Source organism: Aythya ferina, assembly GCF_964211825.1.
Source record: "Aythya ferina genome assembly, contig: HAP1_SCAFFOLD_81, whole genome shotgun sequence".
NCBI lineage: Eukaryota > Metazoa > Chordata > Aves > Anseriformes > Anatidae > Aythya > Aythya ferina.
The window spans coordinates 152,352-223,085 of record NW_028181431.1 but is presented as its reverse complement, the minus strand read 5'-3'; the positions used below and the strand labels follow the sequence as shown (position 1 = coordinate 223,085).

The following is a 70,734-nucleotide window of genomic DNA, read 5'->3' as shown; positions in this document are numbered from 1 at the left end:
TCAGTCTCCAGTGGTTCCTCTGAGGGGTCGCTCGTACTGAAGGCTCATAGTCTTCCTTCCAGGCTTTGTCCTTCGATTGTTCTTCATCTTCCCCCCTTCTTCTTATTTGGTCATATCTTAGCTGGATATCAGAGACCCGTGCAGCGCCACATGCAATAGTTAGCAGTTATTTTGAAACCCCTTTGTTCTCTTATCCCAGATATCAGAGACTTGTCCCATGGAAAAATCAGCAGTTTTTGGAAACTCCTTTGTTCTCTTATCCCCTAGACCCGAGTCTCACGATTTACCCTTCAAACCCTCTATTGACACAAACTTCTAGACTCTGTTTCACTTAGACGTGTGGTTATCCAAGGGTATGTAAGACAGAAAGTCACATTCATCATACCATGCAGCCCTAGCATTGTTCCATATTGACACGAGTCAGATGAACATATTTCACATACTCATGGCATTCGGACAATGTATTCTCCTTTCAACCATGTGAAAACGCTGGATGGTGTCATAATACTGTCCTTCACATGATATTATCGGCATTGTCCCCTACCCCACAGACTCCAGGAAGAGCCCTGAGTGAGACATGGAGGTGCTGGGGGTGCAGGATCTCCCCTCCCACTGGCTGGGGTCAGGCCTTGGCCTTCTGCTTCGGCAAAACAAACCGAGACTTTTCTGAGCACAGTGTCTTTGACTGTCTGTAATCAGGGCCTCTAGTTATCTGCTGTAACAGTTCCCATGCGAGGCTTTCATAGTAACAGACTAGAATGGCCAACAGAGTGTAGAGAATAGAGCAGTCTAATACTACGGAATAGAGTAGCCAGCAGAGGTGAGACAGGTACTTTGATATAATGAAAGCCATCAGAAAGCTGATCCCAGTTAGATGACTGATATGGGGAGGTCAGGAGTAACCTGGCCAGGACATATGTGAGATTTGGGGGAGGGAAGAGAAAAGAGGAGGAGCTCAGAAGCTTACCTTTGCAGAGGTAAGAGGGTTCATGTCATGTTGAGGCTGCTGTAACACTGACTTCAAACAGTCTTGTAGGGCCTATAAACTATTTTCAACAGTAACAATAATCCCTAAACCTAAACATTACACAAACACCCTGACAGGACTCCACTATTGTAATGCAGAAATCAAAGTATCACCTGAAGAAAAACTCAGCCCATAGCCCCTTTCCCTTACATTTACTCTCTTGCTCACCTGAATCACTGCCCCTAACACTAACATTAAATTGCTCTATTTCATCCTAGACTTCTTGACAGATGTAAACAAAACCCTTAAGCATAATGTGTGCCCATACCCTAACCAGAGACCTGACACCACAAGCAGAACACAAAACGCTCCATCTAAAACTTTGCTTAATCTCTAACCCAGAAAGGTCAAATCTAGTCCCTAGGAGAGTAGAGAGAGGTCAGCTCTACCTCAGGATCTCCTGCCCCAGCAGGAGGAATGTGACTGTGGCAGGGACTGTGAGGTCCCTTCTGCCTCTGCACTTGATAGGGCAGCAGCAGGAACGTGTCACGGAAAGGGACTGTGAGGTCACTTCTGTCTGAAGCTGACAGGTCACCCTTACCTTCTCCCTCGGATCTGTACTTTTGTGTGGACATGTGCCAGTGGCCCTGCTAGGCCAGCAGAAGGCACCTGGTTGGCATGCTGACTGTGGGATCCCCTCTGCCTACAAACCCAGGAGGATCCAGACAGAAAGAAGGCCCCCATATGGGTTGTCCTGTCCCTTCTGCTTGAGTCCATGACTGCACAGCAGGAGGCACAAGGCTTGGCTGTGTGTAGCCACGAAGCTGCAAGGCCAGCAGTAGGCCCATGGCATGGAAGATGCTGCTGAGGTGACTTGTGTCTGGTTGGCTGCCAGGCCGCAAGGAGCCTGATGGGTTGGGATGCCTCTTCAGGAGTGGTTTCCACCCTGATGGAGCTTCCTTTGATATTAGCAAAGAAGAGGAGAGAATAAGCTGCCACAGAATGCAATATGGAAGGTTGGCACTGGCCTCGACGAGGAAGAAATGCTGGGATGAGAGCAAGGTGGTAAACAGAGATGGGTTTCTGCAGACTTCAAGAAAATAGGGCAAAGTGTGGGACAGCATTGGAAAGCTTGCAGAGGAGAAGGCAGAGGGTGCTGGCAAGAATGGAAAGCCCCAACAGCCCTGAATTTTTTTCCCCTTGTCTAGAGCTTATGAGGTGATGAGATGTAGTCATTACAGTGGGGCCTCCTTCCTTCCTTGCAATCCTTGCAGAGGCTGGAAGGTGTCATTCCAGTGTTCTTCTCATGGCATCACGCTGCCCAGAACATCCCACAGATCGCCAGGAAGAGCCCTGAGCCAGACACGGGGTACAAGATCTCCCCTCCAGCAGCTGGTGGCAGGCCTTGAATCTTCTGCTTCACTAAAAGAAGCCAAGACATTTCTCAGCATAGCGCTTTGTCTGTCTGTAATCATGGCCTCCAATTATCTGTCCTAGCAAGGCCCTGGGGAGGCTTCATTAGTAACAGCCCTCAGTGGGGCCCATTAATACTCCAAGTCACTTCAACTTTTGTGCCTCCTGACTTGACATGCTCAAGCGGTTACATCACTCTCCTCTCAGTACCTGAGCTTCATAGACTGAGCACCAAAATACACCATGGACCTCATTAAAATGGAGAAACTCCTAACATCTCTACCACAGTTTTCTTAAAGACTTCAGGATTTGTTCAGCTAATTGCAGAGCTTGCATGATGTAGTTAAAGAAGAAGATTTCAAAAAGCACCTAATAAAAACTTCTTGTTTCAAAGTCTGAATTTTGCTGCATTTCAGTTTTGAGCATTGTTCTCCTATTGCTGTTCATCCAGGGTGACTTCTTTGGAGACCTCTATCAGGAGAAAAAGCAGAGTCTGGAGGTCTTACACCTCCACTGCCAGCAGTGGTCTTTGTCCCTGTAACTGCAGCTCAGCCCAGCACATGAAACCCTTTCTAAGAAAAGTCAGTTGTACTTTGGGAACAAAATAAATAATAAAATAAAATAAAATAAAATAAAATAAAATAAAATAAAATAAAATAAAATAAAGTAAAATAAAATAAAATAAAATAAAATAAAATTGAAATAACCATTGGAATCTGAGAAATTCTGCTTGAATATTAGTAAACACCTGGACATCCATGGTCTCTCATGGGTCTTCTGTGGAAAACTCTGGAAGAAAAGTAAAGAAAATATTTCTTCAAGTGGCTGTAGTTGTACCCACAAGCTAGGCCTCTTTTGGGAAATTGTCCCCTTCCAGTCACAGAAACATAAACTGAGTAATGTGAAAAGACCTGCCCAGTCAATAGAGTAGGGCAAAGTCATGCTTCCTGTGCTATAGATGCAGAAGGCAAAAAGAATTGCATTTTGCCTTATACTGCTCAAGGATGTGTAAACCAGGTCATGCATCTTTACCTTAGTACTGACAAGTCCATCACTAAACCACACTACCAAGTTCTACAACTACACCTTGGCTCTCCAGTCAATGAACCAGCTCATGGATGGCAATCAGGGAGTCCCGGTTAGCATGGTGCTACCTCAGGTGCGCCACCATGGTAGCCATTGGCACCTGCTGTTCTTCAACCCTCAGCAAACCCACAACAGAAGGATTCTGTGGAAGGCCAAGCAAGGTAGACAACTGTTTAAGATCCTCCATCTTAAAGGCAGGTATGCCAAAGCCCCAGCGGTAGTGCCCTCTTGGAACTTTGAAGTTCCCTCTCCTGAAACAGTCTATGCTGAGAATGCACAGGCCAGTCCCAATGGGGTGTTTTTGCCATTCCTTCCCAGTTAGACTCCCTTCAGCCTCCAGACAGTTAACTGCTGGGATCCCCTTGTCACTCCAGAAATATAGGTGGGTTCTACCTCTTTAAGTCTTGATGGCATTAGGGTACACTGTGTAGAGCCTGAGACATTTGTGGGTGTGATGTGCCAGAAAAACACCAGGAGAAGCATCCCAAGGGGTGGTGCTGCTGGTGAGGACACGTTTGTGCCAGCAGCATGAGTGGGCAGCAGCTGTGCGCAGGCAAGGGGAGGCCAGGAAGTGCATGCCAAGAGCGCTCCTGCCAGCAGAGACAAGGCCAGGCCGAAGCCAAGGGGAGAGGCAGGTCCAGGGCAGGGGGCTTCAAGGGCCATGCTGAGCTCCCTGCCCCAGCAGCAGCCGCACTGGCCCTCAGCAGATGTGCTGGCTGGCACACACGGGGAGGTGCTGGCGTGCATCAGAGAGCAGCAAGGAGGGCGCTGGAGAGGGCCGGGGCGAGGTGGGTGGCAGAGCCCCATGCAGGGGCTGGCTGGGGGTCCCCTCTGCTGCAGCCACCGCACGAAGTATGGCAGGAGGAGGGCAGGCAGGGCTCATGGCCATGGGGCAGATCCTGGCCCTGGACGCTCTATGAGCGCCTTGCAGCTCCTGACAGGCTGCAGTGAGGTGCCCCTCAGCCTTCCTTCCTGTGCTCCCAGGGCACATGGCTGCCTCCTGCCCAGCTCACTGCCCTCCAAGAACGTCTGACAGTGCTGCTTCCTAAGCTGGGCCTTGCCCAGCATTAGTCCCCTGCAGGGGCAGAAAATGGCCCTTGTCTTCATGACTTTTCATGGTGTTCCTTTTGGTACATGCTCTTCTCATCCTTTATCTCTTTTACTGAATAAAGAGGCCTAGGAGAACTTTTTGGTACAGCGTACTACAGAAAAAAACATCGAGTCCCTCAGCCACATCTCTGCTTTTCCCCCACATTGCAGCTGGTTTCTTCATTCTACAACCTCTGCTGTACCTGAAGAGAAATTATGAGAAACAAGACTCACAGAAAATGATTACCTGCTGGTTATTTTATTTGGTTAATTACAAAGCTTACCAGCACCTGTAAATGAGGTCTTTGGGTTAAAAAACAAGAAAGACAACAACAACAAAAGGTTGAAGAAATGAGATGGAGAAAAATATTTTTATTGGACTAGTATTGCAAAGAATGAAAAGCAATTTTGAAATACATGAACAAAGGTGTTTCTGCCTTGTCCAGGTTTATGTGAGGAAGATGTGCAGGCACCTCATTAATGGGGAAATACTGTAGATTAGAATAACATCCTCAGTGCCTCCTTTAGCTCCTTGTTCCTCGTGCTGTAGGTGAGGGTTTCGCTGCTGGAGGCAACACCGAGTATAGAAGTGAAACCGCCAGGCCCAGGGATAGGGAGGTGGTGGAGGGAGGCTTCAGGTAGGCAACCGTGGCAGTGATGCTATGCAGGGAGACCACGGCCAGGTGAGGGAGGCATGTGGAAAAGGCTTTGTGCTGGCCCTGCTCAGAGGGCATCCTCAGCACAGCCCTGACAACCTGCACATAGGACAGAGCACAATGAAAACAAAACATCCAAATGCTAAAAAGACACTGAACGCAAGTACCCCAACTTCCCTGAGGTAGGGATCTGAGCTGGAGGGCTTGAGTTGAGCTTTGAGGAGAGCCTGAGGAGAGCTTTGACTCAAAACAGAGCACTTTGACATGAAACAGCATATCTTTACACTTGCTGAGCACTCTTCTCAGCACTCTTCTCATCCTAATCCAAAACATAGCACCCTTCCTGCACCTGGGGCGCAATAACGCCAAGCAGAGCTACAGGCTGGGAGAGGAATGGTTGGAGAGCTGCCAGGCAGAGAAGGACCTGGGAGTGATGGTGGATAGTCGGCTGAATATGAGCCAGCAGTGTGCTCAGGTGGCCAAGAAGGCCAACGGCATCCTGGCTTGTATCAGGAACAGTGTGACCAGCAGGGCTAGGGAGGTGATCGTCCCCCTGTACTCGGCTCTGGTGAGGCCGCACCTCGAGTACTGTGTTCAGTTTTGGGCCCCTCGCTACAAGAAGGACATCGAGGTGCTTGAGCGGGTGCAGAGAAGGGCGACGAAGCTGGTGAGAGGCCTGGAGAACAAGTCCTACGAGGAGTGGCTGAGGGAGCTGGGCTTGTTCAGCCTGGAGAAGAGGAGGCTCAGGGGCGACCTTATCGCTCTCTATAGGTACCTCAAGGGAGGCTGTAGCGAGGTGGGGGTTGGTCTGTTCTCCCACGTGCCTGATGACAGGATGAGGGGGAATGGGCTTAAGTTGAGCCAGGGGAGTTTTAGGTTAGATGTTAGGAAGAACTTCTTTACCGAAAGGGTTGTGAGGCATTGGAACAGGCTGCCCAAGGAAGTGGTGGAGTCACCATCCCTGGAAGCCTTCAAAAGACGTTTAGATGTAGAGCTTAGGGATATGGTTTAGTGGGGACTGCTAGGGTTAGATCAGAGGTTGGACTCGATGATCTTGAGGTCTCTTCCAACCTAGAAATTCTGTGATTCTGTGATTCCACCTACTAGGAGGAAAATGAACTCTGTCCTAACTGAAACCAGGACAAGGGTGCACTCTATTCCATCATCCAGGCCACTGACAAATAACTTGAACAGGACTGGACTCAGTGTAGGTCCCTGGGAGACACTGCTGGCTACAGGCCTTCAACTAGACTCTGTTCCACTAAGCACGACCCTCTGAACTCTGCCATCCAGCCAGCTCACATCCCACCTCACCGACCACTCCTCCATCTCACACTTCCTGAGCTAGCCTATGAGGATGTTATGGGAGACTGAAAGCCTTGCTGAAGTCAAAGTAGACAACATCTGCTGCTCTCCCCTCACCCACTCAGCTAGTCATTCCATCATAGAAGCCTGTCAAGTTGGTGAAGCATGGTTTCCCTTGGTGAACCTATGCTGACTACTCCTGATCACCTTCTTCTCTTCCACATGCTGGAGATGACCTCCAGGATGAGCTGTTCCATTGCCTTTCCAGGGATGGAGGTGAGGCTGACCAGCCTGTAGTTGCCTGGGTCCTCCTTCTTGCCCTTGCTGAAGACCGGTATGACATGAGCTTTCTTCCAGTCTTCAGGCAGCTCTCCTGTTCTCCATGACCTTTCAAAAATGATTGGCCAGCAGTAACATCTGCCAGCTCCCTCAGAACTCATGGATGTATCCCATCGGGGTCCATGGATCTGTGGCTGTCAGGTTTGCCTAAGAGATCTCTGACCTGATCCTCTTCAACCAAGGGAAAGTCCTCATTTCTCCAGATTTCCTCCCTTGTCCTGAAGGTCAGAGATTCTGGAGGGCTGCTCTTAGCAGTGAAGACTGAAGCAAAGAAAGCATTCAGTAATTCTGCCTTCTCTGTATCCTTTGTCACCAGGTCACCCACCTCGTTAAGCAGTTGGCCCACATTTTCCTTCCTCTTCCTTCTGCTATTGATGTATTTGAAAAAGACCTTTTCTCAGACAATGGCCCTATATTCTTCCCAAGTGGCTTGTCCCTTTTTTCCACATTATGTATACTTCCTTCTTCCATTTAAGTCACTCCAGGATCTCCTTGATCATTCAAGCAGGTCTCCTGCCCTCTTTGACATTTTGCTCACAGGAATACATATTTTTTGAGCTTGGAGGACTTGGGGGTCAGTGCACTATCGCTGCCGGTGCACCATTGTGGCAGCCATCAGCACCTGCTCTTCAGCTCTCAGCAACCCCACAACAGGAGGGTCCCGTGTGAGACCAGGCAAGGTAGACAACTATTTGATGTTCTCTATATTCATGGCAGTTATGCCAACAGAACTATGGTACTCTTTTGTTTAGTTGTTTGCCCTTGGAAAAAGCCAGAAACGCAGTCTGGAGGCATATCATTAGGGTTACCCAATGATGTTCACATCACTCAAGAGCTATCATGACCAGCCCGAAAGAAAGAAGGGGAAGGTGCCATGCCTTGTTCCCTCCACCAAGTGGATTCATGAGCGTCGTACCAGTAACACCTCAAATAATATTTATTGGTGCATATTTAGGGAAAGCATCACAAACCCATATTTGCTTTCCTAGTGGTAACTTAGTAGTTTCTTGCAATATGTAGTTGCTTTACAGGGAAGGGTTGTACTGGGTCTGGCTGGAATGTTAACTTTCCCGGCAGCAGCCCATACAGTGCTGTGCTCTGCACTTGTAGCTGGAACAGCAGTGTTATCACACCAGTGTTCTGTCTACTGCTGAGCAGTGCTGGCACAGCATCAGGCCTCTCTCTAACCCTCCTAGGGGATGGGCAAAAAGTGAGAAGAGAAACATCACTAGGGCAGCCGACCTCAACCAACCAAAGGGATATTCCATACCATGTGATGTCACACTCAGCAATAAAAGGTGGAAACAGGAAGAAGAGGGGAGGGGTGGGCTCTCATTCTGAAAATGTCAGTCCTCCTCCTGAACACCGGCTACATGCGTTGTGGCCCTGCTTCAAGGACGTGGTCAAGCACCGCTCATTTGTGGGAAGTAGAGAGTAATTTCTTTCCTCTGCACTTCCACATAGGCTTCATCTGTTTTATTTGTTTGTCTTCCTCCCTTTTCCTTTCCCTTTTTATTTCCCTTTAGTTAAATTGTTTAGTTCATAATAATCCTTCTTTAATTATTATTTCCCTTTAATTAAATTATCCTTATCTCAACCCGTGAGTTGTTCTTTGCTTTACTTCTCCCCCTCCTCATCTAAAGAGGGAGAGTGAGAGAGCGGTTGTGGTGTTTAGCAGCCCAGCACGGTAAAACCACCACAAGGGTTTGTAGCAATTTGTAATACAGACATTCATGAAAACAGAGCAACGAGGTGTCCGTGTCCTTGTGTACTATGGAATCCTACCAACCTACTGCTGTGATCCATGGGCGAGCTGACCCTCCTAGGTCCTGACCGTTGATACTGTGATGCCCTTGGAGAGGTCCTCAGAGCTGCAGGAGCAACCACGGACCTGGGGCTTGGTGACATCCCTTTGCTGCAGAGAACAGAATCAACCACAGGGGCTGGACGCTTCAGATGCTGGAGTGACAAGAAACTGTCTTTTTTTCTGCTCAGGTCTGCTGCCTCCTCGCACACAGCCAGGCCTGTGGCTCATCTCCCTGTGGAGGACAAGGAGGCAAAGCTCTGCTGGTGCCCAAGTAAGAGAAAAATACTCCACCTGTGGAAGGGCAGGGCTGGCAGGGAGGTGGCACAGGACAGGCACTGGTCTCTTTCTTCTATTGCCATTCAGGGAGGCTTGAGACCGCAGGTCAGTGTCCATACTGCCCACAGGTGCCTGCAGTCCTGTATCCTGAGATCCATCTGCTCTCCTTCTGTACATAACATTTTTACTTTGTTTCTCACAGTTTGGGGGCTGCATTGGTGGACCTGGAACATGGCACTGAAAGGCTGTGTCTCCCACCGTGTTTTTTTTGGTGAGTTTTTCCTATTGCAGCAGCAGAGCAGCAGCTAATTGCTCCTGGAAGAAAACTGAAACAGCTTCTTCAGTGCATGTTTGAGCTCCTGGTTCCTCATGCTGTAGATGAGGGGGTTCACTGCTGGAGGTACCACTGAGTACAGAATTGCCACCACAAAGTCCAGGTATAGGGAGGAGGTGGCGGGGGGCTTCACACCGGCAAACACAATAATGCTGACAAACAGGGAGACTACCACAAGGTGAGGGAGGCATGTGGAAAAGGCTTTGTGCAGGCTCTGCTCAGCAGGGATCCTAAGCACGGCCCTGAAGATCTGCGCATAGGACAACACAATGAAAACAAAACAGCCAGCACCTAAACAAAAGCTAAATGCAATAAACCCAACTTCCCTGAGGTAGGCATCTGAGCAGGAGAGCTTGAGGATGTGGGGGACTTCACAGAAGAACTGGTCCAAAGCATTGCCTTGGCAAAGGGGCAGGGAAAATGTACTGGCTGTGTGCAGGACACCATGGAGAAAGCCACTGCCCCAGACAGCTGCTGCCATCTGGGCACAAGCTCTGCTGCCCAAGAGGCTCCCATAGTGCAGGGGCTTGCTGATGGCAACATAGCGGTCGTAGGCCATGGTGGTGAGAACATAAAATTCTGCTGTAATCAGGAAGACTAATAGAAAGACCTGGGCAGCACACCCTTGATAGGAGATGGCCCTGGTGTCCCACAGAGAATTGGCCATGGCTTTGGGCAGAGTGGTGGAGATGCAGCCCAGGTCGAGGAGGGCGAGGTTGAGGAGGAAGAAGTACATGGGGGTGTGCAGGCGGTGGTCGCAGGCTACGGTGGTGAGGATGAGTCCGTTGCCCAGGAGGGCAGCCTGGTAGATGCCCAGGAAGAGCGCAAAGTGCAGGAGCTGCAGCTCCCACATGTCTGCGAATGCCAGCAGGAGGAACTCACTCACAGAGCTGATGTTGGGCATTTGCTGGTTCTGGACATGGACACTGCCAAATGAGAAAAATAAATAAATAAATAAATAAATAAATAAATAAATAAATAAATAAATAAGGAGTGTTAGGAGTAAAGTCTGTGAGAAAAATTCAGTTAATTCCCAGTTAAAACCTTACATTTCCTGTTTCTAAGAGGACCTTTGTGTCTCCCTATCTGGAGCCCTGCTGTGTGCTTCCTGAGTGTCCTGTACACTGCAGCCTCCTCTCTCCATCAGCTCCCAGTGAGCCTGCTCTGCTGCATTCGAGGTTCCAAGAAGGAAGGTTCCTGGGAAGTGGCTCCCTCTGTTGAGTGAGGGGCGTTTGGCTGTGTGACTCTGTGTGCGTCTTCCCTGTTCAATACTCAGGAGACAAAATCAGCAGGTGGATCGTGCATGTCTGGCAGGGAGCATCTCCTCCTGCTTCACCCGCCGTTCACAGCACTCCTTGTCAGAATCAGACACCACTAGCTGCCATGCTGGGGAAGGGGGAGCAGCAGGCATGGGCAGGTAGGGCAGACCCAACCCAGTGCAGAAGCTGCGGTGTTGGTAAGGTAGAGGCTGTCCTCACAGACCTGTGCCATCTGGCTGGCACAGCCAGGAGAGGGACAAGAGCTCTGGCGTGGAAGAAGCATTTGGAATATGCTCCTTGTCATATGGTAGGAATTTGGGGGTAGGACCTCTGGGGAGCCAGGAGCTAGACTCGATGATCCTTGTGGGTCCCTTCCAACTCGGGATATTCTATGATTCTGTGATTCTGTGCCTTCTTCCATGGAGGAAGGTGGAAGGGGCCTGCAGCAAATGTGTCTACTTACACAGAGATTTAGGGTTCAGACGCCCCATATTTTCAGCCCATAGGTTATATATGCCATGACAGAAACTGTGAAGGAGTTTCTGGGGAAGAGATGAGACCAGGGGCTGCTGCAAGGAAGGTGCCTGCACTGCAGGGAATGGCAGGGAGGGAGCAGCTCCCTCTCACTGCCTGCCAATGTCCCTGCTGCCTGCAGCTGTCCTGTCAACATCTCTTTGTCTGTCCCCATGTCTCCTCCTGTCCATGCTCACAGACCCCATCCCATCCTCTGCGTGCCCAGCTCTGTCCTGCAGACACCTCCCGGGGATGGGGACAGCTCTGGGGACATCCCCCTCTCAGTAGGTCCTAAAGAACGGTTCTAAAAACGCCCTGGAGCAGTCTGTAAGGAGAGAGAAGGGAAGGGACACTCTCAGGTTTGTCACTAACCTGTTTATGTCTCATTCCAATGCAATAGGAAGCTCCATTACCTGTGCAAACCCAACCATTCTCTTAACACAGCCTACCCCACAATCAGACTATGAAAGCGCAGGCAGAGAGTGCAGAAAGAGCCTTCTCTTTGCAGGCAGCACCTGCCCTGCCCTTCCTCTGCTCAAGCCCCTGGGCAGCTCGTCAGGCAGGCTGAATGCTGTGTCTGGCAGGCAGCAGAGGCCATGCCCTGGCACACAGCCCTTGGGGCACAGCAGGGACCCTGCTCTGCACCACAGCCCTGGGCACCCCTGCAGCTGCCCTGAAGCACCTTCTCCTCCACACCGCACAAGCCACATGAGACATCCTGGCAGCTCCTGGCCAGGCATAGACATCCCGCATCCAGAAGCCTTTTCCAGGAACCTCCCCTGCACTGTCCTGCAGCCAGATACTTACTGTGGGCAGAGCTGTGAAGGTTTCTCCTGCACTGAGCTCTCCCTCCAGGCTGCCTGGAATCCCTTTCTGCCTGGGTGCCTGTGGTCAGAGCCCCCAGTCCTGCTGCGCTGTGCAGAGGAGCTGCTCCTGGGCAGAGCTGTCTCTCTGCACCAGGGCCCTCTTGCCACGAGCTCTCTCTGTCCCAGGAGCCCGGCCCAGCTCAGCAGCACAGGCCCAGCCCAAGGCATTGGAATCACCCCTCTGGTAGCTTTGGTGATGAGCCCACAAACCTCAGGCACTCAGAGACAATTGAAGACATCTCTCCAGAAGTCCAAGTCAGAGGCAAGTTTCCTGCAGTGTCCCCCTGAGGGCCAGCACTGACACAGCCTCTCTTGGAGCTTGTTAGAGCAGAACACTGGAGGCAGTGAGGACAAGGAGACAAAGGCAATGTGAAGGTGACACTGAGGTGTAGACAAAGTGGATGTGTTTCACCAAGCACCAGGGCCAGGCCTTGACCTCCAGCCTCTGTGAAGGGAGATCTCTTCCCTTCACACACTGCTCAGGGCTCTTCCTGGGGCACTAGGAGATGAGGATGTGCATTGTCAAGTGCAGGAGAATGGTACGACCCCTTCCAGGTTCATGGGTGGGGACAAGGAGACAATGAGGCCCTGGTGCTTTAGCAATAAGCCGTCTCCTCATAGGCCTCAGTGACAGAGGCAACAGCCATAGCCATGTACACAAAGACTTTGGTTCTGTTCAGACTTTCAGCCTTCCATAGCCCTTGCTTCTCTCCAAACCAGGATATCACAGAATCACAGAATCACAGAATCACAGAATTTCTAGGTTGGAAGAGAACTCAAGATCATCGAGTCCAACCTCTGATCTAACACTAACAGTCCCCACTAAACCATATCCCTAAGCTCTACATCTAAACGTCTTTTGAAGGCTTCCAGGGATGGTGACTCCACCACTTCCTTGGGCAGCCTGTTCCAATGCCTCACAACCCTTTCGGTAAAGAAGTTCTTCCTAACATCTAACCTAAAACTCCCCTGGCTCAACTTAAGCCCATTCCCCCTCGTCCTGTCATCAGGCACGTGGGAGAACAGACCAACCCCCACCTCGCTACAGCCTCCCTTGAGGTACCTATAGAGAGCGATAAGGTCGCCCCTGAGCCTCCTCTTCTCCAGGCTGAACAAGCCCAGCTCCCTCATCCGCTCCTCGTAGGACTTGTTCTCCAGGCCCCTCACCAGCTTCGTCGCCCTTCTCTGCACCCGCTCAAGCACCTCGATGTCCTTCTTGTAGCGAGGGGCCCAAAACTGAACACAGTACTCGAGGTGCGGCCTCACCAGAGCCGAGTACAGGGGGACGATCACCTCCCTAGCCCTGCTGGTCACACTGTTCCTGATACAAGCCAGGATGCCGTTGGCCTTCTTGGCCACCTGAGCACACTGCTGGCTCATATTCAGCCGACTATCCACCATCACTCCCAGGTCCTTCTCTGCCTGGCAGCTCTCCAACCATTCCTCTCCCAGCCTGTAGCTCTGCTTGGGGTTATTGCGCCCCAGGTGCAGGACCCGGCACTTGGCCTTGTTGAACTTCATGCAGTTGACCTCAGCCCATCGGTGCAGCCTATCCAGATCCTCCTGCAGAGCTTTCCTACCCTCGAGCAGATCGACACACGCACCTAACTTGGTGTCAACTGCAAACTTACTGAGGGTGCACTCATTGCCCTCGTCCAGATCATCGATGAGGATATTAAAGAGGACCGGCCCCAGCACCGAGCCCTGGGGGACGCCACTAGTGACTGGCCTCCAACTGGACTTGGCTCCATTCACCACGACTCTTTGGGCCCAGCTATCCAGCCAGTTTCTAACCCAACGAAGCGTGCGCCAGTCCAAGCCAAGAGCAGCCAGTTTCTTGAGGAGAATGCTGTGGGAGATGGTGTCAAAAGCCTTGCTGAAGTCAAGGTAGACCACATCCACAGCCTTTCCCTCATCCACCCAGCGCGTCACTTTGTCATAGAAGGAGATCAGGTTCGTCAAGCAGGACCTGCCTTTCATAAACCCATGCTGACTAGGCCTGATCGCCTGCTTGCCCTACAAGTGCTGCATGATGACTCTCAGGAGGATCTGTTCCATGAGCTTCCCTGGCACTGAGGTCAAACTGACAGGCCTGTAGTTTCCTGGGTCTGCCCTCCGGCCCTTCTTGTAGATGGGCGTCACATTTGCTAGCCGCCAGTCCACTGGGACCTCCCCCGATCGCCAGGACTGCTGATAAATGATGGATAGTGGCTTACCCAGCTCCTCTGCCAGTTCTCTCAGTACCCTTGGGTGGATCCCATCCGGCCCCATCGACTTGTGCACATCCAAGTGCCGTAGCAGGTCACCAACCAGTTCTTCATGGATAGTGAGGGCCACATCCTGCTCCCCACCCCCTTCCACCAGCTCAGGGTACTGAGTATCCAGAGAACAACCGGTATTGCCGCTAAAGACTGAGGCGAAGAAGGCATTGAGCACCTCCGCCTTTTCCTCATCTCTTGTAACTAGGTTTCCCCCCGCATCCAGTAAAGGATGGAGATTCTCCTTAGTCCTCCTTTTTGTGTTGATGTATTTATAGAAACGTTTTTTGTTATCTTTAACAGCAGTAGCCAGATTGAGCTCCAGATGAGCTTTGGCCTTCCTAATTTTGTCCCTGCACAGCCTCGCTACATCCTTAAAGTCGTCCCTAGTGGCCTGCCCACTTTTCCAAAGATTATAAACCCTCTTTTTTCTCCTAAGCTCAAGCCACAATTCTCTGTTCAGCCAGGCTGGTCTTCTTCCCCGCCAGCTCGTCTTTGGGCACGTGGGGACAGACCGTTTTGCGCCATTAAGATTTCCCTCTTGAAGAGCGCCCAGCCTTCCTGGACTCCTCTGCCCTTCAGAACCGCCTCCCAAGGGACTCCACCAACTAGTGTCCTGAGCAGCTCAAAGTCAGCCCTCCGAAAGTCCAATACAGTGGTTTTACTGGTCCCCTTCCTGGCCTCGCCTAGAATAGTGAACTCCACCATTTCGTGGTCACTCTGCCCAAGACAGCTCCCGACAATCACATCCTCCACCAGTCCTTCTCTGTTTGTGAAGAGAAGGTCTAGCGGGGCACCACCCCTGGTAGGTTCACTAACCAGCTGCGTCAGGAAGCTATCTTCCATGCTCTCCAGAAACCTCCTAGACTGCTTTCTCAGGGCTGTGTTGTGCTTCCAGGACATGTCAGGGAAGTTGAAGTCCCCCACGAGTACAAGAGCTGACGATTTCGCAACTTCTGTCAGCTGCCTGTAGAATTCCTCATCCGTCTCCTCATCCTGGTTCGGCGGTCTATAGCAGACCCCGACCAGGACACTAGCCTTGTTGTCCCTGCCGATCCTAACCCAAAGGGACTCGACCTTGTCATTCCCAGCCTCGAGTTCTACAACCTCAAAAGACTCTCTAATATAGAGAGCCACACCACCACCCCTTCTGTGCTGCCTGTCCCTTCCAAAGAGCTTATAGCCAGGAATTGCAGTACTCCAGTCATGAGACTGGTCCCACCACGTCTCCGTGATGGCAACCAAGTCGTAGCCTGCCTGCTGCACGATGGCTTCCAGCTCCTCCTGTTTGTTACCCATGCTGCGTGCATTGATGTAGATGCACTTCAGCTGGGCCATTGCCTTATCCTCCGGCCTTGCCATTGTTCCCCCTGGCACAGCCCCAACAATCTTAGCTTCAGCCCCATCCCCCTTCCTACCTAGTTTAAAGCCCTCTCAATGAGCCCTGCCAGCTCCTGGCCCAGGATCCTTTTTCCCCTAAAAGATAGGGACCCGTCTGCGGCCATCAGGCCAGGTGCTGAGTAAAGTGCCCCATGATCAAAAAACCCAAGATTTCTGCGTTGGCACCAGCCCTGGAGCCACGTGTTTAACAGGTGGGCTTTCCGTGTCCTCTCTGTACCCCTCCCTGCCACCGCAGGGATGGATGAAAACACCACCTGCACTCCCACTCCATCCACTAACCGACCCAGTCCCCTAAAGTCTCTTTTGATAGCCTTGAGGCTTCTCTCTTCGATGTTGTCACTGCCCGCCTGGACTATCAAAAGAGGGTAATAGTCAGAGGGGCGTACCAGGTTGGGAAGCTTCCTGGCAACGTCCCTGACCCTGACCCCAGGGAGGCAGCAGACTTCCCTACGAGTAGGGTCAGGCCAACAAATAGGGCCCTCTGTTCCCCTAAGAATCGAGTCTCCAACAACAATAACCCTTCTGTCTTTCTTGGTGGAGGCAGTCCTGAGGCGTGGAGTTGACCTCCTCACCCTAGGCATCCTCCTGGGAGCACTTGCTACCTCTTCCTCAGCAACTGGTCTGTCGAGCTCCAGGGCCTCAAACCTGTTGTATAAGGGCACCTGGGAATGCGGGGCTGGAAGGGGAGGGCGTCACCTGCGATGTCGAGCAGGGACTTGTTTCCATTCCTCCTCAGCTCCCAGATCCCCTCCCTCTGCCCGACGGCTACAGGGCAGGGGGTCCACCCCCATTTGAGGAGTCTCACCTCGGTACCTCCCCTTGAGGCCCTGCAGGGAGTTACTCCAGAAGTCTATCTCTCGCTCACACTCCCTGATGGCAGATTTAAAAAAAGAAACAAAAAACAAACAAACAAAAAAACATCACAGCTGCTGCTGTGCCTGCTCTCTTCCTACTTTCTTGTGCTTTGCCCCTCCCCTTTACCACTTGATTGGGTTTGGGTGCTGGGCGGGGCCAAAAGGTATAGGAGCCCCAGGCATGGCATTAGAGAGCTCATTCTGCCTGGGCTGCTCCTTGGAGTAAGTGCTTTGTTTTTCCTTCAGTCAGTTGCAGGGTTGTTTAGGCAGGCTGGAGTCTATGGATTTCTGGATTTTAAGTGCTTGGAATTCACTTAATAGAGGAATATTAAGTAGAGGCTGCTGGCTCACTGTTTTTTGGGGTGGGGGGATACTCTTCTGGTTTTGATCTATATGTTAATCTCTAGATGTATACACCCACATGTGTAACTCTCCAGAGGACTAAAACCAGCTTGATTGCATGGTACAAGAGGCTCAACCACGTAGGTGCAGTATTACCAAGAGACTGAGCAGGATCACCTTTTTCATCTGCAAAGGGTAATTCTGTGGCTACCTCTGTTGGAGCTGCTGTGCATTCATGGCCTTTTGGCATTTGTTGACTTTAGGGTGTTTGTTTATTTATTTTTTCTTCTACCTCTGGTCTCTGTGTTTGAGTTTTCTGTAAGGAGCTATACTGTTTGCATGTACATCGTGGATATGACCTTCTCTCTTTGTTTCTTGTAGCTCAGGGCATAGGCACGGAAACGTGAATGAGGCATGATGGTGAGTGGATGTCAGTGGGGACTCTGAGTTTTTTGGTGGACTGTGTTAGTCTGCTTCTAGAAACACCCCAGTTCTCTTGTCTGCACTCTGCATTCTGTTGTGCTAAGTCATATAAATAAGTAAAGAAACCACAGCTACTACTCCCCCTCTTTCTGTTTTTTTTTTTTTTTTTTTTTTTTGTATTTTCCCAGGTGATTGGCTTCAGGTTCCAGGTGGGACCTAATGGTAACTGAGTTGCAGGTATGCCATCAGAAAGCTCCTTCTGCCTAGGCTGCTCTTTGGGGTAAGTGCTTTGTTTTTCCTTCAGTCAGTTGCAGGGTTCTTTAGGTGGGTCAGAGTCTATGGACTGATGCATTTTCAAGTAGAAACGGGTACACGTCTTTTTTGGGTGGCAACTGGCAGGATCTGTCACAGTAAAGCAACCTAGTAGTAGGTGCTTCTATTGCATGCAGCTCTTCCTCAGGTGAGTAATTGTTATAGCAGTGTTACAGATAGTATGGTGATGTTACTTTGTGTGTTTGCTTTGTGGTTCTGGGTCCCTTATGATATTGGCAGAATTACGGGGCTTTCTGTGAGTCTTTGCCTATATGTCAAATCTTACCAAAGCCACAACGTTGGTGGAAAAGTGATGGAGCATGGTTTAGGAGAAATGTGTCATGGAGGCTCCCTGTGTGAGCATGTATATGAAAAAGGCAGCAGTGGGCATGTAAAGGGTAGTCTGCTTCAGGTTTAGGGACAGTTTGTTATATTTTTGGATCTTTTGCTTGTGGGTTTGCTTGTGGGTTGAGTCTTTAGATCTTGCAGCCATCTAGGCTTTAAGTGCTTGGAATTCACATATTCGATGCTCTTTTATGAGGGGTTGTCAGGTACGTTGTTTTTGGGAAACCGTGGGGTACAGTTTCTTGACCGCACAAGTGCAGTAGTGCCTAGGGAGTGAGCAGGGCACGTTGCGGCGCGGCGCCGCCCGGGCACGTTGCGGCGCGGCGCCGCCCGGGCACGTTGCGGCGCGGCGCCGCCCGGGCACGTTGCGGCGCGGCGCCGCCCGGGCACGTTGCGGCGCGGCGCCGCCCGGGCACGTTGCGGCGCGGCGCCGCCCGGGCACGTTGCGGCGCGGCGCCGCCCGGGCACGTTGCGGCGCGGCGCCGCCCGGGCACGTTGCGGCGCGGCGCCGCCCGGGCACGTTGCGGCGCGGCGCCGCCCGGGCACGTTGCGGCGCGGCGCCGCCCGGGCACGTTGCGGCGCGGCGCCGCCCGGGCACGTTGCGGCGCGGCGCCGCCCGGGCACGTTGCGGCGCGGCGCCGCCCGGGCACGTTGCGGCGCGGCGCCGCCCGGGCACGTTGCGGCGCGGCGCCGCCCGGGCACGTTGCGGCGCGGCGCCGCCCGGGCACGTTGCGGCGCGGCGCCGCCCGGGCACGTTGCGGCGCGGCGCCGCCCGGGCACGTTGCGGCGCGGCGCCGCCCGGGCACGTTGCGGCGCGGCGCCGCCCGGGCACGTTGCGGCGCGGCGCCGCCCGGGCACGTTGCGGCGCGGCGCCGCCCGGGCACGTTGCGGCGCGGCGCCGCCCGGGCACGTTGCGGCGCGGCGCCGCCCGGGCACGTTGCGGCGCGGCGCCGCCCGGGCACGTTGCGGCGCGGCGCCGCCCGGGCACGTTGCGGCGCGGCGCCGCCCGGGCACGTTGCGGCGCGGCGCCGCCCGGGCACGTTGCGGCGCGGCGCCGCCCGGGCACGTTGCGGCGCGGCGCCGCCCGGGCACGTTGCGGCGCGGCGCCGCCCGGGCACGTTGCGGCGCGGCGCCGCCCGGGCACGTTGCGGCGCGGCGCCGCCCGGGCACGTTGCGGCGCGGCGCCGCCCGGGCACGTTGCGGCGCGGCGCCGCCCGGGCACGTTGCGGCGCGGCGCCGCCCGGGCACGTTGCGGCGCGGCGCCGCCCGGGCACGTTGCGGCGCGGCGCCGCCCGGGCACGTTGCGGCGCGGCGCCGCCCGGGCACGTTGCGGCGCGGCGCCGCCCGGGCACGTTGCGGCGCGGCGCCGCCCGGGCACGTTGCGGCGCGGCGCCGCCCGGGCACGTTGCGGCGCGGCGCCGCCCGGGCACGTTGCGGCGCGGCGCCGCCCGGGCACGTTGCGGCGCGGCGCCGCCCGGGCACGTTGCGGCGCGGCGCCGCCCGGGCACGTTGCGGCGCGGCGCCGCCCGGGCACGTTGCGGCGCGGCGCCGCCCGGGCACGTTGCGGCGCGGCGCCGCCCGGGCACGTTGCGGCGCGGCGCCGCCCGGGCACGTTGCGGCGCGGCGCCGCCCGGGCACGTTGCGGCGCGGCGCCGCCCGGGCACGTTGCGGCGCGGCGCCGCCCGGGCACGTTGCGGCGCGGCGCCGCCCGGGCACGTTGCGGCGCGGCGCCGCCCGGGCACGTTGCGGCGCGGCGCCGCCCGGGCACGTTGCGGCGCGGCGCCGCCCGGGCACGTTGCGGCGCGGCGCCGCCCGGGCACGTTGCGGCGCGGCGCCGCCCGGGCACGTTGCGGCGCGGCGCCGCCCGGGCACGTTGCGGCGCGGCGCCGCCCGGGCACGTTGCGGCGCGGCGCCGCCCGGGCACGTTGCGGCGCGGCGCCGCCCGGGCACGTTGCGGCGCGGCGCCGCCCGGGCACGTTGCGGCGCGGCGCCGCCCGGGCACGTTGCGGCGCGGCGCCGCCCGGGCACGTTGCGGCGCGGCGCCGCCCGGGCACGTTGCGGCGCGGCGCCGCCCGGGCACGTTTCTCAGGTGGAGCTGTTGAGCAGGTGAGGTAAAGGAGCTGGGAACAGAGAGGTATTGCACAACTGTTTGTTCCATCAGTAGTAGTCAGCGTTGTGGTGTTGGTGGGTATTAGGGCTGGCATGCTAGTGAATGCTGGTTCTCTGCGTTTACTGATGGGGATGAGCCTGTTTAAACTAATTCTAGTTGAGAAAGTTTCAGTTACTAGCTTGGTGATATTGTAAATCCCTTATTAAAACCTGCAGAAAAAGCAAAAGGGGATTCGTGCTTCTAGAATCACCAGAGATATCTTGTCTGCTCTCTGCATGCTTTTGAGATAAAGTTGATTTTAAAAAAGAAAGAAAAAAACCCAGCTGCTTTTCTTGCTCTCTTCCTACTTTCTTGTGCTTTGCCCCTCCCCTTTCCCAGCTGGTTTGGTTTGGGTGCTGGGCGGGGCCAGAAGGTATATGAGCCCCAGGCATGGCATCAGAGAGCTCCCTCTGCCTGGGCTGCTCTTTGGGGTCAGTGCTTTGTTTTTCCTTCAGTCAGTTGCAGGGTTGTTTAGGCAGGCTGGAGTCTATGAATTTCTGGATTTCTAAGTGGTTGGAATTCTAGATTTCTAAGTGCTTGAAATAGAGGGATATTTAGTAGAGGCTGCTGGCTCACTTTTTTTTTTGGGATGGTGGCATATGCTCCTGTTTTTGAGCTATATTTTAATCTCTAGAGGTATAAAACCACTTGTTTTAGTCCTCTGGAGAGTTACCCCCGCTTGATTACATGCTACATATGGCTTGACAGTGTAGATGCAGCATTACCAAGAGACTGAGCATGGTTGTATCAGAGTCACCTTTTTCATCCGCAAAGGGTAAGTCTGTGATTACCCCTGCCAGGGCTGCTGTGTGTGCATGTCTTTTTGGCATGTGTGTGTGCATGTCTTTTTGGTGTGTTGTGTGGCCTGGGCAGAGTTTGGGCAGGCGCTGTGAGCGAAGAATCTCAGAGCTGGTGAGCAGCTGAAGTAACAGAGCTGGGAAGAGAGAGGTATTGCAGCAGGTACACTGTGGCTATGAGGTGCCTCAGAGTGTGCTTTCCTCTTGTCTTTGCAGGTGCTTTGTGCAGTCGTGGACAGGGAAGGGAAATCTTCATGTTACGAAGCTCTGAGGGAAGGTGAGTGTTGTCGGCCTGGTCATCCCTTATCCGAAGTGAAGGAAAGATTGTTTGGTGTTTGATTGCTTTGGCGTATAATCTGTTCTGCACCTAGATGTTTCTTTCTACGTAAAAAAATGTTTGAGCTATTTCCAGTTAAGCAAGTTCCATTTACTTGCTGGGGGCGGTATTGTCCTTTTAATATTCAAAGCTGCACCAAAAGCATGGGGATTGTTCCTTCTAGAAACACCCCAGTTCTCTTGTCTGCAGTCTGCATGCTGTTGAGCTAAAGCAGATTTCAAGAAAAAAAAAAAAAAAAAAAAAAACAAAGAAAAACACACACACAAACAACAACAAAAAAACACCATTGGGTGACTTCTTGTGAACGCAGCGATCATTTAATCCCTTTGTTTTCCCAGGTGGTGTGGATGATACTGGCTGCACTGTTGGAGTTTGGATTTGGAGAGGAACACATGAGCACAATCATATGTAACATCAGAAGTAGTCAGCATTGTGGAGAAGGTGGGCATCATGGCCGGAGTGCTAGTGAATGCTGGTAGTCTGTTTTTGCAGCTGATGATGAGCCTGGCACTTGACTAAGATGACAATCGGTGCTTGTGCATTTCTTGAGGTGGAGGAACTTTACCATCCAGCAACCTGAGAGCTAAGTTGGGGGGCACCTGGTATTTGCATATCTGGGGTGGCTAATGGGAGCTGGGAGTCAGAGCAGCGTGGAGCCAGCTGGCTGAATAGACTTGGTGCCACTGTGAGGGTAGTTCAGGCTGGGTCACGTTCAGGCTGCTTGTGGCTGGGTCACCAGGCTAATAGAAGCAGCGGGATTATTTTGTAGCTTGAGTGCGTGTGCCAGGCATGACAGTTTCCTTCTGTTCGTCTGTCCTGTAGTGTTGCTTCTGCAATGTCTGTTCTGTGCTTCTTGGGTCTTGATATCCTCCTAGCTTTTTACACTGGACTGACTAGACATGCGACTTGATAGCGGTGCTGAAGGGCCTCAATGCTTGTTTTGTCATCATGACTCTGATCCAAGCACTTCTTGTCTTGCAGTTGCTGCTTGAAGTGCAGATCTGTTTCAGGTCTTGTGCATTGTATTCTGTTTGAGATCACATCTGTTTCCATCCTCACTCTTGAAGAAGTCATCTGGGCTGCATCAGGAGCTCTTGCTTTGGAATTGATTTCCTAAGTGTCTTCTTCAGGGGTTTTCACTCCCCATCCTTCTGGTCTCTTGTCTTGAAGGCAGGCTTTTTAGGCCTCCATCATCCCAGTTCTGGCAGTTGCTTCCAGTCTCCTGTCATGATATTTGAGTCTCTCCTTGGGTCTGCTACAGAGCACCTGTTCTGACTTGCTGTTGCCATAGGGCTTCCCTCTGGGGGTCGCTTTTTCTTGTGCATTGTGTTGTGTGTTTTGTTTGTAGTGTTTGTGGCGTGCCTGTGTGTATGTGTTTGGTCTGGAGCTGTCCTGCCTGGCAGTTAGTGATGGTAGCTAATGTCCATGGGTGTACTAATACATTGTCCGGGCTGTTTTGGCAAAGACATCCGGTCTGCCTCTGGGCATGTACTGAAGGGCAGCTGGCACAGTCATCTCTATGGTGTTTGGCAGATTTGGGGGGGAGGAGAGTAGTGCTGCTTGCGAGCAGCTGCTCGCATAGCGCTTGAACGGTGTGCTTGAGGAGGTCTGTCGAATCTTGAAAGCTTACAGATACGGGGTTTTGAAATTCTTATTTTTATTTCTTTCCTGTCCCCAGTAGAGTGTAAAGCTTTGGAGGAACCTGTCACAGGAAAGAGCTCCTTCTGGAACTGTCCAGCACTTGGTAGGCAACTCAGTGACTGGCTTGATCCCCTTTCCAGGTGCTGAGGCAAGGGGGCTGCTGTTTTGAAACGATAATATTGTAAATGGGGTTCCTTTGTGTTGTTGAGGGATGGGTGCTAATGCTGGCAGCTGAATGATTATCTTGTGACTGTGTTTTCCTTTGTTCAGGCTGAAACTCAGTACGTAGTCCAGGATGTCATGACCCGAGGTGCCTCTGGAGTGAGTGGTGTGATGAGCAGAGGTAGCTGTTATTTTTGGGGTGCGGTTGTCACTGCAGTTATTTTCTTACATCCAATCGAGTAAAATTCCACTTTCTCTTTTAGAGGTGCTATAAGTGGGTAAAGAGAACAGATGGAAGCATGTGCCATGTGGGGCAGGCAAGCGGCAGAGGTACAGGAGGGGATGAGAGTAACTGTCCCGAGGGCGCTGTGGCTTTTGCTCCTGCGATTGCTTTCTCTCCTGTTTATGAGGTGCCACAGACAAGGTGGGCTGAGATAGCCTTTAGAGTAGGAGGAAAGCAGGTCACTGGAATGCTGCGTGGTTCCTGAGAAAGGTGTTGTGTAGGAAAAAGGTTGTCTGGTGTGGCAGTTCCTGATGTCGGTCGTCTTTGGTAGGCAAAGAGGTGCCCGAAGCCCTGTCCTGTGTAGCCTGAGCACGCCTCACTGAGGATGAAGCCTGCTTTCCAGCAGTTTGCAAAACTGTTGAGGCTGAAATGCTGCATCTGTGTTTGGGTTGGGGTTGCACCTTGGTGAGTGTAGGGATGGGTTTTAAGCTGGTGCAGCGGAGGGCCTGGCCCCAGTGTCCTGTAGCGTGTTTTGACCCATCAGCATAGCCTTTGGTTTTCAGATAGCCTACTGAAGTAAGTGATTTTTCCTGTGAATGGAATGGAATTGATTTTGTTGGTGTATAATCTGTTCTGCTCCTAGAGTTTTCTTTAAATGTAAATAAAAGTTTGAGCTAATTCCAGCTGGAAAAGCTTCAGTTACTTGCTTGGTGGTATTGTCCTTTTAATATTAAAAGCCGTAGCAAAAGCATGGGGATTGTTGCTTCTAGAAACACCCCAGTTGTCTTGTCTGCAGTCTGCATGCTGTTGAGCTAAGCCTTATAAATAAGTAAATAAACCACAGCTGCTGCTCCTCCTCTTTCTACTTTCTTGTGCTTTGCCCCTCCCCTTTCCCAGGTGATTCCTTCAGTCAGTTGCAGGGTTCTTTAGGCAGGCTGGAGTCTATGGATTTCTGGATTTCTAAGTGCTTGGAATTCACTTAATAGAGGGATATTTAGTAGAGGCTGCTGGCTCACTGTTTTTTGGGATGGTGGCATACGCTCCTGTGTTTGAGCTATTTTTGAATCTCTAGATGAACCAACCCACTTGTGTAACTCTACAAAGGACTAAAACCAGCTTGATTACATGCTACAAGGGGCTTGACCACATTGGTACAGTATTACCAAGAGACTGAGCAGGGTCACCTTCTTCATCTGCAAAGTGTAAGTTTGTGATTAGCCCTGTTGGAGCTGCTATGCATTCATGGCCATCTGGCATTTGTGGACTTCAGGGTGTTTTTTTTATTTGTCTAGCTCTGGTCTCTGTGTTTGAGTTCTTATCAAGGAGCTGTACTGTTTGTGTGTCCATCGTGGATGTGACCTTCTCTCTCTATTTTTTGTAGCCCAGGGCATAGGCACGGAAACTTGAACGAAGCATGAGAGTGAGTGGACAGCAGTGGGGTCCCCGAGTTGTTCGGTGGACTGTGTTAGTCTGCTTCACCTGTTGGGCCGGCTTTGCAAGCGCCTTGCGACAGCAGAGTACGTCTCCTGCCACATTTCTGAGACCTGCCAGACATCAGCAGTTCCAGTTCCTGAAATGCTGGAGCTGCTCAGGGCGCAAGAGGAGCAGGGAGCATGATGCATCTCCTTGAGATGTTAGGTGAGCGAAGCGGTCGTACTGGGTTGGGGTACGTGGCTTTGGGGCTTCTTGGCTGTTGCAGTAGGGGAGGAAGGAAGAGGAGTGGGGAAAGACTGTTTTGTGGATCGTCACGTTTGTCTGTTCTTTCTCCTTGGTCTAAGCCCTATGACTTTGGCTCGGCACACTGAATGGAAGTGCTAAGCCTGGATCGGGAAGGTGAGTGGAGAAAAGGTGGAAAACAGGTATTGTTTTTGGTGTTGTAGTCTATTGGTGCGCCTCTGGGTGACTCCTCTTTTGCAGGGACGAAGAAGGTACTGGGAACATCCTAGCTGGCCTTTGTGGTCCACGTTGATGGTGGATTCTGAGCCCTGAGAATTAAGTCCGGGGGCAAATATTGTATGTTGGGGAGTGGTTGGCAGAGGGAGGCGGGGAGTTTTCTAGAGGGTATCTATCTGGTTTCAGAAGCGGAGCAGGTCAGTTGACTACGACTGTTTCTGAGGAGGTTGTTCTACTGGAAGAAATTTGGCTGGTGTGCTGGTGCCTGATGGCACTTTATTTCTGCAGGTGAAGAAGAGCCTGGTGCCTGAGGCAATGTCCTGGCTAGCGTTTGTGTTCCTTGGTGAAGATGGAACCTGCCTCCCGGCATTCCCAAGCTAAGTTGGGGGGCAAGTGCTATGTTTGAGTTGGGGTTGTGAATGCACCCATAGGGCGAGGGTCTGTGCTTCTAAGTCATTGCTTTGGATGGGGCCTTTCAGGATCGATCAGGTCAGGCAGAGAGATTATGTGTGGGGAGTTCTGTCACGTACAGTGTGAACACATGCCAGGCAGGGCAGTCCCAGTTTGTCATCTGTGTTCTGTGTTGTCTGTGCTGTACTGTGCTGTTGCTCTTGGTGTTTGGCAGGCCCTGGGGAAGCCATCCTGAGGGTACTGAACACTTAACATCATCAGAATAATGCTGATGTTCAATTGGGAGCTGAGCACCTCTCATCTTGCAGTGGGAGTTTAAAGGAATCACTTCTGTGTGTGTAATACTTTTTTGTATCAAACGTTTCTTGATATGATCAACATATGTTACATGCTCCTCAGGTCTTGATATCCGCATTTCCTTCTTCCACTGGACAGATTAGACGGGCAACTTGGTAGCCACACCGAAGTTCCTAAATGCTTGTTTCATCATCGTAGGGCTGATGCGAGCACTTGTCTTGCAGTCGCTGCTTGAAGTGCAGATATGTTTCAGGTCTTGTGCATTGTATTCTGTTTGAGATCACATCTATTTCCATCCTCACTCTTGAAGAAGTCATCTGGGCCGCATCAGGAGCTCTTGCTTTGGAATTGATTTCCTAAGTGTCTTCTTCAGGGGTTTTCACTCCCCATCCTTCTGGTCTCTTGTCTTGAAGGCAGGCTTTTTAGGCCTCCATCATCCCAGTTCTGGCAGTTGCTTCCAGTCTCCTGTCATGATATTTGAGTCTCTCCTTGGGTCTGCTACAGAGCACCTGTTCTGACTTGCTGTTGCCATAGGGCTTCCCTCTGGGGGTCACTTTTTCTTGTGCATTGTGTTGTGTGTTTTGTTTGTAGTGTTTGTGGCGTGCCTGTGTGTATGTGTTTGGTCTGGAGCTGTCCTGCCTGGCAGTTAGTGATTAACGTGGTAGTGCATCGGTGTACTAATACATTGTCCGGGCTGTTTTGGCAAAGACATCCGGTCTGACACTGGGCTACTGAAGGGCAGCTGGCACAATATATCTGTTTGCGAGTAACTGCCCGCGTACCTCTCTTTGTTTAGTAAATTGTAAACTGTAATTGCAATCGAATTTGGGACCCAGTCGTGTATGACAACTGGGGGATCGTCCGGGAGGGCTTTGGTTCCTGAATTCTTACTTGATCTAGGAGAGGCGCCCCACCATGTGGTGGCTGCTGTTCGAGTCGGGTCGGGACTAATGGCATCTTGAACCTGAATAAAGGTAAGCAAAGGTTGTGATTTTTCTTCAGCTCCCTTGCTGGTTGCAGCACTCTATTTTGCCTGTAATTCTGCATGTGAAGATCCAAATGAAGACAACGTAGTCGTAAGCGTTTAAAGCATATACTGTTCTGTTGGGTGGGATTTGGTTGCCTGTGTAAGAGTGTGACTGAGATGGAATTTAGTTCCAAAGCGATTGTGGAGGTCTTCTAACCGCGGTTCCAATCTCCCGCGAGGGACTTGGCCGGTGAAGGACCGAAGCGATTCCTATAGGATTTGTGGGTGTGTGATAGATCTTAAACCCTCTGTAAGACACTCTTACTAATGTAACCAAGGGCTGTGGGAATTGCCACAGTAAAATTCCTAGATGGGTCAGACAAAATCGAAGACCAGGGACCAGAAGAAAGGGAGCAAATTACCAGACACACCACCAGAAAGTCCATTAGGAATAACGGTTAGAAATTGGAACGATAGAGGCCCCAGAAAAGGAAAAAGTAAATAAAAAACAGTCCAGTATTGTGTGATAGAACGGCCAAAGGAGCCTTTAAGATCACGTCTTTCGGTCTGTTTTTCGATCCTTTGAAGACTGGATTTGTCACGCCTGAAATACACATGTTAATTCGAAGGAACCTTTTTGCCAGGAAGAAAGCGATTATGCAGGATTATGGATCAGGAGGACTTCATGTCCTTTTCCAGCCTCAATATTTACACTAAAAGCAGATAAGAAATTTGAAGAAGAAGAACAGGAAAAAGAAAAAGATAATAAACGGGAGCCGTTGGATAACCTACCATCTCCATATCCTAACAATCCACCTCCGGTGGCTGTGGTATCTCTAGCAGTACCACCGTTGCCCCTGCTTCCACCACCATCAGCACCAGAATGAGACCGACCTCTGGCTGCATGCATGAGAAGTAGGACTGCCATATCTGAGAGAGCTCCTCTATATCCCTTAAGGGAGGTAACTGGTGTATAACTGGGTTGGAGTTTTAACAGTTAGGGTTTTAAGGGTTTCAGGGTTATCGTGTTAGGGTTTTAGAGTTTTTTGGGTTGTAGTGTTGATAGGCTTTTTAGTGTTAGGGTCCTAGGGTTTTATTTTTGGTCAGTTATTCAGGGTTTTAAGATTTTTTTTTTTTTTTTTTTTTTCAGGTTAGGTTCTCCAGGGTTAGGGTTTTGAGTGTCCTAATTTTTTGGGTTAGGGTTTTGAGCATCCTACTGATTTGGGTTGGCTTTGGGTTTTGAGCGTCTTAATTTTGGGGTTAGGGCTTCAAGCGTTCTAATTTTGTTGTTTAGGGCTTTGAGAATCCTAATGTTTTGGGTTTGGGTTTTGAGCGTCTTAAGTGTTTGGGTTTGGGCTTTTAGGCATAGGACTTCAGGGGTTTAGTGTGGTAAATAGTTTGGGTTATGCCTGTAGGGGTTTCAAGGACTTTTAGTGTTAGGGCTTGTGGCTATTTTGAAAGGCCGGTAAGTGCTTGGGTTACAGTGAGTGCTGGTAAAAGGTATTTCTCGAACACTCGGCCTGTGATTGGTCAGGCCAGCTGCCTGGGGAATGCTGGTAGGCGTAGTTTTCCGGCACTGGGTATCCGGGAGGCCATGTTTGGTGCCCATAGCATGCCGGGAGATGTAGTTCTCGGACTCCGGACTTCCTGGAGGCCATGTTGGGTGCCCAGAGCATACCGGGAAATGTAGTTCTAGGGAACTGGGGTTAGGGGTTGGGGTTGGGGTTAGGGTTAGATCCGGGTTAGGGTTGGGGTCAGGGGTGCAGGGCTCTGTGCAGCAGTTATTTTTCATTCTAAATCAGGGGAGTCGGTCAGGATGGCCTCATCCTTCAGCATCCTACTATCAGTTAACCATTTTTCAGCCTTCTGCTGGAGTACTCCCCTAACATTATGTGGAGTATGTATCTTCAGAGGTGCCCTACAAGCGACTTTTCTAGCTTCCTCAATCAGTAAGGCAGTAGCCACAATTGCCTGGAAGCACACTGGCTACCCCCTCCTCACAGGGTCTAAGAGTTTGGAACAATATCCCACAGGTTTCTTGATTCCTGCCCATTCTTGACTTAGCTGTAATTGCAACTAACGTATGCAGTTTGGTTAGAAACACTTACAAATAAATAAAAGGGTCTTTGTAAATCTGGGAGGCTCAGCACTGGAGCTTCTATTAACGTTTTCTTCATCAACCTCAACTTTTCCTCATCTTCCTCGTTCCACTTAATTTTTTCTCCAGTCAATTTTTCATATAAAAACTTTGCCTTTTCACTAAACCCTTCAATCCAGGGTCTACAATATCCCAAGAGCCCGAGCAGTTGCCTCACTTCCTTCTTTGTTTTGGGTGATGATAGGGCTAAAATCCCAGATACCCTGTCAGCATCCGATTTTTTCTTTCCTTGGCTAAGCCCATGTCCTAAGTACCTTACTTCTTTTTCCACGAATTGTAATTTAGATTTTGAGACCTTCAACCCTTTTTCTCTAAGAAATTAAGTAATTGGATAGTGGTTCTCCGTGTCTCTTTTTCAGTCTCCCCAGCTATTAATAGGTCATCCACATGTTGCAACAATTTCACTTCCCCCTTTACCTCAAAAAGTTGTAATAATTTTTCTAAAGTTTGGCCAAATAAATGTGGGTATTCAGTAAATCCCTGAGGAAGTACAGTCCATCTAAGCTGTTGTCGCCTTCCTGTTTCGGGGTCTTCCCATTCAAAGGCGAAGTAATTCCAAGACCCTTCACTTAATGGGCAGGCCCAGAAAGCATCCTTCAAATCTATTACACTATACCATTTATGCAGAGGTGTTAGGTGGTTTAATAAAGTGTATGGGTTAGCTGCCACTGGAAATTTGGTTATGGTTCGCTGATTCACAGCCCTAAGATCCTGAACAAACCTGTATGATCCATCAGCCTTTTTTACTGGCAAAATGGGGGTATTATGTGGGGACATACATGGTTCCAGCATCCCCTTTTGGAGCAACCTGTCTATAACTGGTGTTATAAATGGCTAAATCCCAAAATAGGATAATAATCAACGTTTACAATTTATTAAAGGAATAGAGGTAAGCAAACAGTGCTGGGTGTGCTAAGAGTCTCCGCTCCACCTAGACGCACACCCGTTACATCAAGATGATGATTTTTTTTTGCTCCTAGACTAATACATATTCATTACTACTTCTAAAAAAACAGGGTTATTATAATTAGTTCCAGAATCTGAACCCCCCTACTGGAGCATGCGTATCAGTCTCTGGTGGTCCTTCTGGGGGTCTCCCATGCTGAAGGCTCATAGTCTTCCTCTCACGCTTTTTTTCTTGTCCTTCTTTGTACTTCTTGGGTGCATGTCAAAAGCTTGCACAGCGTTCCCTGCAAGCTTTGTCTTTTAGCCGTCCTTCAGCTTTTCCCTTCTCCTTCATCTCCTGGCCAGGTATCAGGGGCTTGCATAGTGTCCCATGCAAAAGTCATAATAGTTAGCAGTTGTTCTGAAAGCCCCGGATATCAGAGACTTCAAGGAAAAAACTTACGAATACATTTTCCTTCAAGCTCTCTATTGACAAGAATTGTTCAAACATTCCTCACAGTCCCTTATCTTCTTTTTAATATCCTCAATTCGTGTCTCTTTTTCAACCTTTTCCATTAATAACTGGATTTCATCAGTCTGTTCTCGGAGGGTCCAGTTCTTAAGCATCATAACTGACATATCCCCTTCCTTTTTTAATGAAGTCATTACAAATGTACTATTTATTATCGGGCGTATCAATAATGTAAAGCAAGGTATCATACAAGGTATGAATAATAACATCATTACACCACATAAAAATAAAAATAACATCCTTTTAACCCATGGTCCACCAGGCAGCCATGAAAATAAATCCCTATCCATACCCTTCCAAGTTTGTGCTGGGACGTGGGCTCATTCCTAATTTCTTTTGTTATCTGTTTAACCACTTTCCCATTATCGTCAATTTGTAAGCAACAATTAGAATCATTTAGTTTCCCACGCACACCCCCCTCTTCTGCTAGTAAATAGTCTAAAACCATTCTATGTGGAAAGATAGCATTCCTCATCTGGGTGGACTGATCAGCTAAAAGATCCAAAGCTGTCGCTGTTTGGTTATTATTTCGAGGACAGCTTGCAACCTAATTATTCGATTCAAATTATAAATAGGTTCTCAGGCTCCAGATATTATCTCATTTGGGTTCCAGGTAGCTGGTCCATAATACTGTATGATTCTTTCAGGGGGCCATTCATTTTCTCTCCGTTGTTGAGCACTACCTCCGGCTAAGGAAGCATCAATAGATCGTTTTTCTCTATTCAGATCATCATATAATTTTATTCCTAAATGATTTCCTTGTATTTGTGACAATAAAAAGAACAAGGGTCTTATGTAGCCCACGTAGCATATTCCTGACCAGTCCTTTGGTAGCCTTTTGTAGGCCTGTTTGCCACACACCCAATAATGTCCCTTTAGAGCCCACGTCCCATTTGGAAAAGGACAGTCCCATTCTCTTTTATTCCTTGGGGTGTGAAAATACAAAGGGTTTTTGTTACCATGTGGTCCTGTTACAATGTTTGCCCCATTAGTACTTGTATATATACACCTCCAAGCTCCCGCACTAGATTCCCACTCACAATTACAACTAAGTTCTCCTTCACGACTTGTCATACCACGAGCTGACCAGAAATGTTTAAAGAACACTTCTGTCCCATTCTCATCTTGCCGCCTCCAGCAGTAGACTCTTACCACATGCTGCTCCCTAGTGGTGTTATCACGCTGACAACTCGGGATTTGAACGTCAAATTGTCCCTTTGATTGTGCTCTTGCCATGGCTTCGCATCCAGGTCCAAAAAATTTCTTATATGAGCATTTCAGCCAAGTCCCATTTTTCAGCTGGACATGTGTAGCGTTCCATTTTCCTTTACTTGATGTACAGTTTATAGGTCCACATTCAGGATCAGTACAATCATATCCGGGAGATAGAGTCCATTTACAAAAGCTTTTTCCCACCTTTACTGTTCCTGTTCTGGTTAAACAGTATATACCCTGCTCTGACAAGTGCAATTGCCATGGGCCTTCTTCCTCTTTCCAGAATTGTGTACCATTATGAACTTCACTCAAATTACTAACCCACCACTTAGGTTCAACCGGGCCAGCTACCCAGGGCCAACTTTCAGTTCCCTGTGATCCCCCACAAACCCAGCAATTGCTAAGGTTAAAAGCCTTGGCCACTTCTTCCCCCAGAATGAACAAGTTATTCCCGTGGCTTAATTGCCCCTGTAAAAATAGTACCAGGAAGTATAACATCCTTCTGCGTCATCCAGGGGTTATCGTGGGGGTGTGAGAAATGCCTCCAATCAAGGGGTTGGGCCCACTTCAAGGATCTATTTGAGCTTGGGTTACTGTTCAGCCTTTGAGGGTGATCCAGCTCCTGGAAAACTAATTACAATAGGTTAAAAAATAATAATAATAATCATATTTATTATATAAATATATTTTTGTTTGCTTGTTTGTTTCTTTTTCCTGGGACAACCTGGCTTTAGTGTGGGCAAAGTCCGGTTGAGGCCCTCCCACTCGGCAGTCAATACCCGTAGGGGTTGCCTCCCTTGGTAGACTATACACACCACAGTGGAGGGTCCTGCCCCGGTCTTGCCTTCTCCCTTTCTTCCCTTCAGGCTTGTCCCCTCCTTCTGGCATTCTTAATTTATGCAGAGCCTTATTGCCAGAACATTAGTTCTTTTTTAGCTTTAATTTCAGTTCCCCAGGAGCAGACTCAACCCTCCAAGTTCGGGTATTTATTGGTTCTTTTACTCTAGATGCATGGGTCCAACCCCTTTCTGCTGTTCTCACAGCTGTTTCAGTGGTAAGTAAAACAAGGTATGGTCCCTTCCACCGGGCGTGTAATGATTCTTCCCTCCAAGTTTTTATTAAGACCTTGTCCCCTGGTTGTATTTGATGAATAGCAAACCCTAAAGGTGGTGTCTGAGCCATTCTTCCAATTTCTCTTAGCTCTTGCAATCTTTTCCCAATAGTAATTGCGTATTTCTGGATACTACAATCCTCAACTACATTGTTTCCCAGAGGCATTCCCTGTGAATAAGGCATACCATATAACATTTCATATGGTGATAATCCAGTCTCACTGTGTGGTTTAGTTCTTATGTTTAGAAGTGCCAATGGTAAGCATTTTGTCCAGGGCATTTGTGTCTCAATCATTAATTTAGCCAATTGTTGTTTCATTGTTTGATTCATTCTCTCTACTTTTCCTGAGCTTTGTGGGTGCCATGGAGTATGATATTCCCATGGATTACCTAATGATTGACACAATAATCTTACTATTTTAGAAGTAAAGTGTGTGCCCTGATCAGAATCAATGTACTGGATTATCCCATATCTAGGTATCAGGTGTTCTAATAAATTTTTTGCCACCATTTGTGCCGTAGCTGGTGCTACGGGATAAGCTTCTACCCATTGTATTAAATGATATACTATTACCAATAAATACGTTATCCTCCCTACCATGGGCAATTCAGTGAAATCAACTTGTACTTTCTCAAAAGGCCTATAAGCTGTTTTTCTTCCTCCCGCGGCTGCTTGTCAAAACACTTTCTTATTTATCTTCTGACAAGTTAAACAACCTTGTGTGATTTGCTTTGCTATTTCAAATACCCCTATGCAACCAAATTGTTGAAGTAAGTGATTACTTAATGCTTTTGTACCCCAATGTGTTTGTGTATGCAAACGTTCCAATCTTTGCCTTGCATAAGCTTGTGGTAATATCTCTCGCCCGTCTGGCAATGTCCATTTTCCTTGTTCTAATCTAGCACCTGTTTTCTCCAGTTTTGTCTGTTCTTCAGGAGTAAACTTTTTTTCTTCTCCCTCTCGTCTTTCTTCCTCCTGTACTGTATTAATTTTAGCAGCCTGAGTTCTCAAGGCTGCTTCCTGAGCTTCTTTATCTGCTAGATTGTTCCCTCTGGTGTGGTAATCTAATCCTCTTTGGTGTCCTTTTACATGTACCACTGCTATTTCTTTTGGTTCTCTTAATGCCCTTAAATTTTTTATTATTAATTGTTGATGTATAAGATTCCTCCCTTGAGTAGTAACAAAACCTCTTTCTTCACAAATTTTTCCGAAGGTATGAACCACCCCACATGCATATTTAGAATCTGTATATATAGTTCCACTTTTCCCCTTTAATAGTTCCACGGCCCTATATAGGACATACAGCTCACGAGCCTGAGCTGACCATGATAGACTCAAGGGTCCTGATTCCACAGGTTCCAGGTGCTTATTAATTATTGCATATCCTGATTTTCTTTTTCCCTCCACTACTCAGGAGGAGCCATCTATGAACAGTGCTTCTCCCTTCTCTAATTCAGTATCTCTTAAATCGGGTCTTCCTTTAGTCTGGGTCTCAATTATATCTAAACAGTTATGTTGTAATTCCTCTGATGGTTTTCCGAACAAAAATTGTGCTGGACTCTGAGCAGAGCTTACCCTTAGTTCTAAGTCAGGGGAGTCAATTAGTATAGCTTCATACTTTAGGATCTGGCTGTCTGTTAACCATTTCTCTGCTTTCTGTTGTAAGACACTTCTGACGTTGTGTGGAGTATACACTTTTAAGGGAGCATTACAAGTGATCTTTCTAACTTCCTCTATTAATAATGCCGTAGCGACCAAAGCTTGGAGACAAGCAGGCCACCCTCTACTTACTGGACCAAGTAACTTAGAACAATACCCCACGGGTTTCTTAATTCCTGCCCAGTCTTGAGTATGAACTCCATATGCCGCCTGGTTTGATGTGTTCACAAAGGGATAAAAAGGTTTTTCCAGATCCAGAAGGCTCAACACAGGTGCTTGTATTAATGCCTCTTTTATTTCTTCAAATTGTTGATTATCTTCTGCAGACCACTTAAGTTGGTTCTTAATTAATTTCTCATATAAGAATTTAACTTTTTCACTGTAGCTTTCAAGCCATGGTCTACAGTATCCTAATAATCCCAATATTTGCTGGATTTCCTTTTTAGTTTGTGGGGGTCTTAAGGATAGGATCCCAGATACCCTGTCAGGATCTAACTTCTTTTTTCCCTTACTTAACCAATGTCCTAAGTATTTTACTTCCTGTTCCACAAATTGTAATTTTGATCGAGACACCTTGAATCCCTTTTCTCCCAGGAAACTGAACAATTTAATAGGAGCTTCTCGGGTTCCCTCTTCAGTTTCTCTTGCTACTAATAGATCATCCACATACTGCAATAATTTTACCTCCCTGGGTAATGCAAAATCTTGTAAAACTTTTTCTAAAGTTGGTCCAAATAGATTTGGTGACTGTAAACCCCTGTGGTAGCACGGTCCACCTTAATTGTTGTTTCCGTCCCGTTTCAGGGTCCTCCCACTCAAAAGCAAAATAATCTCTGGATTTTTCATCCAGAGGGCAGGCCCAAAAGGCATCTTTCAGATCTATTACGCTATACCAAGTATGTTTGGGAGAGATATGACTTAGTAAAGTATAAGGTTTTGCCACCACAAGGAATTTAGTGACTGTTCGCTGATTTACAGCTCTCAGGTCCTGTATGACCCATCCGATTTCTTTACAGGGAGGATGGGTGTATTATGAGGTGACATACACGGTTCTAGAGTTCCTTTTTCCAGAAGTCTATGGGTTTTAATCCTTTTCGACCCTCCATTGGTATAGGGTATTGTTTAATTCTAATTGGACGATGTGGATCCATGTGAACATTGAACGATGTGAACATTTATGGGGTCCATTTCTATTTTTCCAATTTCCCCTTCCTTATAGCACACTGAAGGGTTAATGAATTCTTCGTCTTTTTGTGTCAAAGTGTATAATTTAATCTGCAATTTATCCCCTTGGCTTTGAATGCTTAAGTTTAATTTTAAAATCAAATCCCTTCCTAGTAAATTGTACTCTGTTTCAGCGAGCAAAAGTAAATCATTAAGACAGATTTTTTTATCTGTTTCTGTCTCTACATCTTTCAAAACAGGTACCTTAAAGGGCTCTCCTTTTGCCCCTATTACAGACATGCAACTCTTCCCTTCTTCTATTCCTTTTGGAAGTTTTTGAATAGTGGATTTTTCAGCCCCTGTGTCTACTGAAAATAAGACTTCCTCTTTATGGGGACCAATTAATAGTTTTATCAACGGCTCTGTTGATGTTGAAGTCCCCAGAAGATATAGCCCCTGACACCCCTATTCTTCTTTGAATATTTTCTCATCTTGTTCCCGCTTATGATATTTCCTCTGAACGTGTCTCTTCTTGTTGCAATAGTAACAGACGGGAATTGTCGATTTCCCTCGACAAGGCTGACCCCTAGGGTTTTTTTCTATTACTTTTTTTCTCCTCTCCCCGGACAAGGTCTTGTGGAATGAGGTTAAGCCACGAAAGACTGTATGAACTTGGAAGTGATGGGAAAACTTACAGTTTTTAAGAAGAATGTTAGTTGTGTTTAAGGCAGTAAATTAGATCATCCTCGTAGGAGCTTTCTAAACAGATCAGAAGAGGGCAAGAGTGTACTTAAGGACTGAAAAGGGTGTTGCAGTAGATAGCTGATGAGTTAGATTATGTGATAGAGTTCAGCTGCACACCTGCAAAGGAGCTCAGAGAGACAGTGAGAGGAGGCTGAGCCCCAGAAAATACTTTGCTCCTCCCTTCAGAGGCCCAGAGGAGCAGAGAGATGCACAGTGGCAGGTGGGAACCCGAGGGAAGTTCTTCAGAGGAAGAATGGCTGGGCCATGGACTAGTAAGGGAGAAGCAGAGTTGACTCCTTTGGAGGTTTAGTTAGGAAAACATTAGCTCAAAGTCTTAATAAGAGTAGCTTGAATACAAGGCGGGCGCCAGTCTAGAGGGAGAAGCTTGGTTAAAGTGTGTGGGTTTCAGGGAGCTGCGCAGTAGAGACTTGTAGAGAGGAATTTTAAATAGCACGTTGAATGGGAAATGAGCCCAGGGCAATTAATTGATGATCAAAATGCAAACTACAATTTTAAATCAGGAAAGAGCTAGACTATACTTTTATAATGAAAAATACGCCAGAAAAGAGTGAGGAAAGTGTCAGTGTTGTTATAAAGGAAGTTACTGGAACAAAGGAAAGGGTTAGAGGAGCAATAAAGCAGAGAAATTCATGCTTTTGTGATAGAAGTGTTGGAACACCAAGGACTGGAGATGGTAGTGATCACAAACTCATTTCCTGATCGCTCAGTTTTCCGTGTGCTGTCTGTATACCCCATGGCACCTACCTCGCATTCAGAAAGCAATGCAACCTTTGGGGTTAAAAAATAAAAACCAGAGAGGGCAGTGCTTTCCAAGAAAAAAAGATAAGTCCTTGTGGCAAACAGGTAGGTGAACGGAGTATGTACGTTCCTTCCTCGGTGTCCTGCTGTTAACGTGAGAGGATATTCACCAGAACCCAGTAGATGATTGCACTCTGGTTCTTGTGTTTTTTACCATCTTTCATGAAACAACTTCAGGTTACTTGACAGAAGCTAATGGCCTAAGCTTATGTGCATTTGGCATTGTTTTCTCATTGGTGAGCTTCAAGCCTGTGTCTGGCCCATTATTGCTCACAGAATTTGTGGCAGAGCTAGACTTGGACTTAGATTACTACGCTTAGTCTTAGCACTGCAGATTATTAAAACCCTTTCCATTAAATACTTTCTCAAACTAAGAAGTGACTTTCTGAAATAGCTGTTTTCAGAAGATCTGCATCTTAGCTAAGCAATATGACAGAATTTTGCCTGTTGTTAAACACTGAGGCTGACGACAAGTCCATCAGCAGTTTCAGAGAGCACAGAACAATGTCCAGATGCATGCTCATCTGCTAGGATTTGTGATTTCTGAAACGTGACTTGCATAAATTCATCTTAAGGTTTTGCAGGATCCACTGTGTCATTAAAATAATGCTAATACTAAAACTGACAGGCATCTGTGTAATGCATTTTGGATTTCATATAATTTGCAAAAGTACTTAACGATTCGGTGTCATTTTGTGGTACAGTACAAACATCAAGAGGAAGTGAGAACAAAGAAAATGGTGGTGAAGATGTTCCAAGGCGTTACAACCTTCGACAGAGTAAACCTGTTGACCGCTACCAAGCTCCTATGGAAAGTAGGTTGAACGCACAGTTTCTCTTAAAACCTTATTTCTTGCACATAAGTGAGATAGAATTTTTGAATGCAAAGACGTGTTTGCGCACACAGTTCTATTTCAGTTCTGTACCTTCATTCTGCACATGAACTTCCCTGTTTTTATCAGACACGTGTGTCCTGTGCACATTGTATTTCTTTGCTGTTTGGCGTACTTAGTGCTATGTATCCTTGCTATAACAGTAATTAATCACACTTAATGGTCTTGCTCTTGTGATTTTCAGTTCACCTTTAAACAGGGCGTAGTTTTCCACTTGTACCATGCACTGATGAAAAGCAAAAACAGTTAAAAATTCTTCTGGAATTAGGGATGAGTGAAACACGTGGCATTTTCTTTTTCTTTTGATATCCTCCTCTCTTAAATGTATCTGTATCATTATTCTAAATTCTTTCCTTTCAGTAAGACAAAGAGATCGAGAGAGGACTAACTCGGGCCAGCCGTGTTCTGTCAGACAGAAAGAGTCACTTGAAAATGCTGGGTCACAAAAATATAGAAGACGTGCCAGGTTGGTGTATGGCTAGTGATAGCTCTTACTTATCCGTAGAGCTGTCAGTCTCTTTACTGCATAATGCTTCAACGGGTTTTCAGTTTAGTGGTAATTACAGAGTAAGTTTATGATCAGTACTTTGGTAGTCTGAGGATAGAGAGGAAAGAACTATTTGGAGGGGAGGAGGTGGATACTTTTAAGTTGGTTTCTTTTTTAAATCCAATATTTGTGGGTCGCTGATAAGATGATTATGGAGGTAGTGTCTGAGTTTCTGTAACTGAAATTCTTTGGTTCTGGAACTGAAGCCGGAATCCCCCCTTAAAAATCTTAGTCAGACTATTTAATCTTGAAGGATACAAAGGATTTTCTTAAAACCGAAAATAATTTTATTCGATTTAGAGGGAGAGGCTTTATGGAAGTTTTGTTAGATTTAAAAAAAAAAAAAGTTATCACTCAAATACTGACTCTAGTTTCTGTTTGGAATCAACTAATGTTTCTATATGCAGTTAACCTTAAACAATAAAAGATCTAAATGAAATCATAAATTGCCTTAGTAATGATAAAGGCTTTTTGGATTCTGTAAGCAGTTAGTGCGTAGAGAATGCTGTTGATTGCCAATATTTTGTTGAGCATTCTTGAAAGCAGACAGTTGTCACGAGGAAAATCATGTCATGGCCTTTGAAATCAGATTCCTAAGGAGTACAGTGGACTGGAAAGTAGATCTCAGAGGCAATTTTGAGATAGAATTCCCTTAATTTTTGGTGTTACTTAGTATCTGCTCTATTTTCTTTTTAACTTTCTGGTTTATATGCTTGCTTGCAGACGGAGACGTGCAGATGACATCAGTGATTCTACACCCTCTTGCTCATCTCCCTTGCTTAGCACGTGTGATACGGAGGAGGGTGGTGAGAGCAGTGAGGACGGCGAGAGCACATCTCCAAGAAGGTTGCTGTCGGTAGAGAATAGGGGAGGGATGAATCTCCTTCAAATGAATATTTAGCCATGTTTAAGTTTATCTAAATGTAACTGTGTAAGTTTATGTCAATTAATTAGGTCTTCTAATATATTAATTAATGTCTTCTACATTTGCTTGGCATTATTATGAAAAACAAAAATCTTCGAGCTGCATCTTAAAGAAAAAGAAGCCCTATAACTTCTCCTTAATTCAAATCAGGACTTTTCGAGTGAAACGTCAGAAACGGGACCTAAAGAGAGTTCAGAGGGATCAAAAGAAAGCTGGAGGAAGTCAGGGAGATGCAATGCAAATAGATAATGCGGTAAGTGGTAAACTAATCATCGTGTCAGCGAGTGTTTCCAGTGATTCTGAAAGATCTCAGTGTGCCATCTACAACTACCTTTGTTGATGGTTTTCTCTAAAGCAACTTCAAAAATTGCCCAGAATGTTTGCGTTGTGCTGAGATAATTTCTGATGAAACCTTGATCTAGGTTGCTGCTTTCTTTAACATACAAACTCTGTGGTGTTGAATTTCTCTTTAGATTGGATTTGAGAACGTGGGTGGTCTTTCGGAACACATTGCAGCTTTGAAAGAGATGGTGATTTTTCCCGTCCTGTATCCAGAAGTTTTTCAGCAGTTCAATATTCAGCCCCCAAGGTAACTCATGACAGTGATAAATCGTAAGTCAGCTGTTTTCAGGAGAAAGTTCAATTAAGGTATCAATATGCTTCCGTGCTTCAACATTTTTGGCAGCGGTGAACATTTGTTTTAGTAGTAGCAAAAAGTGGTTTCTTAAAAATGGATAAAATCCAGAATATTTGTAGGTTAAAAATATAAGCAATGTCTGAAAATTGTAAGTTTTACCATCTGGTGTTTTTAAAAAGTTGGGTTAGTTGGGTTGGAGTGGTTTTGTTCTCAGTTTTATGTACAAGTCAGCTTGATTAGTCTGTAAGCAAGAAGGGATTATCTAGTGTGGAAGTCAATTGTAATATGTTGCCTGGAAGCCCAGTTGTTTTTCCTGCCTACTTTTGCTTTCTTTTTTTCTTTTTTTTTTTTTTTTTTTCCTCTGAGTGCTAAGGCATCGCTTTTCCTTCCGGCTTTAGGCTTCCTCACTTGCCATCAGCAATAGATGGTCTGAGAGACCAAACCCAGTAACTTAATGCTTTTGAAAGGAGCATTAAATGCTTTACTATCTGTCCTGGTTTCAGTTAGCACAGAATTAATTTTCTTCCTAGTAGCTGGTGGAATGCTGTGTTTTGGCTTAGAATGAGAAGAGTGCTGATAACACCCCGATGCTTTAATTGTTGCAGAGCAGTGCTTATACTAAGCCAAGGACATCTCAGCCTTTGCTCTGTCCTGCCAACGGGCAGGCTGGGGGGTGCAGTAAGAGCTGGGAGGGGACAGACCCAGGACAGGTGACCCAAACTAGCCAAAGGGGTATTCCATACCATCTGACGTCATGCTAAACAATATATAGGGGTGGCTAGCCGGGGGGAGGGGGCCGGACTGCTCGGGGTTAGGCTGGGCATCGGTCAGCGGGTGGTGAGCAATTGCATTGTGCATCACTTGTTTGTACATACTATTATTACTTTCGTATTATCACCATTGTATCATCATTATTATTATTGTTATTATTATTTTGTTATTTTTTTTTTTCCTGTCTTATTAAACTGTCTTTATCTCAACTCACGGGCTTCACTTTCCATTTCTCTCCCCCGTCCCAGAGAGGGAGGGGGAAGGGTGAGCGAACGGCTGCGTGGTGTTTAGCTGCCGGTCGGGTTAAACCACGACACTATCAGATTCTGCATATTGTGAAAGCAAGAATATGCAGTTTATTGCTGCAGAATGAACTGGTGATTCACCATTCAGCCCATTCTCAGATTCTGTGCTGAAGTTTGCCCGTTTGGCTCCGGTTTGCTGTAATCACCCTGTTTGTCAGCAGTTTTGGAAGTGTCCTTCTGGGACAGTATGCTCTCTTTTGAAGTTTTTATACGTTTGAGTTACCTCCTTATTCATTTCTTTGGGTGAAAAAAATGAATTTTCTTGTGAAATGTTGTAAAAACGCGGAACTTCTATCTGTTCTGCCTCTACCCACACTTCAGCTATTACTGCTGTCTTGTACATGACGTGTTTTGGTTAGGAAAGACGAGTTTGTTCTAGAGACGATGGTTGTAGGAGGTACTCATCATGATGTTTTTTTTCCTATCTGGATCTTTTTTATTGCAGAGGTTGTCTATTTTATGGCCCCCAGGAACAGGGAAAACACTAGTTGATCGTGCACTTGCCAGTGAATATAGTCGAAGTGACAGGAAAATATCATTTTTTCTGAGAAATGCTTCGGACTGCGTGAGAAAATAAGTGGGGGAATCAGAACGCCAACTTCGTGTGTTATTTGAACAGGTAAGGTTGAAATGCACAGTGTATTCTGTCAGAGTTGAAACCATTATTTTCTGTGGTCAACGTTTTTAAGTAGCACTTGCTCTTTTTTTGTATTTTGTTATTTTTTTTTTCCCCCTGAAATGGAAATGCCAGTGTTTCTGCTGTGAATGTCAGCTGTAAGAACTACTGGAACAATTTGCTTCCTGTCACCCGGATACAGTGGGTTGACACAGACTGCTGTCTTCTGTTAGTCATGCCAGATACTCCAGTAGCTCTATCAGTAGAGGTCCCAGAGGCTAAAGTGAAAAATCTAGTTTAGATGACATTCCAACCATGATGTTTTTGTGCATTTTTCCTTTAAATAATGCTGTTTTACTCAGTGTTTTCCTGCTAGGCCTGTCAGATGCGACCTTCAATTATTTTCTTTGATGAGATAGATGGTCTCGCTCCTGTGCGCTTCAGTAAACAAGACCACATTCATAGGTATTACAGTTTTGCACCTACATAAAATCTGCTTGATCTTTGGGAAAAAAAAAAAAAAAAAAAAAAAAAGGACGATGACCTGTTTAATTTACTGTGAACATGTTAATTTATCCTGAAAACTTGTAACTCAATGCCAAAACAGGTGATTCTAAACGATAGTAGAAACCAATTTACTAAGCCTGATATCAGCATGTGGTCTGTGTTAACTTACCTATTTTTTATGTCTTAAAATGAGTCTTGTCCTTAAAAAGCTTGTCCTTTATGACTACTCATGGAAGAAAGTCATGTGGAATGTAACAAAATTTACTGAACCAGTAAGTAAAACTTATATTTTTCTATTTGTTCCATTGTTTCAACTCTTCTGACCCTTCTGGACGGCATAGATAACAGAAGAGAGATCGTGGTAATTGGAGCTGCCAACAGACTGGATTCTATAGGTCCTACTTTACGAAGACCAGGACGCTTTGACAGAGAGTTCCTCTTCAACTTGCCAGATAAAGAGGTGAGAACTTAAATTCAACGTTAGTGCTACCATGGCAAAGTCCAACTTTATAGGAAAAAAAATTGACAACTTGAACGAAAGAGTGATATGTGGAGACACTGCGCTGTTCCATGGAGGGCAAATCTGGTACTGGATATATATGGTCAGGATGATACCACCAAGTAGTTAGTTCTATAATCAAACCTTTCATTCCCAAAGTTGTACCTGTTTGCTTAATTATTTAGTCCACTTGGGCGCTTTCATCATGAAGTTGTGTTTTTGGTCTCAATCCTTCACTTATGAGTGAATAGGGGACGTGTTTGCATTTGATTGTGCCCCGGATCAGTGGTAGTAGTTTGAGTCATAATTCTTTTCTTCTTTATAGCAATTGTAGCAATTGGAAGCATTGTGCCAGAAGTGCTTTCTGTGAATTTACTGGCTGGAAAGCAAATGTGATGAAGTAATGAGACTGTCCCAATGAAAGCTTGCTAAGTTTTAGAGAAGTTTTTTGGACAGCAAAGAAATGTTTCTGGATAAATTTTTCATTACAGTATTTTCCTCTGGGTCCTTAGGTCTCGTAGTTTGGAAACTTGTTATTGAAGCTATAAATGCCTTTTCTTTCACTGTAGGTTCCTAGAAAAAGTTCAGTATAACAAATAAGAAATATTCAATTTCCTGGTTGACAATGCAGAGTGTATATTAAATAACTGTAAAATACTTGAAAGTTGAGCAAGTAAGAAAAGTGTATTAGTAGATGAGGGGTTTTGAGGGAGGACTGTTTTGTTTTTTGTTGTTTGTTTGTTTGCTTTTTGGTTTGTTTGTTTCTTGTTGGTATTTTTAAGGAAAACTTGGGACAAGCGAAAATGCAATGATTTTGCTTCCAGGCTAGAAAAGAAATTGTCAAGATTCATACTAGTGACTGGACCCCTCAGCCACCGGACATGTTGCTTGATGAACTAGCTGAGAAATGCATTGGTAAGACTGAAATCAAAATGGATTCTTGCTTGTGACCAAGTTGTAAAGAACCTAGCTTGTACCAGGCAGTACCCATGCTCTTGTGCCTTGCTGCACAACTAGTCAACGAGGCAGCTGGCACGCCTTCATAGCAATCAGAGTGAGATGCTTTCATCTATTTACTCTTTGTTGTCGTTCCTCTTGTTGTCTGAGAACATTAAATGGTTCTGGGGCATCTTCCTCAAGAGTATAGTTTTTGATGAGGAGTCTGCTTCAGCTGCATAAGCGCAGGATATCAGGCAGTGAGCAACATGAAACTTCCCTGCAGAGAGTGGTATAAATGGCTCAGGATTCAAATTAGGATTAAATAAAAAAAATAGGATTTATTAGAAGAATATAAAAGAATAGAGGTAAGCAAACAGTGCTGGGTGCACTGAGAGTCTCCGCTCCACCAGGGCACACACCAGTTACATCAAGCAGCTGATTTTTTGCTCCTAGACTAATACATATTCATTACTACTTCCAAAAAAATTAGATTATTATAATTAGCCTCCGGGGTCCAGTCCCTCCTACTGGAGCATGCGCATCAGTCTTCTCTGGGGGTCTCTAGGGGTCTTTCATGCTGAAGGCTCGTAGTCTTCTTCTCCAAGTCCTTCCTGTTTGTACTCCTTTGGCACTGTACCAAGTTTATAGAACATTTTCTGCAGGTCTTGTCTCCCAGCCGTCCTTCAGCTTCTTTTTTCTTCCTCTTAATCTCTTGGCCCCCTGGCCAGATACCAAAGGTCTGCATAGTATCCCATAACAGTCACTAGTTGTTATCAGTTGTTATGAAACTCCCAGACATCAAACACAAATAGCTTTCTTATTGACACTTCACGAGTAATTAAAACATTCTTCCCCAGCCATTCACAGGGACAGTCACATCTATAGCAGTGTTAAGTTAATCTCGAAGAAGACAGGAAAAAAAAGGCTGTAACTGTTAGAAATAGAAGTCCGGAATAACAAAAGCTAACAGGTTCATAAATTTGAGGAGTATTTTCTGAAGACTTGATAAATTGACTAGAATGAGGGGGAGACTGGGACACACTGCATCTGTGGTTCAAGAATTAAATTGCCAGTGCAGGGCCCAGAGGCAGACAGGATTCAAACAGAATTGTTCTTTATGGACACGAAATGTTAAAACATTCCTCACAAGCGGTAGCACTTTGAATTCCCTGTTAAGCTGTTTGGTTTTGGCATTACAAATTCTTTAAATGTTGCATGTTGTAAACCTGGGCCTTGACTGATGTAACGTTTGATTTTTGTTTGTTAGGATACTGTGGTGCAGATATCAAATCCCTCTGTACTGAAGCTGTGCTGTGCTCTCTACGCCGATGCTATCCTCAGATTTATGCAAGTAGGGAGAAATTGCAGCTAGATGTTAATTCTATTAAAATAAAAGCGAAGGACTTTTTCATGGCTATGAAGAAGGTTGTTCCAGCTTCAAACCGGATCGAGACTTCGCCCGTACAAGCACTATCACCCATTTTCAAGCCACTTTTTCAAAGATCAGTAGAGAATATTTTACAAGTTGTGCAGAAGATCTTCCCGCATGCACAGCTTGCACTGAAGGAGGACCGACAGCAAGGTATAACCACAGCATCCACTTCTTTATAATTCTGCTAAAGCAAAAACTTGTGGTTTGTGCAATCAACTTATAGCTTTCAGACATAATGGTGGTAGAATTTTATTATTTGCATGTGCGTGTCTTGTTTTTGGGCAAGTCTGGAATATAACGCATAGGTTTTATTGTGGATTCGAAACTGAAATGCCAAATGGAAGCTCTGAATGATCAATACACAGTAAAGGATGATGCGTTCTCTACTGAAGCATGCTGCTTCTGACGGCAGCTAAGATAATTAGCATTTGTAGAGGTTGACTTGAGGTTTGAAGTATAAGGCACCTATTTTTCTTTAAAAAATCAAAACTCAGATCTTTGGAGGGGAAGCATTTCTAGGTCAATGTTTCTAATTCCTTTCTGAAGAATGTCAGGACCAGGATACAAGTATACCTGCTCTAAGCTAAATATTGTTTTAGCTATCATCATTTTTAACCAGTCTCCTAATTTAAATGTTTGTGGATCGTACTATACACGTGAGATCAATTAGCATTGATACTTACTAGATGAATGGAATTCTGTGGCCATCACATCCTTTATCCCCATGCTTTCATTGTGGGAACCTCCTCCAGAAAGAAATGGTCTTGTTTGTTTTTTTTTTAGCTATTTAGCAACTGCAGAAAGTGTTTGTAATCTCCTTTATTCTAAGGGGGAGAAAAAAATCACCAAGAGTAGCATACCTTATATGTACACATCAGTGGGACTTAGTAGAGCTTTGTAGGGCCTTGTGCCATCTCCTTAGATCTGTGGTGGGCTGAACTCTAGGAAATAGCTTTCAGTGTGTGCTCTCAAATGAAGAAAGGGTTTTGGCACTGATTTAGAAGCTGTATTAATGGAAGAGAAAGAGACAAAGGCTATTCAGGAAAGTTAACAAACCTCTTTTGCCTTTCAGAGCATTTCAATCCTATTTTACAAGATGATATGTTTGACAGTGATGACGACGCATCCTTGGTTTCTGGAGATGAATTAAAAGATGGAATGCCTGACGGACCAGAGAAAAAACGCCTCTGTTTCAGCAGGTAAAGAAAGATAGATCCCTGTTACGTTTAAATTCTCAGGTCTGCTGAGTCTTTGTAAACAGTTCCAGCTGTTAAAAGTGCGAGGGGTGGTAGACGAAGGGGCAACATCAAGTTTGTGTGTTGAAGGGGTGCTTGGTATTCACAAGAAGAAAGGGTGGAGGGACTAAAGTTGTAATGAAGTTGCTCTGAATGACCAAATTGAAAAGCCCAGGCTTCTCTTTGTAAGCCAAAGTGATCCGTAGACTACCAGAACACGTTGACTTAATCCATGGCATTCTTTGAAAGACTCAAGACCACATAAATGTGCAGTCTGTCCTTTTAGCTAAAAATACCCCAACTTTATGGGTTTGTGTTGCCACCTTTTGCCCTTCTGTTTTCCAGGATTGTTAAACCAGTAGTGAATTATGTAGCAGAAAGAAAACTGAGAAAGGGCTTGTTAAAACACCTTGAGAAAAAATTGAATGGTGTCTTTATTTGTTAAGCCACCAAGTTGTGTTAATCTTGTGCTATTTTAGTATGGAAGTCATGCAAGCCCACAGTTGGAAAGTTAGATCATGTTGTCACAGCTGGATCAGTTATTTTTCTCCGTTTCTATTGCTGTGCTGTCCAGAAGATTTTCTGTGCTTTAGAGCAAGGCTAAGTCTCTAGCATCTTTGATTTAAGCCAGCAGAGGTACAGCCTGATTGTAGTGGGGAAACAAATGCTCCTCACCAATTTATTTCCTAGTAGTAAAGCAAGATTGCAGGGATATTAATTTGCAGTCTTGGTTTAGTAAAGAATAGGAAACACAAGGGAAGAAGATGAAACAAAGGGAAGAAGATGAAACAATTGGAATGAGTGAATAACTTAACTGGAAATCTTACATGTATTTAATATACCGCTGCCATTTGGATTATTTGGGGAGGGAAAAGAAAGTCTATAGGAAAATTACTTGGAACATCTGTGTGTCTATTCAGCACCTCATCTATAAACTTGTTTTCTTAACTCTTGTTCTAGGAGTGCTTTCTGGGAACCAACATCATGCCAGCCCTGTCTGCTAATAGTAGGAAAAGAAGGGTATGGCCAGGTTTCTTACGTGGCACCCGTGGTGTTGCACGCTTTGGAGAAGTTTCCCGTTCACACCCTGGACCTTTCTGTTCTGCTTACAAACGTTGCACCGCCAGAAGAAATCTGCGGACAGGTACCTTTTTTTCTTTTTCTTCTCATCAGATTCACTGACTGTATGTAAAAGATCAATCGAGTTGCAAGTAAGGTGAGCAAAATTCATTGGTAATGGAGGTGGCCTTGTTTTAATGTGCTGGGATGTTTGCTTCTGTCTGAAAATCCCCTTTTCTTTTAGACAGCACCACAAACAATCTGGATGTTGTACATGTCGACATTTTCCATACCCAGTTTTACAGTGAGGCTGTTGCTAGCAGCTCAGGAAGCTGGGCGGTGTTGCTAATAAACATCTCTTTGTGGAAAGAAATGCTGTTCATGTCACTGGGATCCAGAAAGTAGTTCTCATTGCCTCCTAAGACTGTGTGCTCCCAGTAGATGGCTCTGTATCAGACTGCATGTCGGCTACTTTTTGTAGCCTTCTTCTAAATTATATTAGTAAGGCAACCAAGGTTTGGGGCTTCTGTTTATTTTGTTTTCGCACGGACATGCACAACTTGTGCTGTTGCAGTATGTGCAATAAAAGCATTAACATTCAGAAAACACTTCATTTGCACGGTGATGTGGTTTTAACTAGAAAAAATGACCAGATTTGGTGTTTTTACTTTTAGGCAGGAAATCCATTTTCTTGTTTGGCATCACTACCTTAAAATATTTTTACCTTTAGTGGAAACGTTTGAGAGCCATACAAGTAAGGACAGACATGTTACACGACTGAATACTGATGTGTCCCTTAAGAGGGACATTTCCTTTCTTTGTTATGCGATGATTGTGGCTGTGGCCATATAGCTACGGTGTCTAGCCACTGCCTGAATATATCCTTCCCATCTTCTGACTAGAGTTCTCCGAATACTGATAATCTGAAAGGGTGCACAGAGAAATTCCTTATGTGAAAGGATGCTTGCCACTCTGTTCACGTAGTTTCATTTCATGGGGCAGTCAGATGGCTATGTAGCTATGTATTAAGAGGTTCTTGTACGTGTTTTAGTTTTCTTACCCAAGCTTTCCTTTTCACTAGCTGATCCGAAATGCTCAGAAGACAGCACCAAGCACAATTTATGTCCCAGATATCCATTTATGGTGGGACAACGCTGGACCTGCCTTGAAACTTACTTTTCTAACTGTACTACGTAACATTCCAGCATTTTCGCCAGTTTTGCTGCTTGCTCCGTCTGATGTACGTCACTCAGATCTCCCAGAAGAGGTATTTGTCAATACTTTTCTTACTATTTCTTCAGTGTCTTGTAATTTATGAATGCTTTCAACATCAAAATGCTGTGCTTTCTTAAATGCATGCTGTTATTACTCAGTCACCCTAACAAATCACTTAAAATTTGCTTAGAGAAAAAGAATACTGTGAAAGCATCTGCTTAAGGTTTTTTCTGAGTCAAGCAAGTGACTTTCACCCCCTTCTCACACATGCAAATAATAAATTAATACAATAATTCTGATTGCTACAAAGTGGTTCAGTCAAGAATATGAAGTGCTTGAAATGACAAGAGGATGTTTTTACTGAAGAGATTTCTTCTGACAGTCTGCCATTCCATGCTATGTTGGGTAAACTGCTAATAATGCAATTTAGTAGAGAATTTAAACACTTTGATTAAAAATAAATAAATAAATCAGTTTCTTTCTTCATATAGGCCAAAGCTTTCAAAGCTGGAATGCTGAGTTCCAATTTCTGCTAAAGTAACTTTGGAATCGAATTCTAGTTGTATTCCTAAATAAACTGTAGTAAAAGTAGGTGCAGAACTTCATTGACTTCTGAGAGTTTACATTAAGGGAAGGTGCCCAAAACAGGACCACGCTGTTGTCATTCTGATGATTTGGTCTCAGTCATCGGGGGAAGAGAACGGGTCTTACCTAGACGTGTTTATTATCAACTGCTTTGAAAGTGCTTGAGTTCCCACAGAAGTTTTTGTACAGGCTGTAAATTCCTTCTAAAATAAGTAGTGAAATTCCTCACCTACCTTTTATTACTAGAACTTGAAAATGGAGGAAGACGTAGAGGTACTAACTACTTCAGACACCTTTTGGTAGAGAAATAAAAACTCAGCAAAAAGCCCTCACTTGTCTGCTGAAGCCTTTCTTTTCCCTCTATAGCCATAAAGGTTCTAAGTAAAGGATGCAGCAAGGCAAGTAAATACAAAGGAGGCGCTGTTGGATGTGGTGAAAGCCATTACTTTACCAGTGTAGCGTACAATCCCTTCAGCGAGCTTTAATTCTACAGGTGATTCTTAAAGGTGATATTTGAATTTGCCGTGCCAACCTGTGAAAATGTAGCGTTTTAAGGCCAGGAAGATAACTTTTTTCAGTTTGTGTTCTTCAGGTTATTCTTAATTTGAAAAGGTACTCGTCTTTTTGGAATCGAAGATGAGTTTTTTGTGGCCTTAAATCTGAAATGTCTCTCCTCCTTCTGCTTTAGATGCAAAAATGATTTAATACGGAATTTGGAGAAGTGTGCAATATTGGGTTGCCTGGTAGGGCAGAGAGAGCAGCCTTTTTTTGAGGACCTAATTCTAAATGAAGTGGCTAAGCCTCCTGTAAAGAAAAGAGGTGAGGAGGATATGAGAAGTACATCTAAAACTTTCCTATCGAAGTTACTAGCTCGTTGGTCTTTGCTTTGGTGGTCATTTTCTGTCAGTAATTTGTCATATGCTTGTATTTGAGTACTGTAAATTGGCTAATTTTTCCTGATGAATTGAAGTTGATCGGACATTGGAAGTTGTGCCTGTAGCACCACCAGCTGAGCCTCAGAAGCCACAAGAGGAAGAAGTAAAGATGCTGGAGGAGGAAGAGAAGGATACCTTGCGTGACCTTAGAATTTTCTTGAGGGACGTTACTCACAGACTTGCCACTGACAGACGTTTCAGGGAATTTGCAAAGCCCGTTGACCCACAGAAGGTAAAGTAGTGCTGATCCGTGTGTGTCTGTAACTTCTCAGTGTTCATACTTCTCAGCGTTTTGGGGAAGGTTCAACTTTGTTTTTAGGGCTGCACTGTTAGGATTTTGCAAGAAGCAGAGGCAGTGCTTTTACTTCTGCTGACTCTCAAATGTGTCTTATGGGATTATTCGCTGAAAGCCCTGGTTTCATTCTAAAAAGCCAGTCCAAATGCCAACACAGTTTGCTCGTGAAAAAGCTTTGATACGTAGGCGTGTCACAGCACTGAAAAGCACAGAGATCTTTCCTTATAATGACAAACAGTATTTACAGGAGTACTTGAGTGAAGTCTGAAGCCCCTTCTTGGACTGTCAGTTCCTGTGGGAACAGGAATAGGAGCAGCAGTTTGTAAAACTAAGTTTTGAGATCCTGTTCTCTGTTTCATCTGGAACTCCTCAATAGGAATCAACCATAAGTGCAGTGTGTTTTCTTTTTCCTCCAATTGGCTGCTTAGATGCCTTTTTCTCCTTAATTTATGAGATAAGCCTAAACTAGGGGCGTATATTTCAAAGACAGATGTAACTTGAATGTACCTGGGGATCAGCAAAGTCGTCTTCATGTGGGCCTCCACTGGCTTTTCTTCCCCTTTTCTCCTAGGTTCTTGAGCTGTGAAAAATCTAGACAGATACATATGTCCTCATCTGAACTGGTCATTAGGCTCCTCTTCTGGTCTGAGGGAAGAAATGAGCACCTCAGGGCCCAGTTATCTCATTCTAAAGTAGATGCCTGCAATAGGTACTTCACAGGTGCAATTCATGCACCTTTTCCTCAATGTCGACAACAAAGAGAATGCCGGATGGCTTGCTCAGCTTTCACTGTTGTGATTTTCTGAAGCAAAGTGAAATGAATCTCCCACCCTCAGTGTTTCTTCTCTACCATGCATGTGCTTCTGACGTCCCTACTTCTTGTTGTCCTCTCGTGGCCGCTCTAATGAAAAAATGAAAAAGCCCTTCCATTTTTGAGAAGCAAACTGGTTAATGTCAGCATCTTCTGATGCATCGCAAATGTTCAGAGTTTTTAGGAAGTCGTTTATTTAAAGTCTTCAGAATAATTTTGGTAGACAGTGTGCAAGGTTAAGAAAACCTCTGAATGCTTGTATTTGATCTGCAGGTACCTGACTATGCCACAAGGATTAAAGAGCCGATGGATCTTTCAACAGTTCTGACTCAAATTGACTCGCGCCAGTACCTCGCTGCCGGAGACTAGCTGAAGGACATCGATCTAATCTGTAACAATGCCTTAGAGTACTACCCGGATCAAAGATCTACAGGTGAGGATGTGCTTTTTAGCCCTAGTTTAAAAAATCTGTCAAACATATAGATGGATAAATGCTGTGTGCGGACAATAGACTTCGGATGGATTAGCTGATTTTGGACGTCCAGACTGTAAATATTTTATCATTTTGCTACTTGGGCATGGAATTGTGATATAAGTGTTCCCAAGGAACTAGTGCTTTTGTTTTAATTAACTTCGATGTTGTTATGCTGAAAATATTCACTGAGAGAACCTTTCGGAACCAACCTATGAAGAAAGCAATTTTCTTCTGTGATCAAAACAGTTTCATTGGTTGGTAGACAACATTCAGTTAAAGTGTGTAAAATTTCAGATCGTCACAGCGCCTATGTTTTGCAAGACACTGCATATTCAATGGTGAGGAACGAACTGGATACAGAGTTTAGACGACTTTGTGAACAAATTAAAGAATCTCGTGAGAAAAGAGGTACGTGCTTTAACGCTAAGGATTTGAAGACTTGTCTCTGCATTTGTAACTGAAAATGCATGACGAAGATCTTTGGTATCTATTCTTTCTTGCAAGGTCGCACCTCTGCAGCGTGTGCTCCATGCGACAACTCCAAGTCACCACAGCAGAACCCTGCTACTGAAGACGAGAAACCAGATGAAGAGAGTAATGAAAATGAGGAGATGCCAGCGGCACCTGTAGATGCCAGTACACCCATTTCTAATGGCAAGTTGCATTTTATTCAGCTGCTCTTGTCATTCATACCTTCTCTGTTCTTGAGGCGCAACAGGTGTCTCTGATGCCTGGCTCTTTATGGCAGAGGTAGTTTGTTTTCAAATTGACTTCCAAATGGGAGAGAGAAATCCAGAGGTCATTCATTCAATATAGCGATGAATTAAAGTTCAAAGAAAGTTGGTTCATTTGATGTACTCTTACTGGAACTTCATTTTGTAAACAGAACGACCCCCCACTCAAGGATATGACAGCTTCCCTCCCGTACTAAAAATGATAGTACTCACCCTTGTAGGAGCAGCAATGTGAAGAAGGTCAAGGGCAGTAAGAAGGGTTCGAAGCTTTGATATAACAAGCCTTTCACTTTTTTTGACAGAGCTCCTAATAAGCATCTTTAGCAAGGTCTGGAGATGGGAGAAAAACTCAAACTAGATTTTAATTCTAGGATGTAGAATGTCAAGCTTGACTGTTCCTCTGAACAGTCAATTGAATTTAAATTTTTTTAATTTAAATTAATTAGTTTATTTTTTTTAATTTAAATTCAACTGAATTAAAAGTTTTGAATTTAAATTCCAATTGAATTTATTGAAAAAAATTCCAATTGAATTTAATGTTTTGTTGTTGTAGTTTTTCACGAAACACTAAGTTTATGTGAAAGGTTTTGCTGCAATATCTTTTTGCCAAGGATATTAAGCTTAAGTTATCCACAAGAAAACGGTGGGGAAAGGGAAGCTTTAGTTTTGAAAGCTTTTTTTTTTTTTTTTTTTTTTCTCTCCAGGTTTTTCTTGAGCACAGCAGCGTTTCAGTGTCTGCCTGCCATTAGTTGCCCCACTACCAAGTCAGGAGGGTCAATTAAACTTGCGTGAGGCAGAATTTCTTTATCTGAATCTACGTGGTTCACATAAATATATTCTTGTTTCCTTCTTTCCCTAGGATTATTCTTCTCCCAGTATTGAATGTTTCAACGGACACCGTTTAAGATCAATGAGCAAAAGCATCCTGCGGTGTTCAGTCTCCAGCTTTGAAGAAAGTATGGCGATACTGAGGGGAAATGTCAAGAGAAGACGCTTTTCAAGGTACTGTATTTCTATATGTTCAATCTCTGTTTGATTTGTAGATTGAAAAGCAAGAGAGAAAGCATGTGCAGTGAGTTGTGGCCTGATAAACCTCCGGCTAAAATCAGCAGAGGCCTATGAGCATGCTGATGGCGTACCAGTACCTTAAAACTAGAATCCCTCTTCTCAGTGAAAGTTTTCCGCTTTTCTAAAACAAACCTGTTTTTTTCCCCAACCCCTTTGAGGTGTTGTTGTGGTTTAACCCGGCCGGCAGCTAAACACCACACAGCCCTTCTGCAACCCTCCCACCTCCCTCTCTGGGATGGGGGAGAGAAACGGGACAGTGAAGCCCGCGAGTTGAGATAAAGGCAGTTTATTAAGACAGGAAAATAATAATAATGATGATGATGATGATGATAGTACTGCTACTAGTAATGTGTACAAAACAAGTGATGTACAATGCAGTTGCTCACTACCCGCTGACCAGTGCCCAGCGTAACCCCTAGCAGCCCGGCTGCCCCGCCCTATCCATGGTGCAGCGTGTTGCCATAAGGCATAGAATTCTTTGGCCAGTTGGGGTCGGCCATCCTGAGTCTGTCCCCTCGCAGCTGTTGCTGTGCGCCGATTCTGATCGCCAGTAGGACAGTGAGACACCGAAAGGTCCTTGGCTTGTTGTAAGTACTGCTCTGCAGCAATTGAAACATCGGGGTGGTATCAGCACTCTTCTAAACATCCTTTCACACATCCTCAGCCAAAACATAGCAACCTACCCGCTACTAGGAGGAGAACTAACTCTGTCCTAACAGAAACCAGGACATGTATCTTTTCCACTTGGGTGCTATTGCTCATAATTTTGAGAATTCAACATGAGCAAGCTAGGAAATGTGGGTACATACAGAACCGCGTGTATATGGCACACAACAGACTTGGGATGTGGATCCTGCGTGAGGCCTACAGGCTTCTCTTTGTATACCATGGAGCACTGGCTTGTAAACATGGTGAAATTTCCCATCCTTGATGGGTCTAATACAACAAGTCTTTTCTCCCTTTTCTGCCCTGTCCTCTTTCTTAATGTAGGCAGTTGAGAAAGCCAAAATTGGAACGAAAAAAAGAATATAGCACAGATAAGTGGCTGTAAGTCCCCGGGATACCTATTTACGCTGGTTACTGAAGAGGATGGCACTTGGTCACTCCATGGCTTTCATTTGATCCTAGCAGCACAGTGGTATAGCTCTTCCCTTCCCCTTGTCCTCTTGGCTCTTTTAATGATAGTGCAAGCAACAAACCTGTGCCAAAGGGTGCTGTATGGCAAACAATGGGCAGGCTTTTTTCTAAAAAGCACGAGTTTGAGTTATGTGGTGTTTGGGTGTTTCTCTTGAAACGATTCTTCCCTCCTTGAGCTGTTAGATCCTAATGCAGGAAATGGAAGTGCTGCATGCATAAACAGAGTAATCAAACATACACCTCTTAGGAAGAGGCTTGCAATGTCCTAGTGTTTGTTTTGAGCACTGGTAGATACAGTTTGACATGAATGGAGTGAAAACACCTTAGAGAAAGGTGTTGATTGTTCTCACTTTTCCAAGAAATAAGTGGAGTAGATTTCCCTCCTGCATGGAACAAAAGTTGCACGTTTGTTTTTGTCTGGCTAGCTTTCAGTCTCTTTAAAAATCTCCCTACAGGTCCCAGTTTTAAGTAGACAGTTTAAACGTGCAGAGCGATAAAGAAGTGGAATGCAGTGGTTGTGACACCAACTTCTGATCTGAAATGTAAAGAAAACTCAATCCACTTCAGGGTGCCTTTTTTGTCTGTCTGTTTCCATTTTACAAGAGCAACGGTGAAATAAGGAGAATCCCATCTTCACTGTTTCAAAAGACTTTGTTTCTGCGTTTCAGTCACCAGAACATTGAGGAGTAGAGCTGGTGCAAAAACTGTGAGACGAGTCCACGGAGAAAACAGGGACTTGGAGCTGCGCCGCAGCTGTAGAGTCGGACACAGTCGGTACTCGACTACTAACTCGTCCATTCTATTTGACAAACTTATGACAAAGTAAGTCATCTTTTCTTGCAGACCTCTTAGAATGATCTTTCTTCGCAAGCCTTTGCACTATGGCATGATGTTGGCCTCGACTTGCTCTTTATTTTGACAGCAAAGAGGTTTGGCTGCTCCTGGCATTTCCTTCATGTTTACAGGGAGACACCGTTACCTGGCTAGATAAACAGATTTTCTTGAAGGTGCTATTTCAGCATATAAGAATTGACACTCGTCAGCGCCGCTGATTCTGGTTTATCACTATTTGCATTGCAAATCTCCTTGTCCAAAGCTTAAACTGATGTATGCACTGCTTGAAAACAAAACCTGAAGTTGCAGAGCAGAAGACTCAAGTCATTATGTTAGCAGCTGTGTAACCATACTGCTTTCCAAGCATAAGATGTCCAGCTTATTTTGTTTCTATGAAGAGTTTAAATGGCTCCCGTTAAGCAAAGATGTCCCCACACTGATACTTACTATTAAGCAAGGATTCCACCTCCTTTGGCTGAGGTCTGCTCCCTTACTCACATTGGAACATTCATCCAAGTAGCCTGCAATTCCACACTGTCGGGGGAAAGTCCATAGAATAGAAAAGGTTCCTCCAGTCTCTACCTCAGCCTTTTTTTTTGAAGCATGCAATAAAGCAAAACATTCACAGGCTGCCCTTCCATGCAAAACAAGGCAAATTAGTAAGACAGGAGCCACAAAACTGATTGTCCTTTAAAGTTAAAATGAGATTTGAAATAGATCGAGTTAGCAAGTGTTGTAAGTCTGTAGCTAAGTCTGGTTTTGCCAATGCAGCACAATTCCCTATCACGTAGCCAGAGCTGCTTCTGTAGCTCCAAGAAGCAAAACTGCTTTGACAAAATACTGTGTCATCAAAGCATTCGTTGGCTCAGTAGGCACGGCTCAGGTTCAACAGGTTTGTGAAAAAATGAGTACTAACAGAAGCAGCAGGGTCCAAAGAAACACTTTATGTCCCCACTGCGAAATGAGGGGCTTTACCTTGAGTGTTATGCACACTGTCAATAGAAAAGCACTGTAACAGAATCTGCCACGGCAGTTTGCATGTTACTGAAAGACCATCAGAGTGGGACTGCAGCAAGATCATTGCGAAGTTACAAAAAAACCATGTGGGGGTGGGAGTTTAGTTGCGTTAGATAACACAATCTTAGATAAAGATTTTGGTCTTAACGTAAAAGTAAGGATGTCTACTGATCTCTTCAACTCCAACAACTGAAGCCCAAGTCTGAAAAATCGCCTTTAAGAATGCAAAGAAAATATTTAACTCTTCTGTATGTTCATACTTTGCTATCAAGCAAAGGAATGAATGCTGATGCCTTAACTATGTAGGGCTGTAGCTTACAGAGAGACTACACCTTCCTGTTTTTTTCCCTTTAAAAACGTTAAATGTACGTGAAATTATTTGGGGGTGTTTTCACATGCAAAGCCTAATGCAGTGCATGCAAGCCCTGTCATCTTCTTCGTCTAGTAGTGTCGCGTTAAGGGGTGTAGCCGATTGACCGTCATGGGTCCCGTCGGATTCAGGGTGCTGAACTATCACGGTCACGGATTCACCAACAACGCAGTACGGCCTCGCTCTAGTCGCATTTGAGGAGAACTCTCACAGCTAGGAAGAATGCAATTAAGTGCAGTTTCTTACGGCGACAGGTACACAGGTTCTTTGGATTGTCAGTGATAAATTCACTGTCTGCAAAAGCAAGCTAGCATGCATGAAATGCACAGGTACACAGCCTAGGTATTAAGACATGAAAAAGCATCAAAACTCTAGAGATTTCTAAGATTCCACAGAGACGCCTGGTATAAGCAAGCGTTCAGATCTTACCCCACGGCGTCCCAATGGAGTGGGGGTGGGGGAGTGAGAGGCTCAGCCTGTCGAGTGATGTCAGAAGGAATCCTTCCTGATAGTATCTTCCCTAACATCCCCTTTCTCTTAAAGCAATTGATATTATTTTCTATCTTTAAGGTGGAGCTTGAGTGACTCTAGTCATGCATATCTTGGTTGTGCTTGGTAGAAATGATCTCACTTGCGTTTAAAGGTACAGGCTCTGAGAAATTCCGAGGGCGTGCTCAGTGAGGGGTGGTTGCACCTTGGAGGCGGGTAGCTTTTGGGATGGAGGTGTGCTTATGATGCCTAGTCGCTTAAGGCGATTACTCCACAAGTAGTAACTTAGTGTTGATTTAACTACAGCATATCTAAAACATAAGAAGGATGTTAGTATGGAAGAAGCCGATGAAACCAGTCCTTAAATCTTACTACTTATTGTGCGTGAGCAGACTGGCGTGAGTTTTAGCTATACTGGCAAATATCAAACCACACCTGTGTCGTCCCAAAGCTGGGAAAAAAAAAAAAAAAAAACAAAACCAAGGAAATGTTGAAGCAAATAGGGAGTCCTGTAGCTTGTGCAGTCTTTTAGCTGAGAAAATAAAGAAGGAGAGAGACAGGTAGCCTTGAGCTAGCAGAAGCAAGGAAGAGAAGGGCTAAAAGGGAAAAAACAGGAAGGAGAACACCAGCTCCAGACTGACCTCTAGTAACCTTTTTCTCATTAAGGGTCATTAGCACATTAAAAATCACACCTGTCAAAATGCTAAACTATGCTAATGTGGGATTCGGTGTGTGTCCCCCCTCTCCTGTTCCCCCTCCCCCCCGGTATTCCTCTGTAATGCACAAGCTCAGTGGAGATAAGTTAGGTGAGCTGTAATAACCAATCCAAAGGAGCCAAAGAGAGAGTTTTCACAAGTTTCCTGTGTATAAATGACGGTGATTCGAGTCAGAGGTGTGCTTGCTTTGCGAAAGATGGCCAAGTACCTGACTCTGCAGAGTTCTATAAGTAATTATATAATTAAAAGACCTTCGTGTGCATTCCGACTCTGGGTGCTTATTGGCGCGGTGCACTCTGCACGAACCTGCAGACAACATCTGTACTCAGTGTCATGCCTACAGACAACCCTTTACTGTTGGGACCTGCATATTTTTCTGTGCATTCAGCACAACCCCTTTGGCACAACTAGTTAACCACGTAGCTGCCAGTCCACCACTCAGTTGCACTTGTGAAGAGGAAAAGCTATTTCCGTCTACTGGAGGAGCACATCCTCTAAATGCAAGCTTCACTCAGCTGGTCATTTACTGCAGGACAAGATTTGAAAAGTGTTGTTGAGTTCTGGGTTTCCTGCTTACAGGAAAAATTAAGTGCTAGATCGCCCTCTACTCCGCTTTGTCTGCTGCATTTAATGGAGATAAAACTGATTTCGTTTGCTCCTCCATTTATGGACAATGAGCTGAAGGAACAGGTACAGCACATTAGCCTGGAATGCCTTCCCTCCCAACCAAAGTAAACTGGAGCTGTAACTAACACAAGCAAAAGCAAGGCTTCTGTGTTTTCAGCTGAATAAAGTTCCAACAAAATCATCCTCTGGGATTTGAAGGTTACTTCACATGACATGCCAACGACTCTTTTCCCTCCATTGTAAAGCGGATCCCTGCTGTTAGTTGCTCTAGAAGCAAAGGAATCGTCGGTTTGGTAACCAAATAGCCGCTTCTGCAAACGAGAAGTGTTGTGCTCTCTCTTCCCTTTGAATGACTCCACACTTCTCATCAGCTACTGGATTGCTGACCTAGAATCAGAGAACATCCCAAGGTGGAAAGGACTCCCAATAATCACCAAGTCCAACTGGTGGCTCCACACAGGACCACCCCAAAGTGAGACCCGATGTCTGAGAGCATTGTTCAACACTTGTTGACCTCCGTCAGGCTCGGTGCCATGAGCAGTGCCCTGGGCAGCTGTCTCAGTAGCCAGCCACCCCCTCAGCGCAGCACCTGAGGCGCACGGGGCTCGGCGGGGCGGCCCGGGAGGGGAGGACGGCGGGGCGAAGTGGCAGCTCCCTCAGAGCCGTCTCCCCACCGCCTCGGCCGCATGTCGTGGCTTTTTCGTGTCGGGGCTTTTTCATGTCGTGCCCTCGGTCTCTCGCCGTGGGTGAGATGCTGCTCCCCAGCGCGGACCCCTTGCGCGCGGGGCCTGCCCGCGGCAGCGGCGGGAGGGAAACCCCAACCCCAAAGCCCTCCCGGCAGGGAGAGCTCGGGGTGAGGGCCGATCCGGCACCGACAGTAAACACACGCCGGAGGAAACGCTCTGGTTTTAGCCATGAGCAGCGCGGCCAGGTTCAAAAGGCGTCACGCTGGAGCTCCGAGTTCGGCGGCGTTCCGAGGCCGTTGTGGCGGTTGTGGAGACGGCCCCGGCTGAGGTGGCTGCTGCTGTCGCTGCTGTCCCCTCTGTCCCTGCTGTTGCCGCTGTTGCCGCTGTTCCCGGACCTTGGAGACCCCCGGCGGCTCCCTGTGCCAGGCCCTGTGGCCCCGGGGAGCTGCCCGCCGCCTCGTCGGCCAGCCCGGCAGCAATCCTGCCAGCACAGAATAGCCCACTGCGTTTCAGGGTAAAGTGACGATTAATTTCTATTTCCTGGCCTGGGTGCTGCTTTCTTCTTTAAGGAAGCTTCAAGGTTAAAGGTTCAACTCAGTTATGTCAGGGTTCAACTCCGTTTCGTGAAGGGGCTCTTGTACGAAAGCTTAAGCTGGGATTGACTCTCTGCTAAGCGGAGGCCAAACGTGGACCTACTGAGAAGCAGGTCCTAAGTGATAACATTTTCTAAAGAGACTGCTAAACACATCTGAAGAGTGCTGCTGCAGAACTCTGAATGGGGGGATAGCAACTGTCTTAAGTGATCTGGAATCTTGAATTTACTTTTCAATGGACAAGAGGTGTGTCTCTCAAGGCAAACAAAGAGAGGAGTAACACCCTCTCTTGTCACTCATGTCAACATAAATTTATGCTCAGAGCGTAGGTGTAGGAACAGCATCGGTATGTATATGGAACATCGGGAGAGGAAGCTCTATCGGTATTTACAGTTTTTCTACTATCTTGCCAGAGAGACGTCATCTCCAAATGAGAAATGGATGTATTTTGAAACAGTGGTGGTGGATCGGATTTCTTCTTTCTAGTGTTAATATTTGCTCTTGAATCGTACTTAATACCTGGTAACACCTCAATCAGTTGTCAAAAATAAACTTAAAAATGTGTAAGGCTTATCTCATTGGTCAGTATAAAGATCAAGGTCTTCGCTTCGCTTTGCTTCCCTTCCCTTCCCTTCCCTTTTTTTCTTTTTTTCGTTTTTTCTTTTTTTTCTTTTTTTATTTTTTTTCTTTTTTCTTTTTTTATTTTTTTCTTTTTTCTTTTTTTCTTTTTTCTTTTTTTCTTTTTTTCTTTTTTTCTTTTTTTTCTTCTTCCCTTCCCTTCCCTTCCCTTCCCTTCCCTTCCCTTCCCTTCCCTTCCCTTCCCTTCCCTTCCCTTCCCTTCCCTTCCCTTCCCTTCCCTTCCCTTCCCTTCCCTTCCCTTCCCTTTTCATTTTCCCCAGTATTGTTTTTCTGTTCTCCTTCTCACTGCAGTCTTGATTTTGTTTCTTGTCCCTTAAGTATGTTTCCAAAGTGTTGCTGAAACATTTTCCCTTTCAATCCTACAAAAGGAGCTGTCACTGGTGAAGATCGGAGCTTATCCCTGAGCCCAGGAGCTGTCACCTTAGTCTTCCAATCGGACAAGGACGACTTCATTTCTCATGTAAATGCATTTGTCAGGTTTGCGTATTGTTTTTTCAGGAATGGAAAGTGTGTATAGAATGGATTTAAAATCAATTTTAAATGTAAAACGTCAGGGCAAAAAAGTTCTAATTACAACCTCTGCACACAATTTGCCAGCTGTGGGACTAGGAGTTTTCTTATTTACTGTGTTTTGTTTAACGTGTCTGAAGTTTAATGGACAGCAATCAAGGCGTGCTAGAAATCTGAAAGCACTTTATGCTTTGTTCTCTCCGTCATTTTGGTATAACAAACTAGCTTATGTTTTAAACCCTCCATGAGGTTAGTGGTTTCCCTAAAGGTAACAAGTCCCTGTGTGCTACAGTAAGACAGTAACAAAACATGAAGTATAGAAGTTCATCCTGTCATTATTCAGCTTCTGCCTATGGACACACAATTACGCTTATTTAAAGCGGTATCACCTTGAAACCTAATCAGCATTTTAAAAAGGACTTTGTAGCAGTTATTGGCTTTTGTCCTGGAGGGCTGAGGTTTGTTTTGTTTTGTTTTACATTCAGCATTTCCGTTTCTAGCTTACATTCCCCTGTTATTTTGCATGAGGAAAGCATGCAACTTTACAAAGTAGAACGGAAAGAGCTGCTTTTTAGTCTAACTTTTCAGTTTTTCATAGGAGTTTTAAATGTGGTAGGAGTAAAACACCAGAAGTACTGCTGCCAAAGTTATATTCAAACTCGTCTTTCTTGGAGAAGCAGAAGAAGCCCAGGGAGAAATGAATTTGCAAACATGCTCTTCATGCTCTCCTTTCCCAAGATTTCTCTGAGATATAGCCCATCCTCTGTGGGTTTTGAGGTATATGGTTCCCAGGAGTGAAAAGGAGGGCCAAACATCTCTCCTCTTGGATCTCAGCATGCCAGGGCTTTAGTGTACTGCCACTTACAGCTCCGCTTTTTCACCTGGAAAAAGCGACCGCATGATGTAGACTGAGGAGCCCTCACAAATTAACTTGCCGTCACCAAGTGACGCCCATGAAAGGTGTATTTAAAAGCTAGGCTCATTATAGAATCACAACAAACCCCTCATGACTGGTGCAGTAGACAGTGAGGTAGAGGGCGAGCCCTGGAAAGACAGAAGAAAAGTAGCAGTGAGTTCTGGGTACCTTTGTGCAGACGAAACAGAAAAACACAGGCAGTGAAGTAATAGTGTTCCGTTACTAATGCCAGCAATAGATAATTGCAACAATTATCTGTTAGATCATAGGTACTAATTAACAGATAATTGCGCAACTCCGGAAATCAATAAATAACTGATTCCCCTCAGAGAATGTCTTCTACATTTTTATATTAAAAAGACTCCAGAGTTGTAATGGATTAAAATCCTACGGAAGGGAAAGAAATGGCATCAGCCACTAGTTCTGCAGAAGCGAAAAGTAATACTGATAGAGTTCAGATGGAAATTTTCACTTTGTGTGTTTAGTCTGGGGATTCTTTTTAAATCATTCATACCAGCGATTTAGTTCTTAAGGCTGTTTCTTTGAGATTAAGTGACAGGACTTCTGTTACTCTTTTCTTCTTGGAATGCTTCTTGATATTCTTACGTCAGCCAGAACTTCTGTCTCTGTTGCAGATGTGAACAATGACCGTAGCTAAGAAGCCCAAATCTTCAAAGCCTAAAAAGCCCTCTTCAAGGCGGTCTGGCAAATCCAAGAAACCAAGTCCTAAAATAGTGATGTCACGCACCGCCAACTGGGGCCGGATAGTGCCTGCAGAAGATTCAAGCCAAGTCTCTGTGGCCCAAGGACGTGGAGGTGCTATTTACTGTAGATCATCTGAAAATTCTAAGGCTTTTGCCCCAAGAGATCTAAGTAAGTGTGTGTTTTATCCTGCCTCCATTTTCTTCAAAGCAAAAGTAGAAATTGCAGTTCTTACTTGTTGCACTGATAGAGAAGGGGACTACTGTGAACAAAGACTTCAAAAGCGAATCCCCTAAGGCAACTGAAGTGACTGATGTTACAGAAATTAATTTTGATATATTTACAGTCAACATTAAAATGGTTGACTAAAGTTGTTTGTTTTTTGTTTTTTGTTTTTTTTTTTCCCAAAACATTGTGTTGACCAGCCAATATGAATTTGGTGGTATTAAAGTTGTCTGCAATAAGTTTTTCTGGTTTGGATTGTAGCTAGCTCCTCTAGGTGCTCCTGCAGAATAGTATTTTTTTAAATACCTTTCTTCGAAACAAACAAACAAGATCTCTTTTTAAATTTAACTTTCTTGCAGTCGTTAATGATGGAATTGCTCCGCCACAGAGCATTCTTTTTCCACCTGAGAAGATTTGTATGGATTGGCGAGAAACACAAAGTGTTGGAGTTGGCCTGTACAATCTTGGCAACACATGTTTTCTTAATGCTACTCTGCAGTGTTTGACCTACACACCCCCACTTGCCAATTACATGCTTTCTCTTGAGCACAGCCAGTCATGTGAGTACTTTCTAACAGTATTTTGAATCTGTTGGATAGCTCTGAAGGTGAAAGAACAGCAGTGATTCTGTGAGATAAGCTTATTTGCCTGATTTTACCTGTAGCAGCTGGCTTTGAGCACTGTATTAGCAGTGGGCTCCGAATAGCATATGGAGTGCAATTAATGCACCATGGTTTATTTATTTAGTTATTTGTTTGTTTGTTTGTTTGTTTGTTTATTAAAGGATCATTTATTGCTTCATGGGAATAATGAAGTGCATTGGACAGTAATGCATTTAGTAATAATTTTAGAGAGTAATACATTTTGCAGCCTGTGGAGTTCACATTCCTGTCAGCCTTTACAACTGCGACTTTGCAGTAGTCTTTTAGATTTCTCATCACAAAATGCATTTGAATACAGGCTTAGTGGATATTTTTCTTCTGTCAAGTTGTGTGAAATGAAATGTTACAAGACTGTTGGGACATTGGCATCTTGGGAGAATAGAATGTAGCAAGGAGAGTGGATATGGTATCTATAGCTTAAATTGTACTCAGATGTTCGTAGGTATGGATATTTTGCTGGACTGGGATGCTTTGTTCTTTCACTCTTCAGGTCGTGAACAAGATTTTTGCATGATGTGCACGATGGAGACTCACATTAACCAGGCCCTGCGTTGCACTGTTGATGCCATCGAGCCTACGCATGTTATCAGTAATCTCAGTCGTAAGTGGCTTCAGATGTGTTTCTTTTCGATAGCTTGTAATCTTCAAATAATTATTTGATGTGTCTAAGTGGTTTTAACACTCCAATGAAGAGAGATTTTAGAAATACAAGAATGATTTCATTTTTAAATGAGGTCAATACTATCATCTTCTTATTTAGGAATAGGACAACATTTCCGTTTTGGCAGTCAAGAAGACGCACACGAGTTCTTGCGCTATACTGTTGATGCTATGCAGGAAGCGTGCTTGAACGGAAGCACCGAGTAAGCATAAACAAGTTCACTTTCATACATTCTCTAGCACCTTCTAGTCCTTTATTTACTCTCAGAAATGATCTCTAGCACCTTTTAGTGCCTTATTTACTATCAGCAACGCAAGTCTACATCATCCTTGGTTTTCATCAAACTCTTTGAAGAGTTAATTCTGTGCCTTAAATCTTCTGAGGTCTGATTATAATTTATTTCCAGATTGGACAGATCTTCTCAAGCTACCACCATCATTCATCAAATATTTGGAGGATTTCTAAGATCAAGAGGTACTTGAAAAAATATTCCTGTCCTTAGAACTGATCTGTGTCTTTTGTCAGTAGTAAAGCAGTCTGTAGTTTGTCTAAAGTAGTATCTGTCAACAACTTGAATTTGGACAGTTAGTCTCCTTCACATAACGTTAAGCATTTATATTTTGTTTCCAGTGAAGTGCTTGAATTGCAAAGCAGTTTCGGATACGTATGAGGCATTTCTTGATATCACTTTGGATATAAAGGTAAGATGTTTTCTAAATATAATTCATGATGTTTAAGTACATGCATAACTTTCTAAATTAAACTTGTTTAACTTAAAAAACCAAACCACATATAATGTTAAAACGTAAGAGCTTGGTGGTGCTAAGGAAGTGGATTGGACTTTGTCCTTCCGTGGAACCCATGTAAATTGTCTCCACATTTGCATTGGGTTTAAGGGGAAAGAATTCTCTTTCTGCAAAAATTATAATGCTGTCCTACTTCTTTGTTGTTCTACCTCAATATACATCTAATTGTTAGACTGATGAATTTGTCCCCAGTATTGATGACAAAGCACACTGTAGATGCTGTCTAGGCAACTGGGAAAGTATTTGTTCCAAAGTCAAATGCCTTCCAGGTGAGGTCAATGCTGAGCATGCTCTTTCTGCCTCCTTCTTCACAGTGCTCCTAGTAGATCGCTTGAGTATGTTAGTAAGATTCTCTTATAAACTACTAGTATGTCTCTGGAATTTTGAATTACGGTGACTTTACGCTCTTCTTTCTCGCTGCTCTAGGCGGTTTCGTCTGTTAGCAGAGCTCTGGAACTCTTTGTGAAACCTGAAGAGCTGGATGGAGAGAATTGCTATAAATGTAGCGAGTAAGATTTTGACGAATTAGGTCTTAATCCTAGATGTCAGTTTTCTATGTTGCATGACTCTGTTGGACTACCTCTAAACTTTGGATCTACTTACAAGTTTTGTGGAAGTTTATAAAAGACTTGGATTTTTGTTTCCTTGGAGGGGGGAAGTCTTGTTCATAGGCATTCCCTATGGGTTTGCAATTCTCTGGCTTGTATTTTGCCATCAGAATTCAAAAAGAGCTACTTTTGTTCTTTCTATTTATTAGCTCTCGACAGTACTTTTCTTGATGTAAACTGCCCAGTTTCCGTTGTTCTCTGGGCTAGTGGCTAATTTTCACTGCTTACACCGTAGGTCCTACCTTGGAGCGGGCAATGTGTCAAACTGAACTATTTTGTTTCAAAGGATGGCAGATGGGTTCAGTGTCTTTCCAGACAAGCTCAGTACATGAAGACTTCCTACTGTTAAATGTCTCCCTCCTGTAGAATGACCATGTGCTTCTGTTGTATTTTTGATGTTGATAGTCGACCTATGTTGGAGATTATTTGCAATTTCTAGCCCTGGGGACCAAGGCTCTCTCGTTCCGCTTTCAGTATTTGTATTTCCCTTGAAAGCTGAAAGAATGTATCCAGGATTGGAGTTCAAATAGCCACTTTTGTAGACCAAGAAATGGTACCTTGCCATCCAACCTGGTCATACCCTTTTGTGAGAGATTCCTGTTCCCGCTATGCTCTGAGTTGTTGGGAAAATTGACCTTCTTCTCTGTATTAACAAACCTGACACGCAGTGCATGGGTTTATGAAAAGAAAAAAGACCAACCTATTATGCAAGTAAATATCATTCAAATAGCATAGGCATGCGTGAGACATTAAAAGGAGTTTGTTTTGGGGGCGAAAAAAGAAGATGCCTTCAAACACTTATCTCTGCTTGGTTTTAAGGTGTAAAAAGATGGTTCCTGCGTCCAAGAGATTTACCATACACCGTTCTTCCAAGGTTCTCACAATATCACTGAAAAGATTTGCAGATTTCACAGGTGGAAAGATCAACAAGGTATATTTACCACTGTAATGCAACTATATCATTGTGTAATGGGACATCCCCCAAAGCTGAAAGTTGTTAATATTTTCAGACAATAATTGTAGACTAACGACTATGGCTTATTCTTTCTCTTAATATCAATAAAGTTCCCGCTTGACAAGAAGCATATGCTTTCCTCTGAGAAGGCTGATTCATCAGGAAACAGTTCTCTGCAACTTCTAGTCTTAACCGTTGTTTATGGGAAGACTTATTTGTAGTGAATCAAGAAATATATTCGAGAAATATATTCTAGAAATCAATTCTAGTCTGTGTTTTTTGGAAGTGTTTTTCTCTGGCTAGTCCACGAAGTACTCTGGGATAATTTTTCTATCTTCTTGATGTCTCTTTAGGAGGTGAAATATCCGGAGTATTTGGACCTGAGAGCCTACATGTCGCAGTCAATGGGAGAACCACTGCTCTATGCCTTATACGCGGTGCTGGTACATCACGGTGTCAGCTGTCACTCAGGACACTATATATGCTATGTAAAGGTAGAAGTCAACAGCATTTCTAACAGGGTAAAGGTTGTGCTGGCAAACCAATTAAAGCATGACTAGCAGCTACTGTTTCTAGGGAAAAAGATTTCATTATATTTTTATTTGACATGTGTGTATTTTGTTCCTATCCGTGATTTCAATTGGAAAACGTGCAATTCACCTAAAGAAATCGTTGTCTTTATTTGCAGGCTGGTAATGGACTTTGGTATCAGATGAATGATGCTAAAGTAGTGCATACTGACATTAAAAGAGTTCTTGGTCAGCAAGCTTACATACTTTTTTATATCAGGTAATAACAAATCTTAAAATGTGTTCAGAAGAGATTTACTTTCCTGTTATTGATATTTTTCTGTTTTGCAAGTGTTTTTCTTGCTATCCCGGGAGAAGATTATTATTTGTCTAATTCAGTTCTGTCTAACCTGAAATTCTCTGTGTCGTTTATTATCTTTTGTTGCTCGGCCTTAAACTGCAGCACTCATGTAAATTGCTATCTATGTGTTATCTGTAGCTGGCTAATTTAGAGAAGGAGAGAAATGAAGGCCATCTGTGGTGTAAGAATGAATTATTGCTGTGCAAGTGATAGTCTTAGTAGGAAGACTGTTCTCTACTTTTCAGTCTGTAGTCATGGCGAAGCCTTCTGTAGAGAAGGCTTCCATATCGTATGAGCTGTTCCTCTAAAATGATAGGATGGGATTTAATCCAAGAGTAGGCTGAAAGAAAAACTAAACTACGATCACTGCTCTTTTCTGAAGGCGCTATGATTTGACACTTGGAGAACGTGCGTTTTACTTGCCAGCACCATCTTATCCCTGTTCATTCCCTCCTGGTCAGCAGGGGGCTAATAGTAAGCAGGCTGGATTTCTGGGACCACGACTTCTTCCTCATATGATTAAGGTAATTCAGGGAAGCGGGAGGGCAGATAACGGCACCAAACTGCTAGTGGGTTTGGGGTTTGGTGTGGGGTTTTTTGTTTGGTTTTCGGCATCTTAGTTTTGTTTTCCTTCCCACGCTGCAGCTTTCTTCACAGCCCTCATGCTACAGCCAGAGTCATTCAAACAGTGGTTACTGCTAAATTGTGCAGCCATGCGACTCCATTACTTTATACCTCCAAGACAGCTTTCTAAAGCACAGAGAGCTACGCTCTTTGACTATTTAAGCAGAGTGTACTAATCCTCAAATCATTTAAAAGAGGACTTGTTTTTCCTATCCTCGTCACTTTAGCTAAGACAGGGAAAACTAAATGTCTTATTCCTGAGCACCAGAACGATTACTTCAGGCTTTTCAGGGTATGTTTAAAGGGGAAAATAAATATATTTGGGAATAGCAGCAGGTAATGTTAAGTTGCTTGGCTGTTTTTCAAAGATGATGTTAATTTGATACCAATCTGCAGTAAACCAAAAGCAGGAATTGAATACGCTTATTGGACTTGCATTTATCCTTAACGGGCAGTGTGTTTTTCTTTTTAGGTGTTAAGACCATTTGTAGAAACACTCAGTAGGAGAGTTTTGTGTTTCAAAATGTTACATGCAGTGTTTGCGTTAATCCATCTTGCAATTTCTTCTTTTTAAATACAGAATTCAAGCCGTTTAAATGGAAATGGATCCATAAAAGAGGACGCAAAGACCACTGGTGTCACCCTAAAAAGGCCATCTTCAGCACCACCAATGGCCTGTGTTCAAAACCAGGCAATTACCAGGCCTTCAATTACTGATACGTCAAGAAAACAGAAGATCACCATCAGTATTCACAATAAATTGCCTGCTCGTCAGACTGTGTCACAGCCTGACTTTCTTAGCAGTGCTGTGGAGGATGAAGATCTCTACCAGGCTGTTCCTTCATCCACAATTACAAATTTGGTAATGCAAATGAAGCAAATGCAAACAAACAAAAAAGTTTCTGATGAAATTTTTGTGGAGCCAACAGTGAATGAAAATCCTAAACTCAGCTCTGATAACACAGTCCCTTATGGTGCAGAATCTTCAGGAAAATCTGAGGAGGAGTCAAAGGGCTTATTTCAAAGGAATTTGAAATGCAATGCAATGTCCTCTAATGGAATTTTGGTGTGAAAGGTAGTCCGTACATTGCAGCATTCCAATTCTTCCTGTCAGAATGCTGACAAAGGAAGATCCCAGCATGAGCTGCCAAAAACAGATTCACTAAATGGTGCTATTAGGTTAGTTAATGAATCTAAAGAAAACGGACTGAAACTTGATGATTCCACTTGCCGAGTAGAACCTGTTAAACCTTCTGAGATGTTCTTTTCTAAAACAAATGGATTGCTTGAAACATAGATTTGCTCCATCGAGAATTTCTCACCTACGATGTATTCGGGAGTGTTTATTGTGTTCCTAATTCAGGTGAAATACTGAGAAAACACAGCACACACGTGATCGTAAGACTTTGTGGTATTATCCCCTTAGAATTTGCAGACCTGAGCTTACATTAGAACTTGTCAACTTAAACTCAGCTGAGATAAAAATTCCTAAGTTTCCTAAAGTAGATTTTGGGGGGTGAGTTGGGGTTATCTTTGAAGTGTAGATAATGCATACAACTCACAGCGGTCTTGCTTACCATTTAATGGAGAAATTCTGACAAGACTAGTCCTCAGTACTACTACAAATAGTATTTTTTTGTCTGCTGACTTGTGCGTTTTAATTGCAGATGCCTGGAGCTATGCCTTCAGTCAATCGAGAAGTCATCACGGAGTCCTTCAGAGCCAGCCAGCTGAACAGCTTGTCAGAGGAAATGAGGTAAAATGAGCACAGTCTGATTAAGACAAGACTTTATGGAAGTTCGTTACAGTTTTATCTGTCTACTAATAGTATTTAATGGAAGGATTTAAATTAGTACAATTCCATACTGTGTGTCCAGTGTCACGAACAGAACTAATGATCAGCACTGAGCATATCACTCTGATGCAGGTTGGTGCCTCAAGGAGAACTTGTGTTCCTTTATAGAATGTTTTTCCATTTTTCTCCACTGTCTGGAGAAACACTGGCTGTTCCCCGCTCGCCCCTATGCCTTTTTTCTCAGAGCAGCAGGTGGAAGGAGACAGATGCGTTTGCTTTTTTAGTGCAATGGCTTCAGAAGCAAGAGGGGAAAAAGCACTTTCTCTGGGAGCTGAAGAAGGTGTCCTAATCACAGGAGAGGTTTCTAAATGGCATATCTTTGCGAGGGTTCCTGTAGTCCGGAGGTTTTTGTTTGTTTGTTTGCCTTTGGAAGGTTTTACTCTTAATATTCACGTCCTTCAGCAGAAGTGAGAAATGGGTTTTTATTTTATGCAGTGTTGCGGAACCTCCGAAATCTCCTGGGAACGATGAATACCTCGCCCAGTACCAATGTGATGACCGTGGAGACAAGGAGAAAGCAAGAAGATCAAAAGAACGTGACCTCATTTCAAAAGAAACCGTTTTGTCTGGCAAAGAGTCTTGTGAGCCTGGTGAGAAATTGCGGCAAACTTCCTCTCTCAAGTCTGACACTGAATGTAGCTCTAACAATCTTTCTTCCTTAGCTATTGCAGATAGACGCCAAGATACAAAGGACAAGACTAAAACCACTGAGAAAGAGCATTACCGAAGCAAGAGGGA

The 70,734-nt window shown here is 45.4% G+C and overlaps 1 protein-coding gene, 1 long non-coding RNA gene and 1 pseudogene across 3 annotated transcripts; all 3 read left to right on the top strand.

The window, feature by feature from the left end:
- The first annotated feature begins 16,632 nt into the window (after positions 1–16,632).
- On the top strand, positions 16,633–17,426 carry LOC311428465. The gene is made up of 4 exons (XR_014687732.1): positions 16,633–16,645; positions 16,831–16,960; positions 17,147–17,185; positions 17,377–17,426. It is a non-coding gene; the product is annotated as an uncharacterized lncRNA (long non-coding RNA).
- Positions 17,427–20,686: 3,260 nt separating this feature from the next.
- Positions 20,687–45,380, top strand: LOC311428458 (ATPase family AAA domain-containing protein 2-like; annotated as a pseudogene). The gene is made up of 15 exons: positions 20,687–20,769; positions 21,008–21,068; positions 21,467–21,569; positions 24,536–24,792; positions 37,716–37,826; positions 38,265–38,370; positions 39,175–39,297; positions 39,527–39,629; positions 39,850–39,965; positions 41,535–41,708; positions 42,082–42,170; positions 42,513–42,672; positions 43,536–43,626; positions 44,918–45,156; positions 45,369–45,380. The product of its transcript is annotated as an ATPase family AAA domain-containing protein 2-like (transcript).
- Positions 45,381–50,283: 4,903 nt separating this feature from the next.
- Positions 50,284–67,440, top strand: LOC311428457 (ubiquitin carboxyl-terminal hydrolase 42-like; the record flags this gene model as incomplete). Its single annotated transcript, XM_084539901.1, has 16 exons — positions 50,284–50,343; positions 51,491–51,650; positions 51,987–52,100; positions 52,197–52,346; positions 53,286–53,428; positions 60,971–61,062; positions 62,664–62,901; positions 63,315–63,515; positions 64,108–64,218; positions 64,378–64,480; positions 64,685–64,752; positions 64,909–64,979; positions 65,511–65,593; positions 66,512–66,623; positions 67,001–67,141; positions 67,336–67,440. Exons 7-16 carry the CDS (start codon positions 62,673–62,675, stop codon positions 67,438–67,440), a joined length of 1,224 nt encoding a protein of 407 aa, XP_084396027.1. The 5' UTR covers positions 50,284–50,343; positions 51,491–51,650; positions 51,987–52,100; positions 52,197–52,346; positions 53,286–53,428; positions 60,971–61,062; positions 62,664–62,672.
- Positions 67,441–70,734: the final 3,294 nt, after the last annotated feature.